Below are 72,089 nucleotides of genomic sequence, written 5' to 3' on the forward strand. Positions count from 1 at the left end.
CTACAAAAAATTGAGTTTAGATTCGAGGATCGGGTTACCTATTAGGAAGATACAGTAGTGAGTTGTAGCACTCCTTTAAACTCATATACATATTGTCTCTACTAAACGAATGAAAGAAATTATGACAATTAATTAACTAATTATGGATACAAAGGAAAAAAATCATACAAACTATGATAATCACCATTCTCTAGATTTATCCAATAAGAAAATTCTATCTCTGGCTTGCTTAGACTGGCATTGACAACAAGGGCTCCCCAATCATACAAGAAATCAATAGGAGCAAGTCCTAGTCTTACAAGATATCCCACCTCATACCTTTCATCTAAAGTCTTCCTCACCACCTACCTCCTCTTCACTGGACCCTTTGATCACCTCCAAATTCGTAAGTGCTAAACCAAAACTATTCTCTTTCCCATTGCTAGCATCGATGATAGCCAAGAAAAAACAAGCAAACCACCGAAGCCATAAAATAAGTAGCAAGCATGGCTAGACATTACCCTAAAAAATAATGAAACTAAGAGAGGATTGGAAAACCAAGTGTAGAGAGCTAAAGGTTCTAAAACAGAGCATCCATGATCATAATCCAATTAACATCTCTGCTTCATTCAAGCCAATGGTGAACTCCAGTTTGTTTTTTTATCAATTACAAGAAGCCAATCTACATTTCTAGGACTCACAGAAAGAATCTCAAGTGCGGAAGCCAAAACAGAGACCCGGATTGGAACACCCATGTACAGAATAAGGAGAAATAAAGGATATAATGGAATAGAGCTTTAAAAGAGAATGAACAAGGACCAAAAACCCAATAAATATGAAGAAACCCGATTCATTTTTCTTTATATTTGGGTTTAAAGGTCGGTGGATTGAACTAGGAAAGTATCTTCAGAGAAAAAAATCTAGGATGCAAGAAGGTTTTCAAATATGAAATAACCAATCAAAGCACGGTTAGATTATCCTTGAATGAAACCAAAGAAATAGAAGCTAGCCACCATAACCAAACCACTGCAACCTCACAAACAATGTAAAATAATCACATGAAAAAAAGAAAAGAGTAGCATCATGATCAGTAATAATCAATGAGCTCTAAATAATCTTACCTAGCAATGCTCTCCTCAAGCAAAGGTTTTCTTCTTCCTCAAGCTCTCTTCTCATTCCTCTGCTTTTTCTTTTCTTTTTTCTCAAGCCTCGCCTCTAGTCGTCCCTCTCTCACCCCTGTTCTTCCTTTTCATGCCAGCTTCTGCTGTTTTTCTCTTCCCGAGCTCAGTTTTCTTCTCTTGCAAGCTTCTACCGGCTCCACTGTTCACTGCTCAGCAAGTCTCTATCCCAACCACCACCATGGTGAGTTGGTGACGTGCTTCGCCATGCATCTCAACATGCAACTCGCCTGGAAATTGTCCTCCTCCCCCCCGCCCATCGCCGAGCTCACTCTCGAGGTGGTAGAAAAATAAAACTCTTTCTATCAGAGGGGGTCTACAGTTTTATTTTTCTTTATGTAAGATGTTATTAATCCAATAGATAGAACTCTCATTCAAGCATGATAGAAAATCAAACACAACAGAGGTTATGTGGATTGGAAGGGACAACAAACGATTCAAAAATCTTAATAAAGACTATTTGTGATCCTCTTATGAGACTTTTCTTTTTGTTAAACGTCTCTTATTGATAACTAATAAATAATTTATTTTTAAGTTTTCCAATAAAACTATTTATTATAAATTCTAAAACTCCTTGTTTTGTGATTTAACAAAATTACATGATAAGTGATTCTTTTTCGTACACTAACGCTATGTTTGGTTCTTGGAAAATATGAGGAAAAATATGAGGGGGAAAAAATAGAGAGGAAAAGTAGAAGAAAAGAAAAAGTGAAGAAAAATAAAAAATAAATGTAAAATCAATAAATTATTTTATATGCTACTTCAAATTCATTTCACTTGTATTTTCATTTTTATGTAAAATTTAAATAATTTAAAAATATATGAATTTTTATCTAATTTTAATTATATTTGATTTTCTTTCTTATTTTCCATGTTGAAACCAAACATAAGAAAATCATTTTCCCCAATATTTTTTTCTTTCCTTAGTATTTTTCGGGAACCAAACATAGCCTAAAGGATTTATGATACCGTACCGACCTATTATATATTATATAATGGATTCTTAGGTTATTTTTGGTTCTCAAAAAAATTGAGGGAAAAAAATAGGGAAGAAAAGTAAAAAATAAAATAAAAAATAAAAATAAAAAAGTGTGAAAGAAAATGAAGAATAGAATTAAAATCGATAAATTATTTTTATTTACTACTTCAAACTCATTTTATTTATTTTAACTTTTTAATATAAAGATTAAATAATTTAAAAATATATAAGTTTCTAACTAATTTTAATTATATTTAATTTCCTTTGGAATTTTCTATAGGATAACCAAACATGAGAAAATCATTTTCCTTAACAATTTTTTTCTTTCCTTAATACTTTTCAAAACCAAACATAACCTAATATTTTCAAAATGCTAATCATTAAAGAAATATCAGGCATGTTCATTATTATAGAAGAAAACAACATTTAAGGATTAAAATATCAAAAAGGGCAAACATGTCATATGACAATATATGATAGGCGGTTCATCCTATTCAGATACTCACGACCAAGAACTATTGGATTCTGTTCACTTTTAAATAGACCTTAAAAGGAGAAGGAAGACCAGAATGTTAACAGGCATCTATTATTGAATTCACCTTATCCGAAAGTACTCATTTTAAGAACATCCAATGCCAAAGTCACTGAATAGGTAAGTAGTCAATCCTTAAAACTCATATTATTCATGTTTTGACTAATTTAATAAAGAAAATGATAATTTAAAATGTATAAATAGTAAATAATATTCCCGTAGAAGAATGATATTCAGGACATGTGATTAATATTTTTAGTGATAACAAAAATTCATTGAAATCATCTAAAAAACCTTATTCTACTTCTTGTTATATAACGACTAAACATATTTTTATTTTATGTTACCATTCTAGATTCCGTGAGTTGAAATGCAAAAGTTAAACCGATTGAAGCACTTGATCATGATATTATTAAGATTTAATAAATGGTAGAATTGTAGGACGTGCAGGGAGAATATAGATTGAAGGAAAAACTGAAAGCTTATAAGAAATTAAAGTAGTATAATTTAATAAATTGCAGAAAAATAAAACATTAGTGAAAATCAAATAGGGAAAATAAAATAAAGTTGGTAGAAATAAAGCACATCACTTGTCTTGTGCCAAAAGGTGATCATTTTGTTACTTAAAGAAACTAAGGCTAGAGGTGTCCAATGGGCCAAGCCGCCCATTTTGGCTAGTGGTCCGACTAACATGGCCCAAATGAGCGGCTCGTGCTATGCCTAATGAAAGTCTATCGTGCCATCATGTCAGCCGTCATGCCAACCCATTGTGTTGGCCCACTTAGCCCTTTCAAATATCATTTTTTTACTTTTTCTCTTTTTCCTTTTTATTACATATCAAATGTCTATAATACCCTTCTCAATAACTATATAATGACTAATTTAAGTAATGCAAATTGAATGTAAAAATTAAAATATTATATATCATCTGCTTCTTTTAAATCTATTAAATGTAATTGATTTTTAAAGGTTGAGTAATGCATATGATTGGTAGTTGAATGGCACCAACTTAGTTGAGATGTACTCAAACTACAATAATGCAATTCCCACCTTTTATTTTTTTTTTCATGTAATTTATTGAAATATTGAATAAAAGAATTATTTTTATATATATTTTATTTCCTTTTATATATCAATATTTTAAATGTATTGTTATTTTTATTTTTAAAAAATTCAAATATAATTTTTTTTTACTATTTTTAAAAACAAAAAATTAACATTTCTATAAATTTTACAATTACAAACTTGATAAAAATAAATATAAAAAATAAAAAGTATAATTATTATAGATGTTTAAAGTAATAAAAAGAAATTTCATTTAATAATGAAAAAATAAAGACAAAATGACATAAAAAAATTAAATTAAAAATTTTAATAAAGTGAGTGGTTCATAGACCGTGGGCTGCCGACATTACCCATCAACACAATATGGCACGATTGGCCCACAAGCTTATAGGCTATGTCAGGCCACCTATTTGGTTTGCATAAGCTAACCCAATCTGACACAATTTTTAAATGGGTCATGTCGATCGATACGTTGGCTTGCTAAACATTGGGTCATATCGGCCCGACACAACTCATTGAACTATGCTAAGGAAAATGATTTTCTTGTGGTTGATTTTTATCACGAAAAATATGAAAAAAAAAAAGCCAAATATAACTAAAATTAGTGGCAAACTTATATATTATTAAATTATTTAATCTTTAAATAGAGGAGTTAAATAAGTAAAATAAGTTTAAAAATATATATAAAAATAATTTATTGATTTTAAATTTATTTTTGTATTTTCCTTCACTTCTTTCCGTCTACTTTTCCCAAACATATTTCCTCAAACTTTTTGGGAACAAACATTGCAAAAGGAACTCAGTTAAAAGGAAAATGAAATGAAACAGCTAAACAATAAACTTCAAAATTAAAATAGGCGGGATCAAAATGGAGCAACAAAAGAAAACACAAACCAAGATCAACCTTCTGTTTGCATGCTGAGAAAACTGAGGAAAAGAACAGAAAATTTAAACATACCTTCCTGTCATACATTCAGTATGTGGTCATAAAAGAACCAATACTTTTACAGGGGAAATTTCAGATATCTCATCAGGTGGGTCTTTCCACCAACAACAATCTTGGAAAGATTTCAATTCTCTGCATAAAAACCATTCTGTATGTTTCTCAAAAACTAATTTTCAGCATCTCATGCTCAGGCTAGAATAAGATTACAAACAAACATTTAACGAGGTAACGAAAACCACCACCGAAGAAAATTGATGAAATTGACATCCACATGAATGAAACAGAAGGGAAGGAACAAGAAAGAGTTTTTAAACCAAAAAACCTTGACCTTTACCATCAGGTATCTAATCTAATCCGACCAAAAAAACCAGGGAGGAAAGACTACACCTCCAACAAAGAGCACGTAAAAAGCGCCACTGCATTCTGCAAATGGCTTGAGTGGAGATCCTCAGGGACTGGAGCACTAAAAACGGTGTCAAAGCAGCTCAATTGAACATCACGTGTTGAGCCCTCACCACTGTCAGATAGAAGCAAACCACAGATCTCCTCCGCCATTTTTGAATATGCCACTCTAATGTAGAAATATATAAACAAGAAGGAAATAAGATTGCTAGAATGTTATGAATAAATGCCAAATCCAGTACAAAACAGATATATTTCAGGAATACCAAAAACAAAAAGAAACTTAGAAAATCTTGTTTCTACATCAAAAGATCTAATACAAAAAGAAATTTACAGCTCCATTTGGAAATTGTTCTTGAAAGCAGTTTTCTCTTCTTTAGTATAGAAAACGGTTATCTAACTTACAAAACACATTTGACAAACTTCTAATGGAAAACGGTTTGCTGAGAATTTGTTACATAAACAAGTTATTTTTTAGAACAAATTTTAGGTTTATTCAGTAGCTTTTTGTAGAGTGTTTTGAGTAACAATTAAAAATATGGAGAGAATGCTTTAAAAATATTACATAACACTTTGTGCATAGTGCCTCCATGAAAAATAAAACCGAGAAAACTGTTTTTCATATTTGAGTTCCCAAGCAGAATTTTGCTTTTGAAAACAATTAACAACTGTTTTTAAGAACTATTCTTAAAAATTGTTTTCTGATAACATTCTCAAACATACCCTAAAATACAGTTTTTGAAGCTAACAAAGGGAGAGTAATTGATAGAATTTTTGCTTCCAGGCATAAGTGATAATTTGTTTTGGATAATGTAATAACTGTGTTATAATTTGCGCCCTCTTCTTACATGACAGGTGGTTTGGGGGGCCGTTCTAATCCTTGTCTCAATTGGTTCTTAATATAAATCATCTGTGAAGAACATTTCTGCAGTGTTGTTGCCCAGTGCTTGCATCTAAGACCCACTTCTCTGTTCTCTTTTATAGTGGTGGTCTGCAGCTGAAGTATCCCTTTCATTTTGAAATATGTGGCTTAAGTAGGAAGGATTTGGGGCCCTGATCAAACAATGGTGGATAAGCCATCATTTCACACAGAAAGTTGAAGACCCTTAGGGAGGATTTGAAGAAATGGAATCCTGAAGTGTCCAGTAATTTAGCAATTTGTAAAGTGTAAGTCTTGAAGCAGACAAAAACGGTGATTTGGAAGAAACAAATTGAGCTTATTCTGAGTAAGAAGTTAGACCAAGGAGTGAGGCTTTGAAGAATGTCAGAGTAGTGGACTTCAACAAAACTCATAGGACACAGAAGTTTAGAGCCATGTGCTGAATCAAGGAGAAAAGAAAACCAAATTCTTCCATGGAGTTGCTAACGCCTAAAGGAGTACCATATCAGCGGAATCATGATTGATGGGGATGCCAGTGATGATAAGGAGCAGTTTTGCTCATCCAGTTGTTGTACTCAAACCAGTAGGTCAAAAGACCCACCTGACAGAGGGCAAATCCCACACCCATTAAGGATGGTAAAGATTCAAGGGTGTTTTCATGAGGAGGAGGTTCGATTGGTTCTCTTTCTTTTCCTTTTTTTCTTTTTTTCTTTTTTTCTTTTTTTCCTTATTTTATCTTAATGGAGCCCCAGGACCAAGCAGCTTAAACCATGGAGTCTTGGAAGCAAAAATGGGAGACTCTTAGAAAGGATGCCTTAGGGTCTTTCAGGGATCAGGATCATTTTGGGGTGTTGAATATGATGGTTGTATTGGTTCCAAGGTGAAAAAGAAAGGGCAAAGAACATTAAGAATTTTAGGCAAATCAATCTGGTGGGGAGTTTATTTAAGGTTTTGGCCAAGATTCTTGCTAACAGGTTGAGATACATGACGGGAAACTTGTATCAGATCTTCATAAAGAATTTGTGAAGGACCAGGAAATCCTCGATACAATTCTCACATCTAGCAGAATGCATGGTAGGGAAGTTTATATTCAATTTTCAGAATGTGGTTTGTAGAGGACCAGAAAATCCTCAACATGGTTCTACTAGCTAGCAAAGCTATTGACTATAGATTAAAAAACTCCTAGGCCCATGAGCAAGACAGACATTGAAAAAAGCTATGCCCATGTAAGAGGAAGCCTTTTTCTTTATCCTCTCATGGCAACAAATGGATTCTGGTCACAAAAGGATTTTGGGTTGAAATTCTGCTAACCTACAATTAAATTCTAACTTCTGATACATGTGTACCCACACAAGCCCCTTTCAGAGTTCCACAATCTTGAGGCAAGCTTATCCACTTCCCTCACCAATATTTCAGTGGGAATGGCCAATGGACTAAATTTTGGTTTCATGTGTGGGGTGGGGAGAGGCCTCTCGAGGACCAATTTCCCAGGCCTATTCACCTTTGCAACCAACAAGGAGGCTCTGGTGAATTATTGGAATCCTTGTGTCTAGGAGTTTCCATGATTGAGGAAGAGATAGGATCTCAGCTCATTTTCACAGATGCTGTGTTAGGGACAAAACAGAGGATTTCTTCTATAGAAGCCACTGATAGGAAGTGGTTGTACTCAATCATCATGAGAAAGGCGATTAGTGAAGGGCATGAAAAGAATGAAGAGTATCACTAGTCTAGTTCGATAATGAGGATTGCCTTTGATAATGAGGATTTTTCGATTCATAGGTTGAAAAATTCTTTTGTTTGTAATCTTTGGTTGTGGACTAAGTCGGTTGTAAATGAAGGTCCTCTTCCTTTACTTAGTTTTTTTGATTGGCTAGGCGCTAGATGAGGGATGGTTTTGTATCTTCTCTTCTTTTGTTTGTGCCTTAAGGTGCCTCTTGTACACCCCCTGTATGCTTTTGGGTTAACCTCAAGGTGCCCTTTTCTAATATAGTACTGCTTTTGCCTATCAAAAAAAAAATCACTAGTCTAGTTCGACATCATATCCACAGTACACTCTATCTTAAACAGTATCCAAAATCAGTGGCATACAAATTTAACACCCTCTGCTTCTTTGAATCATGGGTTTTCCAATGTGTTCAAATCTTTCTTTTGATTGCGAGTCACGTCAACTAAGAAAACATTATCATTCTTCTTTTTGCATACAGGGGTGCAAAGCCCTTGTTTTAATTTTTTATACTTCACTCAAACATCTAAAGCCCTTAATGTATTCCCATAGTTAAAGGGTTCAAGTATTTTGTGTCTTTTGTTGATGATCACTCTCAAGCTACATGGTCATATAACTTGTATCTGTTAAAAGAATCAACTTTCATTCTGATGATGCCCTCGAGTTTTGCAATAATATTTATTTTACAGGCAACCAAAAATATAATTAATGCCTAATAAAATAGTCCCACCAAAACATACAAGGTGGTAGACAGAGGGTACCAAACTAGTAAAGAAAAGAAAGGAAAAAAACGAAAAACATGCCCCCTCAAAAAAAATGTACTCAACCAATCTATAAAATCTAATATAGGCAAAGAGATCCCATCTATAGACCTGCTATCCCAAAGCCAGAGAGACCTCAAAAACAAATTTTAAAGAGCTTAATCCGCTTGTTTCTCATTTTCAAGTGCTCTTCCCCATAAAGGTCCTAAGCCAACTTGGTAGAATTATTCGCACTACGGAAGATAGAACCCACTTAATGCCAACCAAAAAAACAAAAAACAACAGGTGCCACAAGATCAACATTTTAGCACAATGAAAAAATGATATGATCATCTGTCTGAAATCTGCAATAATATTATTTCTGTTTTTTTGTGTCAAAAATGGGGTTCTTCATCAAACCTTTTGTGCATACAGCCCTTGATAGAATAGTATGTCCAAGAGAGAAATCATAATCCCTTGGAAATCACTAGAACCCTTATGTTTCAAATGAAAGTTCCAACAAAATTTTGGGGGCAGGTATTTTGAGGTTTGCTATCCAATAAATAAACCGACTTGCTGTCTTAAAACTTTTAAAACTCCTCATTCAAATCTATTTCCTTATATACCACTTTTTCCTCTCTCCCTCCTAGAGTGTTAGGCTATGTGTTCTTTGCTCCCTTAGTACATCTTTCTAACAAATTATCTTTAAAGTCAGTCAAATGAATTTTCCTTAATTATTCTACAACTTAGAAAGGTGATAAATTTTTTTTTGATAAGTAAAAGCAATTGAATAAAGAAAGCCTAAAGTACACCTGAAAGTATACACGAAGTATACAAGGCAACTAGGCCAAAGGGAAAGAAAAAACAAAAAAACCCTTACAACCCAACCAATCAATGGAATCGAAAGTGGACCATGAAGCACAATTTACATGCACCCTAACCCAATCCGAAAACATGTACAAAAAAGACCGTAAAATAGCTTGATCCGCTAATTCAGTATCTTCAAAGATTCTTCTATTTCTTTCCTTCCATAAAGTCCAAAATACGCGTAAAGGGGCTGCATTCCACACCTTTTTTCTTTTCTTTCCAACAAAGGTGCCGTTCCAACCAAGAATGGTTTCCTTGATAGAATTGGGCAAAACCCAATGAACACCAAAAAGAGCAAAAATATGGTGTCAAATCATAGCTACCTTGGGACAATGAATAAGCACATGATTAGCTGATTCTTCATCCACTTTATACAAATAGCACCTACTTGGTAAGGCCCATCCTTTTTAGTTGATCCATAGTTAGAATTCTTCCCCAGATAGCCTCCCAAGCAAAAAAGCTGACTCTCTTTGGAACCCAAGGATTCCAAACTAAGCTTGAAGGGAACTCTCTACTAATGCAAGGGGCTAGGGAAGAGAAAAAAGACTTAACTGTAAAGATATCTTTCTTTGAAACCCTCCAAGACATGACATCCTCAATCCCCCTTCTAAGCACATGACCATGTAACCTACTAAAAAAAGTTTCCACCTCTTAGAAAGGTGATAAATGCTTTGACTCAATTTCTCGAAATTTTCAAATCAGTGCAGATGTAAATCAGTTTGAGTCAACCATTTATATCTATAATTCTAGTCTTGGTCTTGACTTTTTTTTCCCCCCTTGTGTCCCTATCCTCAACCAATGCAAATATATGGAAGAAAGAGATTTATACAACGGAATAACAAGTACAAAGATTTCTCTCCTATTGTCACACCCTCTGCTATAAAATCTAACTCAAACTTATGACTGAAGGCAGGTGGGGTTGGTTTGACAAGGTTGGCAAACTGAAGAAAGCAATTTATGACTTAAAAAAAATTGCCTATACCCTGGTTCGATAAGTTGAGTGGAGTTGTTTCCCTCGATTTTGGTGTTGTCACTCTTATCATTTTGTATTTGTAAAGCACACACTAGGAGGTATAATCATCCTTCTTTATGTAGATGATATAATCGTTTCTAGCAATGATCTGAAAGGCATAGAGGAGGTGAAGACTCAATTAAAGATATACTTCCGAAAGGATATGGAACAACTAAGTTATTTTCTAAGCATTCAAGAGAGGAATTGTTCTATATCCCAAAGAAAGCATATTTAAGATCTCTTGACAGTCATGGAAGAAAATTTCACCAATTTTTGGCAAAATTTCAGGGAAAAAAACAGGATATTGGGACATAGCGATTACAATAAATTGAGAGGAAAGACTGCATAGAAAATTGCTGATTTTTTTCCCCGATTTTATTATAATTTCCTGAATTTTTCTGATTTTATCGGAAGTTCACCCTTTTTTTTGCCATTTCTTCCGAAATATTTACAATAACCATGTCTAGTAAACCATAGAGTCAGCGCTCCTTAAAAATTGAAAAGGAAGGCTGGGACTCCCCAGTCTCCGGTACAAAAGGAATGACACTTAACCATTATGCCAGTTCTGCCCTTGGTAACATGTATTGCATAACCATTAGGCCAGTCGCCAGTCTCCTCACTTTTCAAGACATCTTAATGATTGGGAGATGGGAGAAGTGGAGTCTTTGTTTTGGAAGCTTTGACCTTTGGCTGTAAAAAGAGATGCAGAGGACTTTTTGAGCTGGAGAGAAAGTAGGAATGGCTGTTTTTCTGTTTGTTCCCTTTATCGTTCCTTCACAAGGGCTTCTAGTGATCCCTTCCCATGGAGCATTATTTGGAGGTCTTGGGATCTAGTTTTCAAATAGATGCTACTTGTGTAAAGAGGAAGAGGAAACCAGTGACCATCTTTTTCTGGTTTGTATTAAGGCTAGAATGTTGTGGAATGTGATCCTAACCCTTTTCGGTGTGCATTGGGTTTTGCATTCCTCTGTGAAGGGGAACTTGCTTGGGTTGCACAGAAGCTTTGTGGGTAAAAGAAGGGAGAAGGCGTGAAGGGCTGCACCTTTATGGTTAATGTGGACTTTATGGAAGGAAAGGAATGGGAGAGCATTCAATGATGTCGAACAGTCCAACCAAGCCATCAAATATTCTTTTTTGTATAATTGTATGAATTGGGCTAGGGTGTATACAGAGGATTATACTTTGTTTATGATTGACTTTATAGATTGGCTGTTTGTTAAGAGGATGACTTTCTTATTACTTTGCTACCTAGTTTTTTGGCCGTTTCTTTGTATATTTCGTGTGTACTATTTTCGCCGTTTCTAGGTGTTTCTAATGCAAGCTCTTATTTACCTATCAAAAAATAAATATATCTATATAAAGAGAGAGAGAGGGGGAGAGAAAGAGAGAGGCTAGTTCTTCTAGATTGAAAAGCATTGCTAAATGATCAAAACAAGTGAAGTTTAACAGTTAAGGTTGATTTTTATCATCTAAAGAGATGAGCTACAAATATGTGTGTGTGGTTGTGTTTCTTGGATTTGGGCCAAGGGATTAATATACCTTGCATCAACTGGTAATCTGCCACCCCAAACAGCCAAAGATTCATTTAAGCAACTGAAGAAGTCTTTACAAGCAGCATTTTTGCTCTCCAGAGAATCCTGCAAAAACATAGTCATTATAAACAAGCAAAATGATTACAATAATGCATTTTTAGGATATCCCACATATCCTAATCTTAATTGTAGGCTTCAACTTCCTTTATCTAACACAAATATCATGAAATTCCCTCAAACATGAATTGAAATTCAACAATTCTCTGTGCCTATCCTAAATGTCGGCACCAATTGAAATCATATCTTCCTTAGCATGCTTTAAGATATTTCAACTAACATTCATGTTCTTCTCACTACCCCTGTAGCCCAAATTCTCTTTCTTTTCCTTTTTTTTTCTGAAGGAAAAACTTATACTCTATTAAAAAATAAAAGTTTCTAACAAAAAAAAAAAACAAAAGCATAACCAATGTATACTGGGAGCATACAAAGAGCACAAAAATAAGTGTCTAAGAATTTTTTAAAATAAAATAACAATCAAGCATAACCCATGTACAGTGGAAGCATAAGAAGAGCACCAAAAAAAGTGTAACAAAAAAAATTGCATACCCATGTACACTATGAGTATGCAAAGAGCACCAAAAGACCACAAAACTAAAACGACTTCTTAACCTTTTTCTAAACAGTCAAAATTAAAAAATAAAAAATCAAGAACGGGACCAATGTTAGAGTTTTTCAAATAAGATTAGAGCAACAGAACAAAGTACTTGACGAAGCAGTAATGTTAGTCTAAGCTCTCCATTCACTCAAATCATCTTATAATTTGCACTTTCCAAAAAGACGAAAAGAGGCAAAGATGAGTGATCCTCCAAAATCTCCAACCCTTCCCAACAAAATTTTCATGCATGTAGCAACTTCTTTACCAAAAAGGGGAGCAACATGAAAACTAAAAGAAAGAAAACCCCAAGGTCCATACACTGAGGGCCACCATGCAACGAATGTGACTATGACTGGCTAACTCGTCTTTCTAGTTACACAGGAAGCAACAACCCTATGATGGTTAACCCCATTTCATAAGCAGATCCAATGTAAGAATTTTCTCCCAAGTGAAAAAACCTGACATTAAAAGGCACTTACTTCCTCAGACTCAAAAAGCTATAGAAAGATTTGATCGAGAAACTCTTGTTCTTAGCCAGTATCCACGCCAGCTTATTAGCACATCCATCCCTCACAGCCACTGTCTAAATACACTGAAGAAAAGCTTGCACCATCTGCAACTCCCTATCCAAGAAATTTCTCCTAAAGTGAGGGGACCAGATACCTGACCACCTACTCCCTCTTAGAAATCAACTACCCAAGCCCTATGACAAGAAAAAATGCTAAACAAGAACCAAGAATTTTTAATAGACTCCCCTACAGTAAGGATCATACCCGAACTTACTGAGAGTCATAACAAACAACAATATTCATGCAAGCTTGAAAAGCTTCCCGTTCTTTTCAAATGGCATTGTCCAAAGGGCAACCCCATTCCCCTCCCTTCCTTGAAGACCCAACATCTTTCACCTCACCAAATTTGCTTTGGATGACAATCCTCCATAAATTTACCTGCTCTTCCACAAACCTCCAAAGCCACTTCCCCACTAAAGCCTTGTTGCAACTTGTACTATAAAAGCCTTATGATTCACAAACCTATCCTGCCTTTATCTAAACAAATCGTTGACTATATCACCATATGATTCTTTTTCTCAATACTACTACCTCCTCAAATTACTATAGGAGTGTTGATCAAGAGATGCATTGCCCTATACAATGTGAGAGGATAAGATTCTTGCCAATTTCAAGTCTTGAGGCTCGGCTTGCTCTTCTCATGGTGATTTTGTGATACTAGTCCAAAAGGGGGAAGGACTGCCAAGTGCATGAGCAGCTCAACCAAAATACATGTCATGTTTCTCAAAATGGCTTCATTCATGGATAACGCAGTATTGCATGCATGCCACACCTGCATTCATAACTTTCCACGACTCTAGATCCAGTTTGAAAAAGGCCCAAACCATGCCTGTGAGTCAGGCACATCTTGGATTGGTTGGATTCAACCTGTAAAACTAATTTATAAATTATATACTGAGAGTGATCATATTTGAGTATGTAAAATGTAACATCTGAAACCTAGGTCACATGCTACTACAGTAGATATTCAAGAAAAATACCACAGCACAAGGTATATCCTACATTCAAATTTAAAGCTACAATAATAATGATAAATTTTCATACCAATTCACACATGGTATTGTTTTCTTCTTGCAAAGAACTCCGTATTAGATAGAATGAAATATATACTCCAGCTCCCAAGTCCCAATGTTCAATTTCAGACTTATGGTCTTCCATGGAAGTTGCAAGTCTCCATATCTCCGAGTGTTTGGCTGCTTAATTGAAAAAGAGGGAAAAAACCATATCAAACAATATTTTTAAACAGCAGCATCAATTGAAGAAAACTGTAGTACAGAATATAACATGTTTGATCATTAACCTTGCCCTGAGGAAGAAGACCATATACAACAACCTCCACAACCATATCAATCAAAAGTAAAATCTTAAGGAAGATGCTTCATTCCAACTGATGAACTAATCAAGTCTAGAACAATTTGACACTAATTCAAAAACCAGATTATCTTTCTTTTATCTACAAATGGGAGCATAACAACTTGAGCACTGAAGGATAGAGTTAACATCAAGAAAACACTAAAGCCCAAAATGTACAAAAGCAATTTTCTTAGTACCAGCCACTTGCTTGTGATTTCACATGGTTGTGTAAAGCAAATGAGTGTATCTATGTTAAAACAACAAATAGTACACCATGACTTGTAAACTTTAGTTTACACCAAAAATTAATGACAGAATAAATTTTTTTTTAAAAAAAGGGATAGAAGATTGTTGGAATTTGGCATTCAAAGTTAGGGTTTTTTAATTTAGGAAAGTATTTTAGGAATAAAGAAGGAGAGATCATTTAGGATGATTCAGTTTCCTAATTTTAGGAGAGAATCAAGCTAGATTGATTTTTCTTATTCAATCAGTTGTGTATATATATGTGTATGGTGTGTACCTAAAGAATCAATAAAGGAATTCAGAAATTCTTCATGGTATCAGAGCCAGTTTTCTGAAACCCTAATCCCTTCTGGCCACCTCGTATTCAGGCCATCATTCATTCCGGCCAAATCTCTCTGGCCATCTCTCAATCCGACCATCTCTCATTCCGGTCATCAGTCCCTGTTCTCAGAGCCAAGGGAGAAAACGCTTTCCAATCGGTAATCGTCGTCAGAAAAACATTCACCGCCGGCGAACTTTTCCGGCGAACTTTTCCGGCGAACTTTTCCGGCGAACTTTCCGGCGAACTTTCCGGCGACGGTTTTTTTTCACACCGCAAGGAGCGTCTGGAGGAGATCTACAACTTTTCCAAAAACACCGGAGCCAGAAAACCATCCACGCGCCGCCCATTTGCGTTTTTCCGGCCGGCGACTGCATCTCACGCGCCGGCGCGTGAGGGCGCGTGAGCCACTTTCCGGCGACGCGCTTCCTACTCCAAGCTCGCCTGACGCCGACCAGCCACCCTACGTACCTGTTTCTGCCATCCAAGCCCTGCACGTGCCTCTTTTGGGGTCTTTTTGCCTCCGCGAGCCCTCCGATCAGCTTTTCCGACGTCCTCCGGCTATTTTTCCTCAACTCCAATCCCTGCACGTGCCTTGGGAAGTGTTCTTCTACCTTTCCGGTCCATGACGAAATACGGAATGGCATCATCACAAGTATCCAGCGTCACGTCACCAGAATTAGGAGGCAGATCTGAAATTCCAAACCTTGGTGGTAGTGATTCCTCTCCTATTCTCATCACAGGACACAAATTAAATGGCCATAACTACTTACAGTGGTCACAATCTGTGTTGCTGTTCATTTGCGGTAAAGGAAAGGATGAGTACCTCACTGGAGAAGCAGTCATGCCAGAAACTACAGAACCGGGTTTCAGGAAGTGGAAGATTGAAAACAGCATGATCATGTCATGGCTTATCAATTCCATGAATAATGACATAGGTGAAAATTTCTTGCTGTTTAGGACTGCAAAGGACATATGGGATGCAGCCAAAGAAACTTACTCAAGTTCTGAAAATATTTCAGAACTTTTTCAGGTTGAATCAGCCCTACATGACTTTCGCCAAGGAGAGCAGACAGTTACTCAGTATTACAACACACTCACAAGGTATTGGCAGCACCTTGACTTATTCGAGACTCACTCATGGAAATGTCCTGATGATGCAGCAACATACAGGAAAATTGTGGAACAAAAGAGACTGTTCAAGTTTTTCCTAGGACTAAACAGGGAATTGGATGATGTTAGAGGCCGAATCATGGGCATTAAACCCCTGCCAAGTCTCAGGGAGGCTTTTTCAGAGGTTAGGCGTGAAGAAAGTAGAAAGAAAGTGATGATGGGATCCAAAGAGCAACCTGCCCCAACATTGGATGCCTCTGCCCTTGCGACTCGGTCATTTAATAGTAGTGGTGGAGATCGTCAGAAACGGGATAGGCCTTGGTGTGATTATTGTAAGAAACCAGGCCATTATAAGGAGACTTGCTGGAAGCTTCATGGCAAACCAGCTGATTGGAAACCAAAGCCACGGTCTGACAGAGATGGCAGAGCACACGTGGCTGCCAACTCTGAGAGCACCTCTGTTCCCGAGCCGAGTCCATTCAACAAAGAGCAGATGGAGATGCTACAGAAACTATTAAGCCAGGTTGGCAGTGGCAGTACTACCGGTGTAGCCTTCACTGCTAATCGAGGAGGAATGAAGTCGTGGATAGTGGACACAGGTGCTTCTGATCACATGACAGGAGATGCTACCATTCTTCAAAATTACAAGCCAAGTAATGGTCATTCATCCGTCCATATTGCTGATGGTTCAAAGTCAAAAATTGCCGGGACAGGTTCTATAAAACTTACTAAAGACTTGTATCTTGACTCTGTTCTCCATGTTCCAAACTTGGATTGTAATCTTTTGTCCATTAGCAAATTGGCCCGTGATCTCCAATGTGTTACTAAATTTTATCCAAACTTGTGTGTTTTTCAGGACTTGAAATCGGGGAAGATGATTGGCAGTGCTGAACTGTGTTCCGGGCTCTACCTCCTCTCATGTGGTCAATTCTCAAACCAAGTTTCTCAAGCAAGTTGCGTACAGTCTCAGAGTATGTTAGAGTCTTTCAATTCTGTGTCAAATTCTAAGGTCAATAAAGATAGTGAGATTATAATGTTACACTATCGCCTTGGTCATCCTAGCTTTGTTTACCTTGCAAAATTGTTTCCCAAATTATTTATCAATAAAAATCCAGCATCTTATCACTGTGAAATTTGTCAGTTTGCAAAGCATACTCGAACAGTCTATCCTCAAATCCCATACAAACCTTCGACTGTTTTCTCTCTAGTACATAGTGATGTGTGGGGTCCCTCCCGGATAAAAAATATTTCTGGCACTCGATGGTTTGTGACATTCGTTGATGATCATACACGGGTAACATGGGTTTTCCTTATGAAAGAAAAGTCAGAGGTCGGGCACATTTTTCAAACCTTCCATCTTATGGTTCAAAATCAATTCAATTCCAAAATTCAAGTCCTCAAGTCAGATAATGCAAAGGAATACTTTACTAGTAGTCTCAGTACTTATCTTCAAAATCACGGCATTATCCACATAAGTTCTTGCGTTGACACCCCACAACAAAATGGGGTGGCTGAACGCAAGAATAGACATCTCTTGGAGGTTGCCCGGTGCCTTATGTTTTCCTCTAATGTTCCAAACTATTTCTGGGGGGAAGCTATTCTCACAGCTACTTATTTGATTAACCGTATGCCATCCAGAGTGCTTACCTTTCAATCCCCACGTCAACTTTTCTTAAAACAATTTCCTCACACCCGTGTAGCCTCTTCTGATTTACCACTCAAAGTATTTGGTTGCACGGCATTCATTCATGTGTATCCTCAAAATCGTAGCAAATTTGCTCCTCGAGCGAATAAGTGCATTTTCCTAGGGTATTCTCCAACCCAAAAAGGGTACAAATGCTATTCTCCAACCAACAAAAGATTTTACACCACCATGGACGTCTCTTTCTTTGAACATGTATTCTTCTATCCCAAATCTCATGTTCAGGGGGAGAGCATGAATGAACATCAAGTTTGGGAGTCTCTTCTTGAGGGTGTACCTTCTTTTCACTCAGAGTCACCAAATCCTTTTCAATTCGCGCCCACTGAGTTGTCCACACCCATACCGTCATCAGTCCAGCCATCTCCTATGACCATCCAGTCTCCCATGCCTATTCAACCTATAGCCCCACAACTTGCTAATGAGAACTTACAAGTTTACATCAGGAGGAGGAAAAGACAGGAATTAGAGCACGGATCACAGTCAACATGTGGTCAATATATTGACTCCAATTCAAGTCTTCCTGAAGAGAACATAGGTGAGGATAGGGCTGGAGAGGTGTTAATTCCCAGCATTGATGATTCTACTCTGCCGATTGCATTGAGGAAGGGTGTTAGGAGATGTACAGATCACCCAATTGGGAATTATGTTACATATGAAGGGCTATCACCATCTTACAGAGCATTTGCTACTTCTCTTGATGATACTCAGGTTCCCAACACAATACAAGAGGCATTAAAAATTTCAGAATGGAAGAAGGCAGTACAAGATGAGATTGATGCACTTGAGAAGAATGGGACGTGGACTATCACAGATTTGCCGGTTGGGAAGAGGCCCGTGGGGTGCAAGTGGATTTTCACCATAAAATACAAAGCAGATGGATCAGTCGAGAGATTCAAGGCTCGTTTGGTAGCTAGAGGGTTTACGCAATCCTATGGGATAGACTATCAGGAGACTTTTGCTCCTGTTGCAAAACTGAACACTATCAGGATTCTTCTCTCATTGGCTGTCAATCAAGATTGGTGCTTGCAACAACTGGACATAAAAAATGCGTTTCTAAATGGTGACCTAGAAGAGGAAGTCTACATGGAAATACCACCTGGTTTCGAAGGAAGTATGGCAAAGAATCAGGTTTGCAAACTCCAAAAATCCTTGTACGGCCTTAAACAATCTCCCCGAGCCTGGTTTGATAGATTCACAAAAGCAGTCCTGAAGCTGGGCTACAAACAAGGTCAGGCTGATCATACTCTATTTGTCAAGAAGTCTCATGCCGGGAAAATGGCCATATTGATAGTCTATGTTGATGATATTATTCTATCTGGGAATGATATGGAGGAATTACAGAATTTGAAGAAGTATTTGTCAGAGGAGTTTGAAGTTAAAGACCTTGGAAATTTGAAATATTTCCTTGGTATGGAAGTGGCTAGATCAAGGAAGGGAATTGTAGTCTCTCAAAGAAAATACATACTCGATCTTCTTAAGGAGACCGGTATGCTTGGATGCAAACCAATTGATACTCCTATGGATAGTCAGAAGAAACTTGGTATCGAGAAAGAAAGTACACCGGTAGATAGGGGGAGATATCAGCGGCTCGTCGGGCGCTTGATTTATCTCTCACACACTCGGCCAGATATTGGCTTTGCAGTGAGTGCTGTAAGTCAATTCATGCACAGCCCCACTGAGGAACACATGGAAGCAGTCTACAGGATTCTTAGATATTTAAAAATGACACCAGGGAAAGGTCTATTCTTCAGAAAGACAGAGAACCGTGACACTGAAGTATACTCAGATGCGGATTGGGCAGGAAACATCATTGACAGGCGGTCCACTTCTGGATATTGTTCTTTTGTTTGGGGAAATCTTGTTACCTGGAGGAGTAAGAAGCAATCCGTTGTAGCCAGAAGTAGTGCAGAAGCTGAGTACAGAGCTCTTGCACAGGGAATCTGTGAAGGGATTTGGATAAAAAGGGTTCTTAGTGAACTGGGGCAAACGAGTTCATCTCCAATTCTGATGATGTGTGATAATCAGGCAGCTATAAGCATAGCAAAGAACCCCGTGCATCATGACAGGACCAAGCACGTTGAGATTGACAGACACTTCATCACAGAGAAGGTGACTAGTGAGACGGTTAGATTGAACTATGTTCCTACCAAGCACCAAACCGCAGACATCCTCACCAAAGCTTTACCTAGGCCTAACTTTGAAGACTTAACTTGCAAGCTGGGATTATATGATATATATTCTCCAGCTTGAGGGGAGTGTTGGAATTTGGCATTCAAAGTTAGGGTTTTTTAATTTAGGAAAGTATTTTAGGAATAAAGAAGGAGAGATCATTTAGGATGATTCAGTTTCCTAATTTTAGGAGAGAATCAAGCTAGATTGATTTTTCTTATTCAATCAGTTGTGTATATATATGTGTATGGTGTGTACCTAAAGAATCAATAAAGGAATTCAGAAATTCTTCAAAGATAAAAGCACAAGGGTAAGTCCTATCCACATTTCAAATAAGATGATAATGCACCCCACACACACACACACAAAATAAATAAATAAATAATCTAGCTGAAGTTTGACATCTTAGACCCAAAGATGCATCCAACAATACAATTTCTTTTACAAGTTTATTTATTTATTGATTACTATTCAAAAAGAGCATATATTAGATGATAATTGCTATAAGTTTCACATGTTTTGGGTAGTAATTATACCTAAAATATTCAATTGACCTATTGTACTCTTGCAATGTTTACAAACATTTATTTTGAGTAATGAAGTGATTTTAAGGCACAATAAATGTCAATTGTGTAACAAAGGAGAAAGTGAGGTTGATGAAGGATGAAAATAAGGGAAGATAGCGCTAAACTCAAGTATACGCCTTTGGTGGGAATTCATGGAGATGAAGGGATGCATCCTAGCTTAAGGAAGCCAAGTTTAAGTAAGAAAAGGATGGTGACTTGAAGCTATTAGCAGCCTAAGATTGATTGGAAGGGTACTGGAATTCATGCAAATGCTAAAAATAGACTATGGATGAATTGAGTGAGCTAATGGAAGAGGAAAATGCATCTTGGAAGGTTCTGAATGGCATTTGGGATGTTATATTGAGTATGCATAGCAAAGGGGTGATCTCAACATGCTGAAAAGGATGTTCAAATGGTCATGTGAAAATTTTGCATGAGTGTGCAAAATGAACCAGAATGCATGTGAGCAGCAGCAGTTGACAATCCTTTCGCGGCCATTTTCACATGATCATGCCAAACCATCTCCAATTCACATGATCATGCGAAAATGATGTTTTTTGTACAAAATGTTGACTTTGGCACCAAAATCGTGTAATACAACTTGTAAAATTTTAATTGAGAGCCCTTGATTAGGAAAAAAGATTCTAGATGACCTCTCAATGTTTTTAGAACCGGACCAATCATTAAACTGGAAAAGTTATTGGTTCATGGTTCACTGGTCGGACCGGTGGTCGAACCAGTGACGTCATAAATAATTAAATAATTAAATATATAATTTATAAATTATTAAAATTTAAAATAATTATAAAAATAAAAATAATAATTTATATATTATTTAAAAATGAAATTTTTATTTGAAAATCAGAAAATTAGTTTCAAATTATAAATAAATCAAAATTATAATAAAAAAATAACACATTAAATATTTTTTTTGATAAGTAAACAAGATATACATTAGAAAAGGCTAAACGCCACAAAGCATACAGGGAGTATACAAGACGGCTACAGCCTCAAAAAGAGAAAAAGGACCAAAAAGAACTACCTCCCCTCAAGTGGAAGCTATCCACTCCAAGAAACCTATAAGGGAGAAAGACTCCTCACCTAAATACACTTTGGCCCAATTCCATAAGTTACAGACAAAAGAATTCTTTAATCTCTGAATATTCAACGCACCCCCCCTAAAGGCTAACCTATTCCTCTCCTTCCAGACCGTCCAAAAAATACACAACGGAATGGATTTCCAAATCTTTTTCCTTTTCTTCCCTACAAATGAGCCCCTCCAGGAGACTAAAGTCTCCTTTACAGTTTCTGGAAGGACCCACTTAATATCTATCAACCCAAAAATAATATCCCAAAGGACTCTAGTCACTATACAGTGTAAAAGAATATGATTTACATTCTCTTCTTCACAACCACACAAAAAACAACAATTTGGAAGTTGCACCCCTCTTATCTGGAGCCTATCCAGAGTGAGCACCTTCTCCCACGTAGCCTCCCAAGCAAAAAAGCATACTTTAGATGGCACCCTATCCACCCATATTCTCTTTGCGGGAAACACTGTATCATTAGGCTTGTCCAACAGCCTGTAAGCTTCTTTAACCCTGAAAAGACCATTTCTTCCTTGCCTCCATTTAACAGAGTCATCCTCCAAGGAAGGCCTATGACCCCTCAAAGTATGGAGCAAATCACCAACCATATCCATCTCCCAGTCATTGAAGTCCCTCACAAAAACAAGATTCCAATCTCCTTGGCCTGAATCTTAGTCCCACATCTCCTCAATCGTGGCGTCTCTATGCACGGCAAGGACAAAAAGATGGTTGAAGCATTGGGACAAAGGAGTGTCAGTGCACCAACTACCTTTCCAAAATTTGATTTTGGAACCCTTCCCAACTAGAAAAGCCAAATTCTCCCAGCACCATTCAGATTCTTTCATAATCTCCTTCCAGACCCCTACTCCAGCCGCCCCATTAGCCTTCTTAGACCTCCAGCCATATTCCTCTTGCCCATATTTCGTAGAAATCACTTGTTTCCAAAGGTTATCCTTTTCACAAGCAAACCTCCAAGTCCACTTGCCCAACAAGGCTCTATTCAGAGTGGCTATTCTCCTTAATCCTAGCCCTCCATTGTGTTTTTCTGTACAGACCACATCCCATTTAACTAGATGAACTTTTCCCTCCAAGTTTCCACCCCCCCATAGGAAATCTCTTTGGGTTTTCTCCACTCTTTTAGTAACGGACTTGGGCATTCGGAAGATAGACATTTGGTAAATTGGCATACTAGCCAAGGTACTTTTTATGAGAGTGATCCTCCCCCCTTTGGAGATGTACTGTCTTTTCCAAAGCGCTAGTCTCCTCCTGACCCTCTCTTTCACTCCATCCCACATAGAAGAAGCCCTATTGGGGACCCCTAAAGGGAGACCCAAATAGTGGGAGGGCAAAGATCCCACCCTGCATCCTAGCTCAGCTGCCAGCTCAAGAATCTCCTCCACTTCTCCAACTGGGATGATTTCGCTTTTGGCTAGATTAATTCGAAGACCCGAAGCCGCTTCAAACCAAAAGAAAATTCAGCTTAGATAAGAAACTTGCTCTTTGTTCGCCTCACAAAACACAATTGTATCATCAGCAAAAAATAGGTGGGAGATATTCAATGAAGTTCTACTACCGCCCCGAATGTTGCACCCTGATAGATATCCCCCCTCCACCGCTCTCCTAATCAGAACGTCCAGAATCTCCATTCCCATAACAAAGAGGTAAGGGGATAGAGGATCCCCTTGACGAAGCCCTCTAGTGCTAGGGAAAAACCCAGTTGGCACTCCATTAACAAGAATAGAGAATTTAGCAGAAGACACACAGCTTCACATCCATCCCACCCACTTGGTCCCAAAACCCATTTTTTGAAGGACCTTCATTAAGAAATTCCAATTGATGCTGTCATACGCTTTTTCTATATCCAATTTGCAAATAATGCCCTTTTCTTTTCTCTTCTGCCACGAATCTATCACCTCATTAGCAATTAAGAACGCATCCAGAATTTGTCTTCCCATTACAAAGGCATTTTGAGCACTAGAGACCACCTTACCAATCACTTTTTTGAGCCTATTAGCTAAGACTTTAGCCAAAAGTTTATAAAGCCTCCCCAACAGGCTAATAGGTCTAAAGTCTCCCAAATCCTCCGCCCCGCTTTTCTTGGGTATCAACACCAAAAAAGTATTGTTGAGGCTCCTAACAAAGGAATTATGCTCATGAAATTCTTTAAACATCTCCATGATCTCCTCTTTGGTAAAATCCCATGCGTTTTGCCAAAAGGCTACAGTAAAACCATCCGGGCCTGGGGCTTTATCCCCATTCATCTCCATCAACGCCGAGTGAATCTCAATCTCTGCAAATGGGATTTCCAGACTCTCTGCTTCTTGCTAGCTGATGCAACCCACCTGAATGCTACCAATATCCGCCTGCCAAACCATATCTTCAGAAAGCATCTGCTGAAACGAATTCACAACTCCTTCTCTCACCTCCTGCTCCTCTACCAGCCACTCCCCATTAACCTTAATTTTTCCCATAGCGTTGTTTCTTCAGTGAGCACTTGCCATTCTATGGAAAAACCCCGTGTTTCTATCCCCCTCCCTTAACCAAATCTCCCTTGAGTGCTGTCTCCAATGGGCTTCCTCCAATAGGACCCATTTCTTAAAGGAGTCTTTAGCTTCCTTTTTTAAATCAGCTTCCTCCACAGTCAAATTTCTCTCGCTTTCCACCCGATCCCAAAAGTCTACTTGTTCTAAGGCTGCAGCTTTATTGGTCTCCAGCCTCCCAAAAACCTCTTTGTTCCAAACTTTCAGTTTCTTTTTAATTTCCTTCATCTTAACAGCCAATCTGTAGCTAGCGCTGCCCCTGACTTCAATCCCCTGCCACCATGTTGTCACCATGTCTTTAAACCCCTCAACCTTCAGCCACATATTTTCGAATCTAAACGGGGTTGGGCCTCTTCTAATTCCACCCCCCTCTAACATGATTGGGAAATGATCAGAAATTGGCCGAGACAACCTGATCTGAGTGACTCCACTAAACTGATCTACCCAGCTAGGGGAAACTAAAAATCTGTCTAGTCTCGCCCACGCCTGATTGTTAAGCCCCCCATTCCAGGTAAACTCTCCCCCCTGAAGAGGCAGGTCCACCAGCTCTAGATCATCCACAGTCTCTGCAAATCTCCTCATGGCTAAACTGATTCTTCTTTGGCTGCTCCTTTCTTGTTGAAACAGAATGACATTGAAATCCCCACCAAGGCACCAGGGATCATCCCAAAGACCTCTTATCGCCCCAAATTCCTCCCACATACCCTCCCTTTCCACTTTAGTAAAAGGACCATACACTCCCGTAAAGACCCAAGTAGCCCCATTTTCTATAGTCTTGAATCTACAAGACAATGTAAAATGACCCTCCTCCCAATCCAAAATATCCAAGACCCTCTTGTCCCAACATATCAAAATACCACCCGCAGCCCCCTCCGCATTTAGGGCTCTCCAATCTATAAATCTCCCCGTGCCCAGACTTCTCACAATACCTTCCGACATCTCCTGAATCTTGGTTTCCTGAATACACATTAGATCCAACCTCTGGCTCTTTATATAGTTCTTAATAATTTTCCTCTTAGAGCTGTCATTAGCTCCCCTCACATTCCAACTTATAATCTTCAGCTTCATTGGACAACTATCAACTGATTCCCTTTACCCTGTGAAGGACCTTTCTGCTTATTCCCCCCCTCATAATTGACAGAGCATTCCAGCCTCTTTAGTTCCCTTTCAAATTTGGACTTCTCCAAGAGTTCTTTGCTATGAATCTTTTCCCTCCTCTTTCTGATTTTAGTCAGGAAATTCAATATCTCCCTTTCCAGCCCTTCCGTAGAGAAGCCCAGAAATTGGCTAAATTTTGCTAAGCTATAGTCCTCCCATAGTTCCTCTTTCTCATTTTCGGTGTCTTGAGGTCCTGAGGCATCAGCATTCCCCTCCTTGCCCCTAACCTTGCCTCTGTTTTTGTTGGCCTCTCCCAACTTCCAGGATCCATTCTCATTCTCAACATTCCCCTCATAGACTGTTAACCAAGTTGACTTATCCCCCCATAATGCCTCCTCTATTCCCCCTTGGTGATCGAAAGACTCCCCCTCTGGAGCCCGATCAGAATTAGAAGAGAGAGAAAGAAATGTCCCCATAACCCGATTTCCTTTAGGATGGGAATTCAGGACATACCTCTTAGCTTCTTCTTCAAGCACGCGGTCAGTCATGGAGAGGCCTTCATCCCTCTGTTCCCTTCTAATCTCTACTGGCACCCAGCTCATCAAAGGATCCTCTGGAGTGGGTCCTTTTCTGGAGATAAAACGGCCCAAAAAACCAGCCTTCTCTTGGGAAACAATTGGGCCATCCCTTTCCAAACCTTCCTTTTCAACAAAAGGATGGCAACCCAGATCAACAACTCAATTAGATGGGCCTGCCTCTGACTCACCAGCCACCTTTGTTTTAACTTTAAACTTTCGGCCCAAAAGCCCGTCTAGCTTAGCCAGCCCACCATCCTTCTCCTGTTCTTTAAGACTCATACTTGGGCCATATGAGGGCGACCCAACCATTTTTCCATCTGAATAGGCCCAGTCCTTAGGCATCGGGCCATGGATCTGGTTCCCGGGCTCTAAACCCGGCCCATTCTCCTGCAGAAACCTCCCATCGTCTGGCAGGTGCAATCCCTGGGTTCCCGCTTCTATCAAATCCTTCCCCACGCGCTTCTCCACGCGTGAAGACATGTCACCCCTGACCTCGGTTCTCCTACTGATTTCCGCCGCAGGGAAAATCCTTCTCACCACCGGCCTAACCTCCCACCACAACGCCAAAGAGTATACCTCCTCCTCTACCTGAATTTCTAGCATACTCGGTCTAAAATCGCTTAGTTTGACCAGTATCCTAGCCCATTGAATCTCCCCCATCGACCTTGTCCGCTCGTCAATTTCAACAAATCCCCCACATTCATCCCCTATTTTCTTCAGTATCACCGGGCTCCATAACGAAATTGGCAAACCAAAAATTTTAACCCAGGCTTCCTGAACCATCTCCTCCTCTACCCAACAACCCGTCTTTGGATTCCAGAGATCCAACCCTAAGTGGACTCCTCCCATCACTCTGCTCCCCGATGAGACCACTCGGTGAGCCTCTCTTATATCTTCAAACTCCAACAAAACCCTACCTCGTTCCAACTTGGCCAGCCCTAGCTTACTTTTTAGGCCCCAAGAACTCGCCCACAAACTCCCTAGCCTCTCCAGATTTTCTTCTTCCTTTTTGTTGGACTTCCAGCTCGCGACGAGGCAGTGTTCCAGCTTCTGTAAGTTTCCAGCCATTTCCTCCCTCGAGACCTTCATCTTGATTGCATTTGTGCCTTTCCGATTTGTACTCTTGACTACTTCTGCGTATGATTTCGCCGGAGTAGTTTTCCCGCCGGCCCTTACTTCCTGCAAATCCATTCTTCTTCCAGCCAACTTTTCCATTTGACAAATCATCTCCGCCATAGCCGTCCATCCTCTTTTGTCCCTCCTACCTCTCGGTAAGAAGATGCAATACCTTTTTCGTTCCAGGTCCACAACCCCGGACCTTAAGAAGCCACCCGCTCTGTTGAAACCCTGAGCCAAAATGAACCGCTTACCTCTTTCTCTCCACTCCTTTTCCCATCTCCCTTCTTTTTCGTCACGTATACAAAGGATTAACCCCTCCTTGAGAAGCCCTAAACTTTCCAGCCCTAATCGAACCCATGTCGAGACCCCCCGCTTCTTCTCCACGATGAGGATCTGACATCTTCCCTTCCTTTCATCCAAGGCAAGCTCGAAAATCTTGGATTCCACCGTGAAGCTTTGCTTTAGACTAGCCTCGCCAGTCTCATCGTCGTCACTGTCGCACGCGCCTTCACTCTCCCTCACGCCCCCTCTCTCTCTCTCGCCCTCTCTCTCTCTCTCTCTCCCATCGCAGTCCTATTGATTACACTCACCATAAGATTCCCTTATTCATAAAATAACACATTAAATATTAAACATATAAAAATATATATATATATATATATATATATATATATCCTTCCTACAATCCTCTTAAATTTAATTAAATGCATCATTTTCACTCTAGAAGAGTTGTATCTCCTATATCAGTTTCAAACAAACACCAACCAAACACTCCCAAAATCAATTAAATAACCAGTCCTAATTTGACACGAAACCTAAATTCTTCCCCACAAATCCATTCCAAGAGGTAATCAGCCAAGATTCATCAGAGAATATTAAAAATTCAGAAGAGAAAGAATGAAATCCCTCATTTCAAGCTAAATTTTCACCAAAGATGTATTACATGAACAGGATCTCCCTCTACTTCTTTACACAAAAGGGAAAAAGAAAAAGAAAAAGAAAAAGAAAAAGAAAAAATGCTGAAAGAAAAAGATGATACAAAAGAGATGTGCAAAATTTTTCCTAATTATTATTTTTTTAAACAACAGAGCAGAAAGCATTAACATTACATTTCCCATCATATTACAACCCTTGCCCATAATTAACCCCAAAATTACATAGATCATACAAACACAGAGATACATACTAGTAATTATCCTCCTCCTTAATCCTAATCCTTTGTTTCTTCTTGATTTTTCAAATCTTTTTTCCATTTAAAAAAAATCATGGAAAAATGGATCTTTGATTCGTGAAAGACGCAGTGGTGAGACCAAACGAGGTTAATTCAGATCCCAATGGTTCCAAGTCCAAATTCGGGCATTGAGATCTGGATCTGTAATAGTTTGACAATTTCATTCGCCAATCGAGCCAGAGCAGTCGTCGGAGATCTTTCGTTGCCCAGTCGTCGACGACAGGCGACACCTGCTTCTTCTTCGAAAAAGACAATAACAGAAGCGAGCTCGGAGAAGAATCAAGACGGCGTGGTTTTGACACTCAAAAAAAAAATTGAACCGTCCAATTCGCAGGTCGGACCGCCAGTCCGATTCCGGTTCAATCACTTTCCGAGCCAATTAACCGAACCGGACCGGAACCATGACCGGCCGGCGTCGGACTAGCCAGTCCGGTCCGGTTTTTAAAACCATGTGATCTCTAAGATAATGCCAAGGGTCCACTTGACCTTGGCCTATAAATAAAATTTTGGAACTCTCATTTGGATTTTTGGTCAATTTTATGTTATTTTGTACTTGAGAGATTTTTTGTAATTCTTCTTCTAAGAAAAATATAATTTTCTTTTGTTTTCCTTCATTTTCTTGCTAGCCATACACGTCTTGCAAAATCAAATCTCCAAACATGAGTGGCTAGATTTTGTTTTTCTTGGAGGAAGAAGGATCTAGATTCAAGATCTATGGTGAATTAGGCAATTGAAGCTAAAGAGAAAACAAGGTAATTTGATTGAATAGATTGATTTATGAATTTGAGAAAATATTCTCTTTCAATTGCTTTGAATAAAATATATATATATATATAGTGTAATCTTAATCAATTTATCAAATGCTTAATGCTAAATTTGATGAGACCATATAGTTGCATTATAGGATTTATTAGTAGGTGATTGAAGACAAATTGAGCTTAATTGTGAATGATTAATCAATGCAATTAGGATTCCTAATTTCAGAATTAATGGGTCTAAATTTAGAGCTAAATTAAGTATTGATTTAGGTGAGATTTTTCTAGTGACCTATTTAACATCAAAATTGATTTCTAGTGAACTCCAAAACCAGGAACTTTTTCATTTCATAGATTTTATTTTAATGTTGTCCAATTTTATCTCCTCAATTATAATCATTTTTTCTCAATTTTCATTTATGATTTTTCACTATCTCACCATTTATTCATCACCACTTCATTCACAACATTTTCTCTCTTGATTACAAGAATACATTTACATTCCCAATGGACGATACTTTGTACCGCTATCCTATTATGGCTCTTTGTTTAAAATTCTTTTGATCGGAAAAAAGCTGCTTTGGAATAGTAGAATAATGTTATAAATTTTGTTTTGATACGACAAATTGACGATCATTTATTCCTTTTGATAGACAAAAATTGGTTAGAAAACATTAGAGATGACAAAACCAAAGCACATGACAAATATAAACAGACCACTACAAAGGAAAACAAGGAAAAGAAGAAAAAGTACATGAGTGAGAACAAAACTAACATAGAAAACAGAAACAGGAGCCAAAAAAAAACCAAAAAGCTCCTTAATCCATTCTATAAGTCAAGCTATTGGCCAACTCAATAAAAGAGTGCCTTCTAAACATAAAAATCTCTCATACATAAATATCTCTCGTTCAAGCATGCAGAGATCCCAGCACATTCTGTTTAAGCCTGTATTTCCTAGCTTCAATCCTCTTATTAGATTATATTCTGTTCCTTTCTTAGGCACCAAGCTAATAAAGGGAAACAATTCATAGCTGCAATGGATAGCAGTCAAAGGAAGGAGACCATGTATCCCCTCCTATCCATATGTTAAAGGTTTTAGGAACGTAAAAGATATCATCTTATGGATTTAAACCAAGTGGGAAAGGGGGTTGGGCATTATTAGGGTATTTGAGGAACACAACCTTCTTTGCCAACTGGCTGTTGAAGATTCCCTAGGGAGGGTTACGAGCTTGGACGCAGGTTTCTCAAAAGTATCTACAGTTCACATTCTAATGAATGGGATGTCAACATTCAGGCTAAGTGATCACATCAATGCTTGTGAGAAGTTTTAGCTCATACCTTCACTAATTTCTTTTGCTACATTCATTCTTCCACTGGAGAAGACAAAAAGATTCATATTCTGGACAATCTGTGGCGGCTGATCAGCATTTTTTTTATTTCAACTTCTCAACCTTTATTTACTTTATAGGTCCCCAAAGTCATCCATGTCTGCCTTTTTATACCATTTTGATTCCTTCCACTCCTAGAATTTCAACCTTTATATAGACTTTTTAGACCATGAAATAGATGATCTTTCCTTGTCATTATCCCGATAAAATGTTTATTTATAATAATTGTTTCCTGATATCACAGCATGGTTACTTTCACCTCTTGGACGTTTCTATACAGAGTCCCTTCTTTAGGTTCACTATGCTTTCCTCACAGCCAATTTCATTTGGAAACCAAAAGCTTCATCTGAAGTTGAGGTGTCAATAAAAGGGTCAATTCTAATTACTTGCTATAGCTAAGAAAGCCCACTAAAGCCATCAACCCTAAATCCTATATCATGGACTTGGCAATGAGGATACAGCTTGATGATCTCTTCTTTCATTGCCCAATCATGATGGATGCACAAACTCTTTGATCTGGCCAGGATAGCCTAGGCTCCTCCTAGTACTATTACAAAAATGTTGGTGATTGTATGCGAGCTTTGGAGCTAATGCTAAAAGTAAGGTGATTTAGTGAGTGGCTACACTTGCATCATTGTGGGAATTTGATTAGGAACATAGCATATTTAAGGAAGTGAGGCTATGGAGTCCTTATGGGGTGAGATCCACTTTCTTTCTTTCTTAGAACCCCACAGAGTATGATTTGGCCAGATAGAGATGTCTTTCATGCAAGTAGGAGGGTTGAGGAGATTCATATCAAGTGGGTACCTCAAACCTTGGGTAGTCTCAAGTTTAATTCTGAAGCTTGTTCTTTAGGTACCCTGAGATGGTTGTGTATTAGGAGAGTGTTTCAAGATCATAAGGCAAAATGATTAGAGCCTTTCCCAGGCTGCTTAGGAAAGGGCTGCCTATAAAAGCAAACTTCTAAGAATGTTGAAGGTTTGACTCGAGCTACTTTTGGGTTTCAACAATTTCTTGATGGAAGGTGACTCAATACAGTTATACTTTGGGTGTCACAAAGGGAGTGAGGATTTTGGAAATGGGACTCATGGCTGGAAAAATCTTTGACTAATTTACCTAGTAGGATGTCCCTTTACATGGATTTCTCATCAGGCCCATCATTTAGCAGATAGATTGGCAAAGCAAAGTGAATCATTTCCTGAGATTTTTGTAGGAAAATACATTCCTATTTTCTGCCTTTGAGTTGCTCAATTGTATTTTTACCTTTTCTTTCCTTCTATAGCTACTGATTCGATGGATTTTTTCTCCTGATGAAAAGAATTATTCTAGTTTTGGGAAATGAACACATTAAACATATCAAGAAATGTTTGACTTGGGATTGTTTTCAATTGTCAAAGTGCCCATATTATTGAAATAAAAAGAGCAATATTTTGATTTTTACTGAAAATAATCGATTTTCAGAAAGAAATAAATAAATAGTTTTCAAAACTATGATGCCAACACTGGATTTCTGTCATTTTTTTCAGTTTCCAAAAGAATAAAACAGTTCTCATTTTTGTTGTCAAGCACATCATAAGAGTTTAATATCCACAGTTTTATTGTATGTCAATATTAAAATCCTTCCTTGGGCATGTTTTTGCGGACTCTAATAATTCCTAAGAACCTACGAGTGCAAGAAAAAATGATATAAAAAAAAATCCAATAACCTAGAACTGAGCTTTAAAGCCCTTAATGAGCAAGTTCTGCCTATCCTAATTAGCACTGAAAACCCTTTTTTTAATGGGAAAACAGAAGCTATGAGTAAGAGTGCCTAGCAAAAACAGGATGTCCAACCCCAATACACCAGAGTAAACAGAGAGGACCAAAAAAAGGAAAAAGGAAAAAGGGAAAAACACAACTGCGCAAAAATCAGCACTGAGAGAAAGCACCCATAAAACCTAACTATTACCCAAGCCCTCAATGAATCCATCAGGGTGGTCAAAACCCCATGGGACCCTGGCACAGCCAAAAACCAATTTCAGGAAAAAGTTCTTCAGCATCCAGGTAAATTGAATTTTAAATCCTTTAGCAATCCAATATATTCCAAATTATAAGCTAGTTTCAAATCTAAAATCCTACTGAATTAAAACTCCCCCAAAAAAAGATTCAACTAGAATTTCCTTTTTCTTCTTAACCTAAGCGACTCGGCACCACAACACAGTGCATCTAAGCACAGCAGTATGATTGTACTTTCACCAACACACAAGGCTCCAAAAGATCGACTCCAATGTGAATACTTATACTCCAAATCACTCTTACTTTTGTGCGAATATGGTTCAAAATAATAGTCATTCTTTTATAAAAGTTCCATTATATATTCTTCTGGCAGAAGTTAGTTTATTAATCATAAGGGGCTCCCTGGAATGATTAGCATCACTGGGCTATCAACAACTGGAACAAAAATGAGATAATAGCAGAGATTATGCAAAGAAATATCATTAACTAGAACATATGAGATTTTACCTGACAAGAACAATGAATGAGCAACTGAAGTCATGAAAAGAGAGTGAGCCTTTTGCCAATTTGCACATGCAATATAGTGTTCAAGGGCCCTTGAAAGATCACCACAGTAATTGAAGTATACTGCCTGCAATTGCATAGAATAAAATAATTCAACCAGAGAAAATGATGTGCTCAACAAGAGACATGGAGCTTCATTTTAGAATCTATGACTTTGCACCCATGATAATTACCATATTATAACTTTTTAGCAAGGCAATTTTGAGGAAGTTCAAATTCCATGGTAATCTCTGTGACCGATCATAAGATGTTACTATCTCATAATTGCAATATCCATTTCTTTCCATCTATGGAAATGATTAAAATATAAGTTTCTTAGCAGGGAAATTATTCAGAACGCTCAACTCAACAGTAGTCTCTGTAACCCTAGTTTAATAGCTTACAGTCCCTCGGCCTGGATAAGAGCCTAAGACTATAGGAGAGCCACAGCCAACATTTATAAACCACTGGATTTGTGACACCCCAGTAACACAAAGAATGGCAATGCTAGACCCAGATAAAAGACAAAATAGAAGGCTCTAAACATGAAAGTTCTGTCTTGTACAAGAGCAAGAAACAATGACATACCATTGCCTCGTGCAACCATGCCAATGGAATGCCTAAGTCCTCCATAAATTGGCGTTGTAATTCTTGTGAATGCCAAGATTCACAATATTGGAACAAAATTTCCCGAATGAGAGTAGCTTGAAGGTATGGAAAATCATCACGAAAGGGCATATGAAGAACCACATAGATGGCCCAGTGACATTGCCCTAGACACAGAAGCTGGGAAACAAGTCCCATGTCAAGAACATGAAGATCATTAGAACTGAAGGCACCAACTGCTTCCAACACTGCACGCTGATGCCAGATCATATGGTAGTCCAGTGGATCATGTGTTGATGAGAAGGCACTGAACATTGTCTTCCCAAGTCCAAATTCGCTACCTTCACTGGCATGTAGAAGCATAAGATAATAGGCTAGGTCATAACGTTCCCCCACACTCCAAGATACAGCCTCTTCTACAGGTCCTTCATCAATGTAGACTGGAACAGGATGTGGAGCTCCTCCATCGGCAAGAAGCTGCTGGTAATTGCGAAAAACAAAGGGCAATGAAGTGTCTGGTGGTAGTTGATACCACATCAATAAACCTAGGAACCTTTTCCAGTCAATGTTTTTGCCATGCAATGCACCATGTATATTACCAGCAAGCAACTCAAAGAGCCTTATCCTGTCCTTCTCAATGAAATTGAAGTCCAGCCCATTGGTTCTCCAAAGATCAAGCTGCTGAGCAACATCAGCACGATTTATTGTGGAACCACCAGCCTGACTCAGCAAACAAGCTAGCCTCACATCTCCTCTAGAAGCGGCCAGTTCCACAGCTGCATCCAGCTGTCGCCCTGTCAGCAGTAATAATATCTGTTCCAAATCACTGGACTCATTTAAGGAGCTTACTTCATCCTGTACCCGATGGCAAACACTCTCTTGCAACCAATAGCTGAACTCAGCTCTCCGAATAAGAGGGAGTGCTTCCAGGTCAACATCCGAAGAACCATCACTCCTGTCATGCATCATGTCTTCCTCATTATCAGCTCCTGCAGATTTTGATTGTCCACTGATTTCCCTAGCCGAAAAAAGAACTTTTATCAATTCCCATACCATTACTTGGTGCATCAACACCACACGAGCGGAGGAAGACACCTCAGGGACCTCCAGCTGCCTCTCAATAATTCCTATATAGCTCCGGCAAATCTCTGAAAGCATTAAATGATTAGAGACTGGGTTTTGAAGCCTTAATTTGAAGGACCCAATTTCAACTTCTTTTGTTTCATGCTTAATATCCTTGTGTAGCTTTAATGGAGAAATGAAACACGAATCAACAAGTTCCTTTCTTACTTTGTTATTTTCATCTCTAACCACTTTATCAATTGCAACCTTTTCTAAATTGATTACAGAAGATAAAACCCTCTGAGAATCATTGCCACCAACTGCTGCACCAGCATGAACAAGGATGCCATTAGGGCCCCACCCTACACGAAAGGACCTGCCCATGAACAATGCTGCATCAACTATGTTGCGGGAATGGCTTTCTGTTATTGGTGTCTCATGCTTGAGGTCCAGCTTAAATCCTTCTACTTTTGTAGTCTTCAAAGGCATTCCCTTATTTTGTTGGGCCATAAGAATGGTTCCAGAAGAGCTGGAGTCAACACTACCAGGATTGTACTCAAGCAAAGCTAGTGGAGTTTTCCGTGCCACAGATGAACCAGATTTATGGCTCATCCTCCGAGCAGAATAATGTAAAGGAGGTCGTATATATTCCTTATTGAAAGATTGTTCCCGCTGTTTAAATTCCCCACTGAAATCATGATCCTCCTCTTCATCAACAGGAAACATCACCATTCTCATTTCTTTCATCTTGATAGGATCAAGCCCAAGATGAGCAGGAAGAGAATGAGAAAGTACAGCTCCATTGGGTTCCACTAGTGTGGCTTCATCAATATCAGAAACCTCACGAGCATTTGTTTCCAGTGGATGTTGAACTACAGTCACATCATCCATCGCAATATCCTCTTCATCATCTTCACTCAATCCAAATCTGCTGAAATGGTGTACCAAGAATTTCCATTCACCATTTGATGGGTTAAATGAAATGAAATCTGCTCCCTGTCTCTTTGTACAAAGCCTCAATTTCTCCACAATATCATTTAGTCGTCCCTCTTCAAAACTTGATGATCTTATCTGTAGCACCAAAGTTACTTCAGCAGCCTTGTTAAGGCCCTGACCAACCTCAGGCTTTGCACCTTCATCTCCATATACAACCACTTCATGCCTCCCAAACCTGATTATTTGATCTAAGTCCAACCATCTAACATCAGTGTCTCCAAGAAACTTGACATGTCCATAACCAAATCTTCCAACTGTAAAATCTTGAACTCGGCTGCAAAAGCCAGAATCCATCAGTTCCCTTTTAGCCAACTCCTTCAAGCAAGGTTCCATATAATAACCCGAAGATCGCAAAGTAGGTAGGGAAGCTTCAACTTCACCGTGAACCTCACACGAAGAAGAAACATTCTTCTGAGAAATTTTTCTTCTCTTGTATTGATGCAGTGCAATTTGTGAGCCAGAGGTTCCGGCATCACAGCCCATTCCCATAGTGGTACCAAATAAAATGCTATTTCTTGTACTATGAAGTTCATTTAAAGTCCCTGATACAAAAGTAACAGGTACAAGATGAATTTCATCAAGAACACAAATAAGTGGAGAGATTAATAAGCCACCCAACCAGCACACAGAAAGTTCTTTAGATACAGCCCAAAAACATTAATAAAATAAAAGCCCATAAGTTTTAAAATAAAATGCTATTTCTTGTACTATGAAGTTCATTTAAAGTCCCTGATAGAAAAGTAAAAGGTACAAGATGAATTTCATCAAGACCACAAATAAGTGGAGAGATTAATAAGCCACCCTACCAGCACACAGAAAGTTCTTTAGATACAGCCCAAAAACATTAATAAAATGAAAACCCATAATCATTTAAAATTTAAGGCAAACCATGCTGCTCAACCTAAGCCCAAGGTCAGGTCAGGTCAGGTCAATTAGAGGCCCATTCAATTTGTTTCTTGCAATTAAGCAGTCAAGTCAAACTCTATTTTGAAGCTCACAAGTTTTTTAGTAAAGTGACACCAGTATACTACTACCATGCTCTGCTCCAGTAGAGTCCAAAACTGTGATGAGCATCCCACATCTTCCATATCCATTTCCTCTTATTGTATCAGAATATATGACAATCTTAAGCCTCACCCTCGATTTCGTTTCCAAGAAATCATTCAAAAACAAGCAAAGGCAAAAAAAAATCTGATTTGTATTTTCTATCACTTCTGTTTGTAAAAAAGTGAAAACTCAACTCAGCAAGCCAAATAGTTATATTAAGTCTATTTGAGCTTGGGTTTTTCATCTACCTGTGTACTTTGGTGCATTTTTGTTGGGCATTGTTAATATATTCATTTTGTTTGCGTATGAAAAAAAACTTGGTTTTCCTTTCTTTTCCAGTTTTTTAACCCTTCTGATTTCTCCCTTGGCTCCTGAATAATTCAAAAAAAAAATTGGGACTGAAATTTTTATTTCTTCTCATTTTCTCCATTTGGTCAGCAAACAGACAAGGCTAATCAGCTTTTAATGGGTCAGCAATTTATAACGGTGAGCAATAGGGTCAGACTGTGGTGCAAAAAGCACATACTAGACTTTATATTTTCAATCCAATCCTTCCCCATCAAATAGAAAGAGTACAACGCAAATAATAAATATCCAATGTGATCAAACACTCTTGCCTTCCAATATCTCAGTCTGGAAATTAACAAACCCTAAACATCAGTTTGGTTGCTGAGAAAACAAAGCAGAACAAACACAAGCATCAAAAGAAAAACATAAAACATTGCTTTTGATTTCTAACAAATGAAAAAGCAACCCAAGGAAGCCAAATAGTTGAACTTGGGCAAGCTGAGATGAGTTTTTAGCTTATCCAAGATTGAAAATGTTAATTACTTCTCTTTTCCTGCCATTTCTCAACAAGCAAACAGCAAAACAGGCACTAAAAGGAAAGTGGAGACAGTAAAGAGAAATAGAAGAATTACCAGAAAGTGGAAAGGGAGAAGCAGATGCCATGATTGAAGAAGAGAAAGAGTGAGAGGTCTAGGGTTTGTGTTGGAGAGCTTGTCACTGGGGTTTCCAGCCTGCCGGTCAAATGACTGAGCTTCAACAATTCTCTTCCTCAAAATGAGGCTGGCCTAGCCTGACTAATTTAAATCCAGTTGCCCAATTGCTGCAGACTGCCAACTCCACTGTGGGGGCACCAAATTGGTGACGTGAATAATAAAATTAAAAAAAAAATAAAGAAAAAAATAAAAACAAAAACTCATGATAGTATTTTTCTCAATGTGCATAGAATCAAACCGGTCATTGAATCAGAAAATATGCTAGGTCAGACCAATAGACCAAAACCGTGCATGACATCATAAATATATCATTTGTATATGATTAAAATTAAAAAGGGTTATTTGATTAAAGGGCCATTGAAAAACAAATTCAGAAGAATGACCTCCCTATTTTGAAAACATAAAATCAAACTTCAATAAATATTTAATTTCTATCTCCTGTCAAGCAATTTTTTGGATAGAAAGTTCAAGAATAAAATTGTCATTTGCAATTTTCAAGACATGAAAGTTATTTTTCCAAATATGGGTATCATCTCATCCCTTTTAATCAAATATTTCAATTAAAATTCATTATAAAAAATAAAATGTGAATCTATGTAAATAATTAAAAACCTGGCGGTGTTCATAATAATAATAATTAACGTATAACCCAACAGACCTTCACCAAAATGAACCCATTTACACAAAATTCAGCCCTAAATCTCTCTTCAGACTACTGCACGTTTTAGAGAAAATTAGAAAAATTAAAACAAAACAACACACGGGCAAACTGCAAATTGCAAAAATATACACAAGCAAACTGGAAACATAAACACAAACTGAATATGTGACTGAACATGATTGGGATCAATGAACACTGAATGCAGCCGAAGGCCCGATAACAACGAAGATAAATGAAATCACAAACAACTTTCTATTCATCTCAGACAGAGAAACAATGCCCAACTTCATTTCACAATGTCACGGTGTTCATTAGTATCATAACTAACAAGAAAGGGATCAACAATTCAAATATTCAACGCAATAATGGGTTTAGGGCTTACCAGAGATGAGGGAATAGTCGACGACGGCACCAGAAAATGGCAAGGTTCATTTCAGCAGTTCAACGGCATTGGGCAGCAAACGGAGATGTCCACAAGGGTCTGTTCCGGCGGTGCTCAGCAGTGAGAAGGGAGTGTGATGTCTGAGGGAGGAGCATGGCCAGTGGCAGAGCACGACGTGAAATGAATTTGGGGCTTTAGGGCGGGCTACAAAACGGCGTCGTTTTGACGTCCATCATATGCCCAGGTCTGGTACGCGTGAATCAAGGGGATGGACTGTTAATAGAGTTATTAGTACTTTATAAACTTCTTTTTAAATAATAAAAATTATAAAAAAATAATAATTTATCGGAAATTGAGACAAAATTTTTACTCTTTTTTAAAGTGTTCGTGTTGGAAAAACATTACCGCCGTATTTTTTTTTCACGCACGTTTTACATCATAACGAGACTTGTTTTTTATTTTTTATTATAAAAATTGATTTCAAAATATTTGAGTTGTAACTTATTTTTATTTATTTATTAAATGCAATTTTATCTAAATAAAAAAAATGTTCAATTTGTTTTTATTTACAAGGAATGATTTTTGCTAGCTTTGTTAAAAAGAAGATTTTTAAATTTTTAATTTCAAGAAATATTTTGATTTTATTTAAATAAGTAATTGTGTACCAAATTAAAGAAAGATATTTACAATTTAAAAAAAAAAAAAAAAAGGATTTAAACCTAATTTTATTAAAAGGAAAATTGAATTTTTATGAAAAAATAGATTATTTATTACCGGTTTATCTAGAAACTTATTTCCAATAAAAACTTTTATTAAGAAAATTATTTTTACAAACTAATTTTTATTAAAAAAAAATTATACTTAAAAAAAAAAGTTTTACAAAATTTTGTTGAAAAAAGTAATTTTGCAATTTATAAAAAAGGAATTTACAATTTTTATGTAAAAGAAGTCATTTTGCAAGTTTCTATTCAAAATACCCTTAAAAAAATGACAGCTTTTTATTTATGGAAAGGATATCTTTAGTCAATTTATTAAAAGCTATAATTTTCTAAACTTTTGTTAAGGAAAAAAAAAAAAAAAAAAAGCTAGACTTTTATTAAAAAAAATCTGGACTTTTTATTTCAAAAAGAATTTTCGGGTTTTTTTTGTTAAAATAATTTGTTAGAAGTTAGTTCCTATATATTTATTTATTTATTTATGTAGTTACTATATCTCTCATTTCTTTTAGTTACTATATTAGAATTTTTTTTTTTTAAAGCAAAGATACACTAGTCTTTATTTTTCTTTTATTAGACCTATTTAAATTCCAATGGTGTTGTACTTGTTTTCACAAGAATTCATTATAAGAACTTTAGATTTTCTTTTCTTTCTTTTTGTCCTTGAATCATTTTTGGATTTAAACGTGATATCAGAGAAATTTTGATTTTTAATGGAACTTTTGGTTTATGATCTCATTGAATAGAGTTTAATATCATGCTTTTGCGGAACTAACTATCATACACCACATTTACTAATTCATGTTGTTTGATAATGGAATTCTTTTTTATCCTGATATTTGATTTCGTATTCATTTTCTTTAATTCGTATTTACTTTCTTTTATTTAGTAGTTATTTGTTGTCTATTTATTATGGTTATTTAACGAGATGATTCTCCTTCAATTTATTAGTGTGAGACTAGATATAAAAAATTATTCAAATTAGAGTTAATGTGATAAAAAAAAATTTCTAAAGGGCAAAAAAATGTGACATTATATTATTGGCACTCTATGCGAAACTATGAATGAAAAGAATGAAAAATATATAGAACAATTAGATGTTTGGAAAGTAAGCAGTTAGAAAATTATCACTTAGATCAACAACTCCGTTGATAATTTGATAGGCATACAATTGACGAAATATGAAACTACAAGGAAATCTAGAAAATTTAGAAAGATTGTATACACAATCTAATTTTGCATTTCACCTATTTGTTTATTGGATATGAATCCAAGTTTTATTTGTTTATGTCTATTGGATATGAATCAAATTTGTCTCTCCTTCTTCTATGGTTTAAATTTTGCATCTTCTACTACTTCTTATATGTTTTTTGGTTTTCCATTTATTATCTCAGTTGCATTAATTGGTTATCTAAGCATACAAGTTTATATATTTTATATTGTACATAACTTGAGTGCATTAAGAATTACATAAAGGATATAAGTCATGAATTCATTGTAAGTAGATAAATTGTCCACAATTAATTCATAAACTTGAGCAATTCATTAGAGATTATAGTGTACTACCTCATAATTGGAATGATAACTTCTTTTGATTGTCAAGATAGGTTTCCTATGGCAAGTACACTAGTGTGTATAGTTACACATTAAACATGACATAAGGTAAATCATGACGTAAGGCTATCGATTGTCATGATTTATCAAACTACTATATTACATGAACTTTCAATTTTAAGAGGATATTGAGTTTATATCAAAGTCAACAAAAGGCTTTGACTATGGTGAGACCCAAAAATGGTTACATATCCTCATAGATTAGGTCAATATTGATGAAGACTGGTGGCAACATATATTCTCGATAAAAGCACTATGATATCTCATGGAATTCAAATAGTGTGTCCCTTTGTGTGATCCAAAAGACAAATGATCTAGAAAACTATGGTCCTAACATTTTCCTTTAGTGGAAATGAGTTAGAATATGTCAAGTAATCACATAATAAGTGAAATCTATAACTCAAGGATTGCAAAGGTAATCTTGATAAGTGATAACACTATCTTATTATATTATGGACACCAATTTATAGGTATTATGCATGCAATAGATAATACATCATGAGCTTGAGTTTCATATTTTTGTTATTTACGTAAGATACTGACGTACAATTGATTCTCTATAGTGGGATGTTGAATCAACTTCATAATTAAATTCTAAGAGAGTCAAGACTCTTATGGGTTCTAATGATCCCCGTCTTGAGCTCATTTACCATGATGACATGACCTATGAAGATTGGATTAGCTCTAGCTTCACTTTGTGCACAAGGATATTTTGATAATTATGGAAAGTTGCACAAAAGATGGTGAACATTACTTTTTTTATTGGGCTAATTGATTAATTAGATTATTCGGAGTGATTAATTAATTAATTAGGACCCAATTTGGGCTAAATTAAGTTACCTAAGCCCATATAAGCTCAAATCACTTAAGCTCGATAAGGAAGCCCTATAAATACCCTATTGGGGATTAGAGTTTCCTAAATCACTTTTTAGAGTCATTTGAAAAACCTTAGCTAAAGTTTCCTTTCTTCCAAAGCCCATCATTTGGGCTACCAAGATCGTAGTTATAGTCATCAAATGAAAGATCTTGGGTGTATGAAACTTCCAGAGTTTTTAGACATTTCCTTAGCGCACGGATTTGATATGATAACATCCAAATCTAGGTAAAATTTTTATAGTCTTTTAATCTAGATCCTTGAATGTTAGAAATGTTATTTTTGCTTCTGTTGCATAAGATCTAAAAGCCTAGGTAGATTGTATATTCTTATATAATACAAGACATAAGAACAAAGAGATCCTAGTTTCCTATCAGATTATACCATATAAACCTTCTTAAGATTTAAGGTTATACAATCTAATCTTTTATTCTTCTATTCATCGAATAGAAATCTCAACCATCATTCCCTTGAGGAAAAGAGGTCCACACTTCTCTTTTTCCTAGATGTAAAGAAAAATTCATCGAGTGTAAAACTAGTTGGGTCTTCGAGAAAGCTTATGCACTTTGATAACAAGGGTTTAGAAACATTCAAATATGATTTTTAACACCCTAGAAAATTTTTAATGGGAATTAATTCCATTAAGCATAGGATTTTTAAAGCATGTTCCCCTTCCATTGATCCAATAATCCCAACAACTAAAGCATTTGAAACAATGCCTCATTGATGACAAGCTAGACATTAAAACAATACCTTGTATTATTCCTCTTCCACTAGGGTTTTTTAGTCCACACAAGCTCTTACTACAATTAGACCTCCATCCATCAACTACATTGATGCTATGGAGATGTGTGAGTACTTGAAATCATATTTATATATGGGCATAAAATTGTTCCTAAAATCAAGGGGTTTACCTAGAAGAATATTCCTTGTTGTTGTACTCCTTTTCTAGCCACAAGTCTCTCTCCCTCTTCAACTTCAATTAGGTTGCATCTTTATTTTTGGTATTTATCCTCTTGGCCTAACATGGCTTTATTAGCTTTCCGTAAGAGTGGTTATCATCCCTTTTTTTTTGAATTAATTTCTTATTTATTTCAACCGTTACAACCCATTAATATCTCCTTAAATTCCTTCAACTAATTTCCAATTGGATCCTTATTTCATTGAAATTACCACCTACCCATTCTATGATGTGGTACACCTTCCTTTTACCTTGCCCAAAGTTGCTTTTTCTTTGAATGCCATGTGGGTGTTGTTCAAGTCACACCTTACAATATGTTTACTTTGAATTAGTAGAGTAGAGATGTATCCAAATGTAAAACTTACAAAAATTCTTACATTTGAATTTAGGAAATTGTCATTCAATTGTTTGTAATGTCAATTTTGCCAATAAAATTGCATCATTTTCAATACTCTACTCATTTCCTAGTATTTTAGTTGGGATCATTAGGCCATTTCCTAGTATTTTAGGTGTGATCTTTTGATAAAAATAATTAAGTTATTAGGAAAAAAATAATATAAAGTTTAATAATATATTTAAAAGATTTAAAATAATTTGTAATATTTAATATATGATATAAATTTTCATATATTAATATAAAATATTCAACGATACAATATAAAATTTATTTATTATGTATTATATTGAATAATATTATTTTAAATAAAGAAAAAAAATAAATCATCAATTAATTATTAATATTCTATTAATACTTAATATTTATCTTGAGTGCAAGTTGGTAATTTCCAAATTATTTAAGAATAATTAAAATATTATTAAAGATGATATATCCATTATTGAAAAATTACTTTTGAAAAATTACTTTTTATATGGTTATTAAAATGGATGAAATTTTCTTGACAATTTGCTTTTCTTTTTGCCTTATCAAATACCATTAATTTTTTTATAGAAAAAAATACAACAGAGGTGATGATAAGGAGCATAGAATCAAATCTTTAATGGGCCTAATCAAAATTTTGTTTTGCATGAGATGAGTTTGAAGCTTAAAATATTGCCCCTAGATATGATTAACTTCTTTAATATATGCATCTATTAAATAGTCTTATTATAAGGATTTATTGTTGCCAATTTTGTATGGACAAAGAAGAGAGATGTCAAGTGAGAATATTGTCACGGACTTAGATTCTTCCTAAGCTTATGTGCGGCACTTAAAAGGGTCATTTGGACCATGTAGTGACAATATGGTGAGAAATCAGCAAGAGGGACAGCAGCAGTTCAAGAGCTGCCACTGCAAAGTAGTCCATGCTATAAGTAATTCGATTTTTCCTGCTGGTTGAATGCCTTCGATTACCTGATACTGATTATGGTGAGTACAATCAACTTCCTGAGATTTGGGTCCAATGCTGGTTCCGAGGTTTGGGTCCCCATAAAGAGTTTAAAGGGTTCGATTCCTTGGTTATCACCAAAAAAAAAAAAAAAAGACCTATTTTTTCTCCATGCAAGGACAATTTCCATAAGACTTTCATGCTAACCAAACAACACTCTCTTTAGTCTGTTAACCTCTTCATTGAACAGCAGCCATAATTTCAATTTACATACTCCAAATGGTGGCTACAAGAAATGCAAAATGAAAGGCTGACATGGCTTTTTAGTTGGCTGCAAGGAAATAAGCGCCACAATGAGGTTAAGACTAGAGACTAGGACAAAATTTGGATGGGAAAATGTCTATAACTTCCCCCAAAAAGAAAAAGGAATAAATAAAAACACAATCCCATATAAATGTACAGATATTTGCTGCAAACCAGCACACAGCTTCTTAGGAAGGTGTTAGCATTATAAGATCACAAGAAAAGAATGGAACAGAAAAAAAAAAATTCAAAGATGATTTTACTTCTTTTTGGTCTGCAATTATGAGAACTTAAACACCTATGCTTCAGAAACTGACCGACATTTAGGCTGACGAAGGTGAATTGATAATCAAAGGTGAAGGTGGAGGATGAGTGCGTCTGGTTCTGCTTCTGCCCCTACCACTCCGAACAGCAGTGCCAGAAGGAGACAATGACGAAGAAGAAGAAGAATTGGAAGAAGATGTGAATCTATTTGAGGGGCTTCTCAATTTCTTCTTCTCTACTTCATCAGCCTTTTCTTCTCTTCCATTAGGCCTGATGCTGATTCTAGTCGAATTTATGCTCATAGGTAGAACACAATTGCAGAAAAAACCTATAATGCATCAACACATAGGCATGTTACTTCATATATGTCATCAATAAAGTATTGTCTATAGACTGTGTTTGGATACAGCATTAAAATAATTTTTTTTTAAAATGTACAAAAATATGTTTCCCCCTGCATTTTCTTAGAATGCATATATCAGTGTATACTGGGAATAATTTCAGAAAAAAGTTCCAGCAATGAATGAGAATGAGAACTGAAGTTCATGCTACAAGACATGGAAGAAAAATATTTTGCAGAATAAACTTTTTCACGATATTCTAATAGCGATAAACCATTCAGGATTTACTGAATCATGTGAGAAAAAAAAAAGAAAAAACTTTGAGCTCAAAATGTTGATTGAAGTAGATAGGAAAGGCTCAGGTGGATGGGCAAAAAAGAACCAAAATTTAAAAAGAAAAAAAAAAGGGGGGAGAAAAAGAAAGAATGCAACTTGAGTTGATTAGTTGTTTCTTACAATAGGATCGGCTTTATGTCAAGAATCACACTTGCAACCAATTGGCAAAAACATGAACTAATTACTCAGCCAATTCCAAGACCCTACTAAGACTTTTTTTTTTTGACAATCATGGATGTCCGAGCCAGCTTATGTGCACCTCGACTAATCCCATGGGGCCCTGAAGTTAACGACCGGGTAAACCTCCAGTGGCTCTAAGGGGACTTGAATTGGTGACCATTGGGGAACAAACCCAAGGTCGGACTAACTGAGCTACTCCTCAGGGTTTAAGACCCTACTAAGACTATGAGACACACTCTTCACAAATTTTATCATCATCAACCCAGCAACATTTACAACAAAAAATGTGTTCTTATCTGTTCATTTATCAACAAAATCTCATTAATAAAAACTAATAAAAGATATATTACAGATTTGTAAGGTGCATTTCATAATGTGACCTCAAAAATTACAACCTCAACACAAGGTGCACCATGCAGATGAATTAATGCACTCTGCAACATGGTCTCATTATATTAGACATTGAAAAACAATGTGCATCTGCGATTTGTATATGGAAGCATTTCACAGCATAATGTCATAGAGATAAAATTGATCATGCATCTGTGTCAATTTATTTCACTAAATGGAAAAAAAAAAAGTGTTCATGCATAAGGTATCAGTTCATCCCTTTTGGAAAGTGCATCATAGTTCAAGAAGTTTCTCTATTTTTGTTGTTTTAGATTTTCATAATGAAGAAATTTTTATTAATTCTGGATCAAAAATTATAAAAAATGTTGCTTTCGGTTTTGATATTTTGAGGACATGCTTATATTTTTTAAATAAGAACAATATTTAGCGCCTCTAAATATGGCTCATATTGTACTTAGAAAGTTTCAATGATCATTTCTAAATACATATTATTAGACATTTTCTATATCAAAAAATAAAGTTCTCATATCTTGTAAAAACAGAAGGTAAATTCTAAAAGGTTACATCTTAATTAATTTTGCTATTTAAAAAGTTGGTAAAAAGGAGAGAGAAATACCCTTCTTTTCTCCTATATTTGGTTCTTGGAAAATTTGAGGAAAATAAGAGTGAAAGAAATAAAGAGAGAATAGGGAAGGAAAAAAAAGTAAACAAAAATGAAAAATAAATAAAAACTAGATAAATTATTTTTGTATACTTCTTCAAATTCATTTCACTTATTTTTCATTTATTATATAAAGATTAAATAATTTGAAAATACAAATGACTGGTTCGAGATTGCTTTTTAAAATAGTTCTCAATTATTTTTAGGAACAAAATTCTATATGTGAATTCAAATATGAAAAATAGTTTTTTCCGACTTATGTCTCATGAGGGTACTATATAATTATATACAATACAAAAGTTTTTAAAAAATTTCTTCATTATTTTCAGTTGTTGTCAAAACTATACGGTAAAAAACATGTTTTTAAATCAATTTCTCAAAAAAAAAAAAAAAAAATCATTTTCCATCAAAAATTTGTCAACTGTATTTCTGAGTTAGAAAATTGTATTTTTTGTTCTAGAAAACATAAAATTGTTATCAAGAACAATTTCCAAACACAGTCACAAGTAAACCAAACATTTGAAAAACATTTTTCTTAACATTTTTTTTTTCTTTTCTTGATACTATTGAGAACCAAACAATAAACCCAATTAAGACATGAAAGGTGCAAGGAATAAGGGAAGGAAAGGAAAGAAAATAAACACAAGTTTAAGTTTAATATTTTTTTATTACAAAGAATGAAGACTTTGAAACATATAGGCTTATATAAAATTTTCTATTTTACATATAGATATTTTTCATGGCAAACCAAACAAAAAATTTTGATCTCTACCTATTTTTTTCCTTTGCCCCATACTTCCACAATCCTGGATCAATTCACATGATGCCTTACAAAATAGAACCTGATTCAATGTTTAAAAATGAATTTAGTAGTAAAATCTTAACTGTCACATCAAGGTTTAGATACCCAGAGGCTGAGATTTTGGAAGGTAGCTCCAGGAAGTACCCTAAAATAACCGGATTCTAAATCAAAGGGCTTGCCCCTCTTCTTCATCTCAATTATTGAAAAGTTCCAAAATCGATTTCAATTCCAACAATTCAATAATTTAACAAACGACTCTTAAAATAATGGGGATTTGGTAGCATGGAATGACACAAGAAATAAAAAATAGATAAAAGTCAAAAAAGAAAAGCAAGAAATTGATGATGTTGATGGTGAAGGCATTCTTACCAATTCTAGCAAGACGATTTACCCAACTGGGAATTGGATTGCCAGTCAATCTGATGCATGCATCGTTGCAGAAATGGTTGCAATTTTTAGTGATGAGGTTGTATGCGTTTCCTTTGTACTCTTCGGCGAAGTCTCCCATTATTCCTCTCACTTCCTCCGGACCCACATCCGTCCATCCGATCAAAATCGCCTTCCTGAAGCTGAATCCCTCGCACTGTTTCGGCTCTCCTTCGAATATCCCAGTCGTTGGATACTCGTGGGCCCCGAACGCGTACTCAACGCCGTGAACTGCGTGACATCCAATCACAACCACGCCTCAGTTCAAACGCAAACAAAATTCAAATCAAAACAAAACTTCTAGCTCGTTTGGTTACCAAGAAAATGCAGATCTAAAGTTTTTTCAACCAATGCAACCAACCTCCTCTGCTATGTTGACTCATAAAAAGTAAGATTCTAAAGATTTCTATTTCAACAACCAAACTTTGAATATAGTGGTTAGAACCAAGCAAACCGTAAGTCCGCAAAAATTCAAATAACATCCTAACACGCCGTTTGGTTCCTAAGAAAATGCCGGAAAGTAAAAATAATTCAAAATGAACCCAACAAAAATTTTAAAAATAAAAATCTAATACAAGAATTCAGCTCATTTGGCTTCCAAACTCTGAAAATAAAATGTCCGTTTTTCTTCAAGAATAAACAACATTTTTGAAAGCAAATTGCAGATCTGCGATAATGCTCAAGTAGAGTAGTGACCTTGAACGCCGGAATGGTAGACCCCGAGGCCTAGCCAGTAGGCGTAGCCATTGATGGGGGTGAGGTCGTACACATTGAGGTACACCGGTACGGATCCTCTGCATTTCTTGGTGGAGCTCTTTCTGCACAACATTTTAATTAAAGAAGAAGAAGGAGAAGGAGAAGAAGAAGCAATTCACACTTCACAGAGCCAACTCCATTACAATGGCCTCGTCGAATATATATATATATATCTATATATAAATACTTCTCTTTTCCATTTTCTTTTGGGTTTCGGAAATTTGGAGCTGTGGCTCTGTTTTCATGGGTTCCACCGGCGGCAGGGCTGCCGCAGCGGCTTTGCTTTTGGGGCAGCTGCCGGCTTTATAAAATGTGGGGTCCTGAGAAAATGGGGTTGGTGTTGGGCAGAATTACAGAAATACCTGGAATCAGTTACAAGAGTGAGCTGTTTTAAAAGTTTGAAAATCAGGAGGAAAGTAACGTACACTCATAATGGTGGATAGTGGTGTATGATATTATATTATTACGGGCTGTGGATTGTGATTAGGAGTTGTGAAGCGAGTGTTATGATGTGAAGCCTGGTGGAGCCTTGCCAGATAAGTCTCGTTTATGGTTCACTTTTGGCCCCTAACCCCTTTTTAATTACATTATTTCATCACACTCTTTCAATACAAGTTTTGCATATTGGATTGGATGCCCATCATTCCTTTTAGGAAAATGCTAGGGTTTTCATATTTATATAATCCGATAAAATGTACAAATACTAGGATTAATGTATACCATCATTGATTTTAGGAAAATGGTAAAATATCAATTCAATATATCTATGAAGCATACAATTTCGTTTATTAAAAGTATATGATGAAATTTAAATCAATGAATGAGTGTATGAATAATGGGATCGGGATCTCGGTTATCGAAAGAACGAGATAGAATTGGATATGATAAAAATAGGAGAATCAAGATACAAAAAAATGAAATCCATCTGAGTGTAAAATAATAGGAACTAATCGTGCATTATGAATCATTATGATTAATGTTGCTTTTTTGATAACCTTTGTGTTAAGCTAACTTTGTTACTTGACTTACATGTGTGGTATGGGAGCAGTGCCCAGCGAGGGAAAATCTGGAGATCTTTGAAGTCAATCGTCTCAAAAGAAGATGGAGATAGAAGCCTATGACAGTGATGGGTTGATTCTTTATTGACTTTCTGGCTCCAACTTTTCCACCTCTCTTTTCTTTAAAGATAAATTAATTTAATTTTTCTTCAACTAAAATGGGAAAATAAAAGGTTCACTTAGGAGGACTATTGATATAAAGAAGTTTTCTTCAACTAAAATGGGAAAATAAAAGGTTCACTTAGGAGGACTATTGATATAAAGAAGTTTGGACTTTCTTATTTAGTTCGTTAGAGAATATAAAAGAGTGTTGAATAGAATAGAAAATAATTTAAATTTTAGGGTTTATTATACTTTACCTTTAATTTGTAGCGTGTTTTGCACATTATCTCTTTAAGTTCAAAATCGAATAATGTATTTTTCATCCTTTATAATTGCATGTAATGCAAGTTTTTTGAGAGACAATGTTATTTTATTTTTGGACGGAAAGGCATGTGCACTTTGCACAACTGAAGGCAAAATAGTCATTTTCTTTTTAAGTAAAGACAAAAGGGTTATTGTCACTTTAAAACCCTAAACTCCAACACCTCTTCTTCCTCGTTGATCATTTCTCCCTGTTGTTGTTGCTGAATCCCCAACTTGAAGCCCTAGAATCCCAAGGAAGCTAATGCAAGGCTTTTATCTCTCCACTATATTCACATCTCTCATCTCTTTGCTTTATCTCTCTGAAAACCCTAATTTGGAGTCGTTGTTAGATTTTTCAATTCGATATGTATAATTTTCTTAATTTAAAATCATGGTTGTGTGGATTGATGTTTTTTTTTATTATTATTATTGAATTGCTTGTTTCAGATGTGAGTGTGTTGATTGATTAGGGAATTCATCGACTTTTAAAAGAGGTGAGATTAGATTCTCTACATGTTGGTTTGAATTGTTTTTTGTTTTGGATTGGATTTTGATAATGTTATGTTTGGTTGCGAAGAAAAAAGTGAGGTTATGAGAGGGAAAGATGATTTTGTGAATTTAGGTTAGGTTTTGAATTTTTTGTGCTCAACTTAGTTGAATGATTGTATGAGTTTTTATTTGAGTTTGTTGTTGTTGTGTGTGTGTGTGTGTGTGTGTTTTTTTTTTTTTTTTTTTTTCTGAAAATCGTAAGAGAAAATCTTATTAGATTTCAAATTTGATTGTTTTTTTTCATTTCTTTTGGTAAATTCCAATTATGATTTGAAAATTGGATGAATTAAAGCTAGATTTAGATATATGGGATTAAAACTTTGGTGGGTTTTCAAATTATTTTTATTGAATTCATATTTTGCTGAATTGAAGAAATAGAGTTCCGATACGGATGCCACTTTGCATCCATCTCCAGTTGCTATGAATTCAAATGAATTTGATGCTTGACTGAACAAGCTACTGAGCTCTTGTTAAAAAGACCCTAGTTTAACACCTGAGGAGACTATAAAAGCATCAAGATTAGCTGTCAAAGTTATAGTTAAGGTAGTTAGGGTTATTGCTTAAGAGAATGCTGTAATTATAAAAAGAAAATGACATTTTTGTCCTTGATCACGTGAAAAGCACATGCGTTTTTCTGTCAAAAAATGTAACACTATCACCTAAAAATATACATTGTATGTAATTATAAAGAATGAAGGGCATATTGCTCAATTTTAAACTTGAGGGAGCAATGTGCAAAACACGCTATAGGTTAAGAGGGTAAAGTGTAATAAACCCTAAAATTTATTATCAAAGCAGAGACAAAGAAAATATGTGCTTATATATATTATCGATTTACAATAGGAAAAGATTTGAAGCTAATTCTTCACTAAAATGTTGAATCAAATAAAGAATTAGTTTTTTTTTATTAGTGATAGTTATATAAAGAAGAGGAAAGAATAAGAGGTATGTTCAACATTGGATAAGGGAGAACCTAGATCAATATAGAAGAAAGTTTTAGCGCTATATAAATATGAATTTCTCTTAATTAAGTAGATACATTTTAAAGTCGTGAAGATCCCTTCGGGTCCAAAGAGGACAATATGTATAGTATTTTTTGGAGAAAAACTTAATAGATGATTATTCTAAAAATATTTTAGAAAAAACATTTTTATTATAAACACTTTAAATAAAACATTGTCAAATGCATTTTAAGTTTGATAAAAAAATGTGAGGGAAATAAAATAAAGAGAAAAAATAGGTGGAAATGAGTAAGACAAAAATAAAAAATAAATTTCAATTAATAATTTATTTTTATATTTTACTTTAAACTCATTTCACTTCTTTAACTTGTTAATATACAAATTAAATAATTTTAAAATATATAATTTCTTTTACTAATTTTAATTATATTTAATTTAATTTTTTTATAATAAAATTAAACATGAAAAAATCATTTTTTTTAAATTTTTTTTCTTTCCTTAGTACTTTATAGGACCAACCATAATATTAGCCGTTTAGGAAAATATATCTCATTAAAACCTCATTTGAAAAAAGATATAATGAAGAAAAAAATGTTACAACATGCTTATAAATCTTAGGGAGATCTTTATCAATTAAGATTGTCATGTTAAACATTAAAAATTAAATGAGATAAAACGGGTGTTTGCTTTTTTTGTTGAATAAAAAAAGTTAAAATATTTAGTTTTTTTCTATTTCCTTATAAGGATGATACAAATTCCAATTGATTGAACCTAATTCTAATTATTTTATTTTGAAGTAAAGATATCCACCGGGAGTTCATCAAGAAGTACTGGATTCTCTTTTAGATAGACCCTGAAAGGAGAAAAAAGGTTGAAATGCCAACTGACGTCTATTACTGAATTCATCATATGTACCCATTTTGAGAATGTGCCAAAATTACTGAAACTCACTTTCATTATATTAATTGATATTAATAAATTACTTTTAATTGAATAAAAAAAAGTTAAATATTTTGATTTTTTCTTTTAAGGCTGAAAATAAATATTAATAAATTACTTTTAATAGAATAAAAAAATTTAAATATTTTAATTTTTTCTTTTTAAGGCTAAAAACAAACACTATTACACAATAACATAAACAAGACTTAAAGAGTAAAATAAAAAAATGAAATAAAAAATGATAAGACATTGTCACTTTAAGGCTGCATGTTCCACACACTACATCCCTATCATAATATCATACTTTCGGTGACATGTGGACTTTTAGGTGAGGAAAATAAAAAATATAGTAGATTGTTTATACACTTCATTTTATTATTAAAAATATGAAGAAAAATGAAATGTAATTAAACTTAGTCATACACTTGTATATTATTTATTTTTTACATAAAAAGTTAAAAGAATAATCCAAATTTAAATTTATTTTTAATTTATTTTTTACTTCTTTTATTTTTCTTCCCTATTTCCTTTTCTTGCATTTTCTTTCGGATTTCCTACTACTGAACATATCCTTAGATATAGAGATTTTAAGATATAAATGATTGGATTTTGAATACAATAGATAAATATTACGTTTCTAAAGTAATATTAATGCTATATTTGGTTCCCAAAAAATTTGAGGGAAAATGTAAGGGAAATAAAATGATGAGGAAAAGTGCAAGGACAAAAAAATAAAAATAGATTTAAATTCAATAAATTATTTTAATATGTTTCTTTAAAGTTATTTTACTTATTTTCCTAGATTATATAAAGATTACAAAAGAAAAGAAGAATGAAAGAAAAAATGAAGAAAAATAAAAAATAGATTAAAAGTTGTTAAATTATTTTTATTTGTTAATTTAAATTTATTTTAATTATTTTAACTCATTGATATAAAGATTAAATAATTTTAAAATATATAATTTTTAACTAATTTTAATTATATTTTATTTTATTTTGATATTTTTTATAGGATAATCATGTAAGTTGTTTACATGCTATATATATATATATGATTCCAATGAATTTGCAACATGAATCAAAACTGAAAAAGACTAAGAATAGTCTACTTACCTCCAGCCATTGTAGTCGGTTTCAAAAACTTGATTTCCAAACTCTGATCTCCCTTTGTTTAGATGGTGTTCCTGAAGATAAAAACAACAGACGAGTTCGGGACCATTTTTCTTTTTAAAATCTTTATAACCTTGGCTTCCATCATACCACGTTGTTCTTGCCACCACGTTGAGCAGTTGCTGGAATGTGCTCCTTAACCACGGCGGAAGTGAGATGGTGGAGGACGTGGTCAAAGTGCTGGACCACATCATGAAGTGAGAACGTGTGAACGTGTATTCAGCTTACATTCTCCCACTTGGTCCACACCTTTAACCTAATGTCCTAATTCAGTCCATCAATTGTCCCATTAAGTAATAAATACATGAATCATGTCGATAAGTCCTCTATTTAACGAGTGTTACCTTCCATGTATTACAGTGTACTCATTTCTTAACATTATACTTTATGTGGCAATATTACTTAATGAATAAACCCTATGTTCATTCTTGGTCCAATGAAGTTGAATTTTCTCAAAATTAAATAAAAATGCACATCAATATGAGAAAACATCATAATAAGAGTTTGTACAATAGAAACTACATAAAGGAACTAAGTCCCATGTTCACTACATGATCCTTGAATTTCAATGGTGGCATGCCCTTAGTCAAAGGATCAGCGATCATCAATTCAGTGCTAATGTGCTCAATAACCACTTTCTTTTCTTTAACACGTTCTCTTATGGCTAGATACTTAATGTCGATGTGTTTGCTTCGACTTCCACTTTTATTGTTCTTCGCTATAAAGACTGCAGCTGAATTGTCGCAATATATACTCAATGGCCTAGATATTGAATCCATAACTCTAAGCCTGGAAATGAAACTCTTAAGCCATACACCATGTGAAGTAGCCTCAAAACAAGATATGAACTCAACTTCCATAGTAGAAGTAGCAGTCATGGTCTGCTTAACGCTCCTCCAAGATATAGCTCCACCGGCCAATATAAAAATGTATCTAGATGTTGATTTACGTGAATCAACACAACCAGCAAAGTCTGAATCTGAGTAGCCAACAACCTCTAAATTGCTTGTCTGTCTGTACATAAGCTTGTAATCTTTGGTTCCTTGAAGATATCTCATCACTTTCTTTGCAACTTTCCAGTGGTCCTTACCTAGGTTACTCTGATATCGTCCTGACATTCCAACAGCAAATGCAATGTCAGGCCTTGTGCAGACCTGAACATACATCAGACTTCCAACTGCAGAAGCATATGGAATGTTCTTCGTTTGTTTCCTCTCAAGATCGTTTTTCAGGCATTGGTCCAGATTGAACCTATCACCCTTCACTATAGGAGAAACACTAGGTGAACAATTCTTCATCCGAAATCTCTCTAAAACTTTATTGATATAGGTCTCTTGAGACAAACCTAAGATACCTTGAAATCTGTCTCTATGGATCTTAATGTCAATGACATAAGATGCCTCACCCATATCCTTCATGTCGAAATTTTTAAAGAGAAATTGTTTTACCTCATGAAGTAAACCCTTATCATTGGTTGCAAGTAAGATGTCATCCACGTATAAAACAAGAAAACAAACTTTACTCCCACTGACCTTAAGGTATATGCATTGATCCATAACATTTTCTTCAAAACCAAATGAAGAAATTATGTTATGGAATTTTAAATACCATTGGCGGGATGCTTGTTTTAAACCGTATATGGATTTCTTAAGCTTACAAACCAATTGCTTACCACCACTAGAGGAGAATCCTTCAAGTTGTTTCATGTAAACCTCCTCCTCTAGCTCTCTATTAAGAAATGCTGTTTTCACATCCATTTGTTGCAATTCCAAATCAAAGTGGGCTACTAATGCCAATATAATGCGCAAGGAATCTTTCTTAGATACAGGAGAAAAGGTTTCCATGTAATCGATTCCTTCTTTCTAAGTGAACCTTTTTGCAACAAGTCTGGCCTTGTATCTCTCAGTGTTGCCTAATGAGTCTTTCTTTGTCTTAAAAACCCATTTACAACCAATGGTTTTTGCACCATTAGGCAACTCAACAAGGTCCCAAACATCGTTGCACTTCCTGGAACTCATCTCATCCTTCATGGCATTGTACCACAATTCTAATTCTTTACAACTCATGGCTTGTGAAAAAGATTCGGGATCATTTTCAGCTCCTATATTGTAGTCACATTCCTGTAGATACACTACATAATCATTAGGAATTGCTGACCTCTTAGTTCGAGTAAACCTTCTTAAGGTTGCACCAATATCTTCTAAGGAAGTATGAGGTTTAACTTGTTGTTCAGAAGTGTCAGGAAACTCCTGGTCAACTTGATCTACTGGAATATTGTCAACAGCTTGTGGAACTTCAACGACTGGTTGAACTTTAGCGATTGTTCGTTCTACACCCGATTGTACTTGAGGGGTGTTATGAACAATAAACAATCTATCACTTGAAGTGGAAGGTTGAGACTTTGTATGATCAATATCAGAAACTATGTTTCTGAATTGATTGCTCCCACTGACCAAGTCATATTCAAGAAATTTAGCATTTCTCGATTCCACAATCCTAGTGCTGTGAGATGGACAGTAAAATCTGTACCCCTTAGACTTTTCAGCATATCCAATGAAATACCCACTAATAGTCCTTGGGTCCAGTTTCTTCTCCTGTGAATTATAAATTCTCACTTCAGACGAGCATCCCCAAACACGCATATGTCGCAAACTCGGTTTCCAACCTTTCAATAACTCAAATGGCGTCTTTGGGACAGCCTTGGTTGGAACTCTGTTTAATATATACACCGCTGTCTTAAGTGCTTCAGTCCACAAGAATTTAGGAAGTTTTGAACTGCTAAGCATACTCCTCACCATGTCCAATAAAGTTCAGTTTCTTCTTTCTGCTACACCATTTTGGTCTGGAGAACCAGGCATGGTGCATTGGGCAACAATCCTATGTTCTTGAAGAAACTTTGCAAATGGCCCAGGTGATTGTCCATCTTCCAAGTATCTACCATAATATTCTCCACCTTTATCTGATCTCACGATCTTAATTTGTTTACCATATTGTTTCTCTACTTTTGCCTTGAAAACTTTAAAGGTTTCTAAAGCTTCATTTTTATTAAGAAGTATGTAGAGATACATGTATCGTGAGAGATCATCTATGAAAGAGATGAAGTATTTCTGACCATGAGAGTCCATGTCAAGACTACATATATCAGTATGTATGATCTCTAGTATGGTAGAACTCCTAGTAGCACCTCTCTTTGACTTATTGGTTTGCTTTTCCTTAATGCAGTCCACACAAGTCTCAAAGTCAGTAAAATCTAGAGTACTAAGTACCCCATCATTCACCAATCTTTTGATTCTATCTATGGAGATATGACCTAATTTTAGGTGCCACAATGTAGAGGAATCCTCATTAACAACACATCTTTTAATGCTAGTTTGGACATGTAATGAATTATGAGTGGTATCATTTTGTAAGAATATGCAATAAAGACCATCAGACAAAATACCATTCCTAACACAATCAGATTTATAAATCAAACTGAAAGATGTTTCTGAAAAATGAAAGGAATATCCAAACGGTACAAGTCTAGAAACTGAAATCAAGTTTCGTGAGAAACTTGGTACATAAAAGGTCTTTTGCAATTCTAAAACAAAACCACTATTTAAAGTTAAATAACATGTCCCTATTGCTTCCACATGCGAGCCCATCTTGTTTCCGGATAAGATGAATTGCTCACTTGTCACTGGCTTCCTTAGGTTTTGCATACCCTACAAGGAATTTGAAATGTGGATTGTAGATCCAAAATCAATCCATCATGTGTTGGTATTTACATTAACCATATTAGATTCATAACAAACAAATGAGGTAGGGTTACCTTTCTTCTCAAGCCATTTCTAAAATTTCAGACATTTCTTCTTCACGTGTCATTTCTTTTTACAGAAAAAACACTTTTCGTCTTTCTTAATGTCAGATTTGGGAGGAATTTGTTGCTTCTCTTTCTGACTAGCTTGAGATTTTCCTTTCTTTCCTTTCTTTTGTGTCACCAGCATGGCACTTTCTCCCTGTTCCATCAATAACCTTCCTTCCTCTTGAACACACATGGTCATCAATTCATTGATAGACCACTTATCCTTATGTGTGTTGTAAGAGATTTTGAAAGGTCCATACTGAGGCAGAAGAGTGTTAAGGATAAAGTGCACCAAGAAGGATTCAGACATTTCTACTTCAAGTTTCTTCAATTGAGCCACTATGTCCCTCATTTCCATGATGTGTTCGCGTACATCTCTTATACCGATGAGCTTCAGGGATGTGAACTTCATAATCAGGGTGCTTGCCAAGGCTTTGTTTGAAGTGACGAATTGCTCGTCAATAGCCTTGAGCAATTCGCGAACATTCTCATGTTGCTCGATCGAACCACGTATACCAACACTAATTTTTGTCTTTATGTACATCACGCTGAGCCGATTAGATTTCTCCTAGTGTTCGTACAATAGTATTTCTCCCAACGAATATCAGATATGCTAGGAAAAACTGCACAAAAGGATTACAAGCTTATTAAAAAATTTTGAGGCTTTAATATAAATTCATGCTTTACCAATGTAGAACATGCTTAAAATTTAATCTAATTTTATTAAAAATTGCCTATGGGCTAAATCTTTAATTCAATCAAATTAATTATCTTTATGATATACTTTATCAAACTATTTTATTGAATTATGAAATTTATTATGAATATAGTTTGATATTTTCTGTCTATAATCTTTATGATAAACCTATTAAATTAATTCTTTCTAACTCTTGTGGGTAAATGAGGAAAAATTAATTTTAATATTTTATCCTAATTAATTATATAAACATAATGAAAACCCTGTGGGGGTAAAATCATCATATTTATATAATTAATTACAATTAATGTCCATAATGTGATCCTTATTTACTTAATATATAATTTTTATATAATTAAGGATGCTGTGGCTATTCCTTAATTATTTAAAAAATCATATGGTTTCACTAGACATTAAAACTATATGATATAATTTTAATATATCTAACTCAAATTCTGGCAATAATTGCATGCATTAAGAGCTACAACTTTAATTTAGGCTACAAACATATAAAACAATATATAATTATTTATTTTGCATGTATAAAATTTACATGATAATTTTAAAAAATAATTTAAAGGTTTCAGATTATGAATGAATGCCTAAATCCAAATAAAACACAATCAATTCCATGCCCAATAAAATTAAAATAAAAATTCAAATCGGGCCTAAACTGGCCCAATTTTAACCATCATTCAATGAACCAAAACTTAAAGCCCATAATTTTGTAAAATGGGCTATTGGCATGCATTGAGCTTAATGAGCCCAATAGTCTCTTATACCAAGGCCCAAATTTCCCATTTAATACATGGCCCAACACTTAATAGGATCCATTCCCTTTCTAGGTTTTAATTTACCGCCACCCTTGTGGATTGCTTCATCACTAGCTAGCCATGGAGCCGCCTGCATCAGAGGCATAAAGAGCCTCATGGGTGCCTTCTGACTACCAACATCACTAGCAAGTAAGTCCTCACTGGTGACTTCCAGCCGCTGTGAATAACGCCTGAACGGCACTCCCAAAGGGTGCCTCTTGCCGGCGTGAAAAGACGCCTGAAACAGCGCTGGTATGGCCGCCTGAAATGGACTAGTTGCAGCCCCAAAAAATGGACTTTCAATGGTGCTGCATGTGGTGCCTGAATGGGGCTGGTATGGCGCCTGAAAATGGACTGGTTGCAGCCCCAAAAAATGGACTTTCAATGATGTTGCATGTGGTGCCTGAACGGGGTTGGTATGGCGCTGGTTGCAGCCCCAAAATGCACTCCCAATGGTGTCTCCAATGGCGCCTTAACAGCGCCCTTGAAGCACCCGAAAATGGCGCCTGAATGGCTGCCTGTTGAACACCTGTAATGGCGTTTTTTGAAAGAATTACGCCAACCCTTTGGATCGCCTCAAGCAGCCATTATTTAAATAATTTAGGGAGATCATAATAACAAGAATTTTCATTTAGAATTAATACAAAATAGAGGTAAGATTTAACGTGCTTTGATACCAAATGTAAGTTGTTTACATGCTATATATATATGATTCCATTGAATTTGCAACATGAATCAAAACTAAAAAAGACTAAGAATAGTCTACTTACCTCCAGCCATTGTAGTCGGTTTCAAAAACTTGATTTCCAAACTCTGATCTCCCTTCGTTTAGATGGTGTTTTTGAAGATAAAAACAGAAGACGAGTTCGGGACCATTTTTCTTTTTAAAATCTTTATAACCGTGACTTCCATCATACCACGTTGTTCTTGCCACCACGTTGAGCAGTTGTTGGAATGTGCTCCTTAACCGCAGCGGAAGTGAGATGGTGGAGGATGTGGTCAAAGTGTTGGACCACATCATGAAGTGAGAACGTGAGAACGTGTATTCAACTTACAAATCAAACATATAAAAATCATTTTCCTTTACATTTTTTTCTCTTCTTAGTATTTTCCAATAACCAAACATAATTAAAATGATTTTAAAATACATAAATTTCTAACTAATTTTAACTATATTTGATTTTCTTTAATATTTTTTTATAATGAAACCAAATATATAAAAATCATTTTTCTTAGTATGTTTTTTTTTCTTAGTACTTTTGGGGAATCAAACATAGCATAAAGAAATTAAAAAGAAAATGTTAATAAAAATTATTTTTAAATATTTAGTTTATCATAAAAAAATACCATAAAAATTAAATATAATTAAAATTACTCATACATTTACATATTATTATATTATTTAAATTTTAAATAAAAGAGAAAAATAAGTAAAATAGGGTTAAAGAAGTATATTAAACTAATTTATTAAATTATAAATATATTTTATTAGTATTATTTTTGTTTTCTTTTTCTCATATTTTTTTTCTAATTTTTTAAAACTAAAAACTATCTTATATAGTTGTAATTAATTAGATAGTTTGAAAAATATTTTGACAAGAAAATAAAAAAAGAAAGAAATTATTTGACAAATAAAGAGTTTATTTGGAAATTGTTTTACACATTTAAAATATGTTTAGTAATGTTTTTAAAAGAAAACATATTTTCCAGGATTTGTTAGGAAAATAATGTATTTTTAAATTTTAAATGTTTTTATTTATTTATTTAGAATTACTTTAAAAATAATAATTAAAAAAAAATTAAAAAAAGAAACCCGGTTAATATTGGAATCCGTTCTTAACATCCATAAACCTCTGAAGTGAATTGGAATTGGTATGGCGATTGGCGAGTGACTAACCTCTTGATTGAGTGAAAGGAAAATTCAAGGGGCTGTGCTGTGATGTTTAGTCCAGATGGGCGAGTGTGACTGAGGATGCTCTCGGTCTCAGGCGACTGTCTCTTTGAACCTACATGGTGACAGACAAGATCGATCGATATGTTTCGAGCCAGAAGCGGTTGGATTCAATTTGCAAAGAGGGGTCAGCTGGTTGGAGGCAGAGCTTTCTGCCACACCAACAATAAACTAACAACGAACGCCGACCACAATGCCTATGCGTCTGTGCGAGACTACGAAGCGTATCGGCAGCTGGACAAGCTCGATTTCATGACTGCTGCTAAGATTCTCTTCACTACTCCACCCAAGAAGAAGAAATTCGGGTATTTACTTGCTTCTTTCAATTCAATTCTTTCCTTCTGTCTCCATTTTCTGGTGGGTTTGTTTCAGGCATTTCGTCGAACATCTTCGCTTCAATGTTTATGAATTTTCCGTCAAATTAAAAGCATCAGATGCTTGGAGTAGCTGGTTTCTATGTCATTCTTCGAATCTATATGTGTTTAGTATGATTTATTTCAGAATAATAATGCTGTTAACATACCTTTGATTGTGCGATAGGAAATATTCTTGGAAATGAAATGTGGCAGGACAGGCTTCAGCCTCATTTGTTTTTCAGTCCTTTTCCAGGATAAATTATGCCATCGTTTATCTCATCATCTTCAACCAAACTTGGGAGAGGATGAAATCTATCATCCTTCCTCTTTCTTATTATCTTAGGATATAATAATCCTAATCGGACATATGGTCACATGAATCATAAATTTATACCTTTATCAATTTTCTTCATTTTTTTCGAATGCAAAACAAATAACTTTGATTAAAAATAGTTTAATATGTAGTTAAAAAAAACTCAAAAAATATTCTGTAAAATACTAATATATGTATCATTTAATATATTCAAATTATTTTCTATATTTAGCAACATTATATAATTTTTTTATATATGAATTTTAAGTATTTTAATCGTGACTATTATTGATAAGAGAAATATAAAATACTCACTAAATTATAAATTGTAGCATAGCCCCTTAGGGTGCCTAGTTGGTAAGATGAATACTTGGATGTGTGGTAGAGGAGCACAGTCTTAGGTTTGATTCCTGTTGCTAGTTAAATGTCCTAGATTATCCGATGTTGGTTGTAGTAAGTGTGGTCAACACGTTGATTGTGGAAGGTTCCTTAGTTATTAAAAGATAAATTGTAGAATGATTTTCAAACGATATCAAACATGTGAGATTTCATACTATTTTTTATAAATTTTTATTTTAAACAAATATTAAACATTGAGATGTAATATGTTTTCCATTCATTTTTTTATTCCTTTTATAAACCAAATATAAGTATGACATTACATATTGTATTGAATATAATATTTTTGGATAATTGTATATAATATAATATCCAAAAATATACATATCCTTGTCTATGATTGATTTCATCGATTGGTTAGGCTGCTCATAACGGGAGGGTTTTCTTGTTTTTCCTTGGTGCTCACTTGTATAGTTCTTGTGTACTTGGTGTGGCCTTTTTTGGTTTTTCAATTTAATACACTTTTACCTAACAAAAAATAGCTGACCAAACATTTTCTGAAAATAGGAAACCTTGTGATGTTCATCTTTTTGACTAATATTCATATGCATAAATATGTGATGTTCTAGAGGGTATTTTGTGGCTGGAAGTCTTTTTTTCTTTGGGGGAGCTTAATTTTGGTGCTATGTGGTGCAAATCCGGAGAAATCTGGAAGTATATGGAATAGAATGTACAGGATGGTACTAAAAAAACCTTTGAAACTACTTTTCTCTTGCTCCTGACGGATCTGGTTTCAAGATCGGGTAGTATCAACTATGTATTAGTTAGTACCATGTAGTTGTTTCGGGTTTCTATTTCCTCTTTTTTTTTTTTTTTTTGAATTCCCTTTTTATGTGTGACTTCGATGAAAGAATCTAGTAATAATTGAAATAGATGTAGTTATTTGACAAAGTTCCAGACTTGAGATTATGGATGATTCTATGTTCTTAGGTTTCTCAGATATTGCTTTTAAAGTAAAGTTTAGATTTTCATGTTCTATGAAGTAGGATCTAACAGACTTATGACAATACTTCAAGAATTTGAACTTAGCACTTTCAACTGTTTTCCTAAAACCGTCAACAAGTGGACTTGACATTGTGACTTTGGTATGAGAGCTTCTGGTGGCTCTGGCCATTGAGATAGGAGTTACTCTGCCAGTTTTGGCTCCAGTTCCTTGGCATGGACAGCCACCTGGATTTAGAGCCCTTGACTGATACTGCCTGGACATCTCCTGCACCTGCCTTATTTATGATAAGCACCAAGTGAAGTAAGAGTGGCTTTTGGTGGTGAACCTTACGCCTCCTTTCTTGACACAGGGTACTGTACGAAGATGTGAAAATAAATTTTTTTATTAAATCAAATGGAAATTACATTTAAATAGACTTAGATTTGAATAAGAGTTTACAACCAAGTCCAAAATCTATTCCTAATATCTTGGCAGTTTAGTTTCTATCAACTAACCTGATTTATTTGAATTTTAAAATAAAAAACAAACTGATAACTCCTAATCTAGATAAATGGAAATAACAACCTAAACATATTGACTTATTTAAATTCTCCCTAAAAACTAGATCTTATCTGTCAACACTCCCCCTCAAGTGTGTGCTCAAAAGGAGAAGGGTGGTCTAGGCATAAGGAAACTTGATCTCTTGAACAAGGCCTTGCTTGGTAAATGGATAGGGAGATTTGCCCATGAAAAGGACAATCTTTGGAAGAAGGTGATTTTGGTGAAGTATGACCAAGAGGGTTTTGGGTGGAGGACTAATGAGGCTAGTGGGACATTTGGAGTGGGGGTTTGGAAGGAGATTTTGAAGGAGGCAAACTGGTGTTGGGAAAATATAGAGTTTAAAGTGGGTAAAGGTACTAAAGTCAATTTCTGGACTGATTGTTGGTGTGGTAATGCAGCGCTGTCCCAAAGCTTCCCCCAATTATACGCCTTGGCTGTCCATAGGAATGCAACGGTGGACGAAGTGTGGGATTTGAATTTTGGTTGGGGAGGTTGGGACCTAAGATTCACTAGAGGCTTTAATGATTGGGAGTTGGATTTGATAGGAGACTTGCTTACTATGTTGAGGGACTACGGGATATCTTTAGAGGAGGATTCAGTTATTTGGAAGGGTGGGGGAAATGGAAAATTTGGTGTTAAAGAAGCGTATAACCTGCTGATTGCTCTCATTGAAATTGCCTTCCCGAAAAAGTGCATTTGGGTGGATAAAGTCCCAACCAAAGTTGCCTTCTTTGCTTGGGAGGCGACGTGGGGGAAGATTCTTACCTTAGATAGGCTTCAAAAACGAGGGTGGCAGCTCCCTAATCGCTATTTTTTATGTGGTTGTGAAGAAGAAACTGTAAATCATATTCTTTTATACTGTATAGTGGTCAGAGTCCTCTGAGAGATTGTCCTTGCCTTGTTTGGCATTCAGTGGGTGTTCCCAGAAACAGTAAAAGAGGTGTTATTTAGTTGGAGGGGCCCTTTTGTGGGGAAAAAAGGAAAAAGATTTGGAATTCCATTCCCTTGTGTATTTTTTGGACGGTTTGGAAGGAAAGGAATAGATTAGCTTTTTTTGGGGGGGTCCTTAGCAATACAAAAACTCAAAAATTCCTTTGTATGTAACTTGTGGAGTTGGGCTAAATTGTATATTGGAGAGGAGTCCTCTTCTCTTATAGGCTTTTTGGAGTGGTTAGCATTCACTTAAGGGCTGGTAAGGCCTTTGCTTCCTTCTTTTGCTCTTTGTGGTTCAGGCTACCTTGTATACTTCTTGTATGCTTTGTGGCTTTTTGTCTTTTGATAATATATTTCATGTTTATTTATCAAAAAAAAAAAAAAAAAAAAAAAACTCCCCCTCAAGCTTGGCCATAGATGTCAATGAGCCCAAGCTTGCCTACTAAGTACTCAAATGTTGGTCCTGAGAGACCTTTGGTGAGTATTTCTGCAACTTGTTGGTCTGTAGGAATGTACTCCATGCTGATTATTCTGTTCTCTAGTTTTTTGGTAATAAAGTGTCTATCCACCTCCACATGTTTGGTTCTATCATGATGAACCAGGTTGTGTGCTATGCTGATTGTGGCCTTGTTGTCACAATAGAGCTTGCATAGGGAACTCACAACTGATCTGCAACTCTTCTAGCAACCGTTTCAACCAAATTGCTTCACAAATACCATGAGCCATGGCTCTGTATTCAGCTTCAGCATTGCTCGTTGCTACTACAGACTGCTTTTTGCTTCGCCAAGTCACTAAATTCCCCCAAAGACATGTGCAATACCTGGATGTTGATTTCCTATCATTGACGGATCCTACCCAATCCGCATCTGTAATAATTTCCACTTTTTTGTTTCCTTCTTTACCAAAAAATAATAATTTCCTGGGAGTCTTCTTGAGATACCTCAATATTCAATAAACAGCATCAAAGTGTCCTTGGCACGGCGAATGCATGTATTGACTTACTACACTTATTGCAAAGGTGATGTCAAGTCTTGTGTGTGAAAGGTATATTAGTTTTCCCACAAGTCGTTGATATTTTCCTTTATCAACCATATCTCCTTCTATTAATTTTGCCTTGCCTCCTTGTTCAATTGGAGTCTCTATTGGTTTGCAGAGCATACCTGTCTCTTCTAACAAGTCTAGCGTGTACTTCCTTTGTGATATAGAAATGCCCTTCATACTTCTTGCGACTTTTATTCCCAAAAAATATTTCCAAGTTTTGAGATCTTTAACCTCAAACTCCATTGCCATCAATCTTTTAATTTCCTCCATTTCTTCGAAGATGTCTCTAGTAAGTATTATATCATCTATGTATACTATTAGGATTGCGATTTTTCCATCTGATGAGTGCTTAACAAATAACGTGTGATTAGTTTGCCCTTGTGAGTATCCATGGCTCTTAATCACCTTCGAAAATCTATCAAACCATGCACGCAGAGACTGCTTTAGCCCATATAGTGATTTCTTTAACTTGCACACCATTCTGTTTTTCTTACCTTCTTCAAAGTCGGGTGGGAGACTCATATATACTTCTACCTCCAATTCACCATTTAAGAATGCATTCTTCACATTGAGTTGAAACAATGGCCAATCCAAATGTACTGCTAGGGATGATAGGACCCAGATTGTGTTGAGCTTTGCCACAAGAGCGAATGTCTCAGTGTAATCTACTCCATAGGTTTGTGTGAAACCTTTTGCAACCGGCTGTGCTTTGTATCTTTCAATCAATCCATCTGGTTTGAATTTGATAGTAAATATCCATTTACACCCGACCACACTCTTGCCTTGTGGTAGTTTCACCAAACTCCATGTGTCATTCTTCTTAAGTGCTCGCATCTCTTCAAGGACTGCATTTTTCCATTCAGGAACAGCAAAGGCTTCTTCTACTGACCTGGGAATATTAACACTAGATAGATTTGTGGTAAAGGCATGAAATGATGGAGACAAGTTATCATATGACACAAATTTAGAAATAGGATGTTTTGTTCATGATCTAACACCTTTCCTATGGGCAATTGGCACATCTAGTGTTTCAGAAATGTTTTTGGGATTACCTGAAGATGAGGAATTAGTTCCTAGCACAAGTTCAGATTCTGGACAGTGCAAAGAGTTCATGAGCAGCTTGTTTCCTTGAGAATTCTGTTTCTGAGAATAAACACGGAGCTCTTGCTGATTAGGAATATTGAGATCTCCCCCTGTGTCAAGGACTGGTACTGCTTGTGTTTGTTGTGGCATATTCTGTGTTTGCTGTGGCATATTCTCGGATGGTGGTATAGTTTCGGATGGGGTGAGCTCAGGTGTGATGGGTGAAGCAGCAGTGGTCTCGGGTAATGAGGTGGTAGACATGGATGGAGTCTCGGATATAGGTAAGGCAATAGTGTCCCAATTCCACACATGAGCTTCTTGGTCGTGGTTCTCCCCCTGAAGCAAAGTGGGGGAATAGTATGGCACTTCTTCAAAGAATGTGACATCTCGGTAGATAAACATTTTTTTGGTCTTGGGATCGTAGCACTGGTACCCTTTTTGGGTTGGAGAATAGCTAGGAAAGATGGTTTTTATGTCTTGAGGGTCAAGTTTGGTTTGGTGTTGGGAGTGAACTGCTGTCGCTGCCAGGAAACGCTGTGACGGGCTGATCAGTGTGAGTCTTGTCAGAGGTTTCTGATTTGGAATTGTCTCCACATAAGGACCCAGTCATGGCTGTTTTTGCCATGGAAATTATCAGAGTTCTAGCTCTGATACCATGTACGAAGATGTGAAAATAAAATTCTTTATTAAATCAAACGGAAATTACGTTTAAATAGACTTAGGTTTGAATAAGAGTTTACAATGAAGTCCAAAACCTACTCTTAATATCTCGGCAGTTTAGTTTCTATCAACTAACCTGATTTATTTGAATTTAAAAATAAAAAACAAACTGATAACTCCTAATCTAGATAAATGGAAATAACAACCTAAACATATTGAATTATTTAAATTCTCCCTAAAAACTAGATCTTATCTGTCAACAGGTACTCTATTGGGACCAACACAAACATGTGAATGATGAGCTACAAGAGTGAGAAATTGTTAGAGAATTCACTGGATTTGAGCAACTTTCTGAAAGATGAATTCCAGCTCTGTATTGGGCTATCTGCAGGAAGGCAGGCTCAGCTAGATCACAGTATTTGAGGGGAGGATTGCACCACCTTTTGTTGTTGTTGAAAAAGGCCAATTTAGGGCCACACAACTTTGTGGGAGTCAAGGTTATGGTCCCTGGAGGCATCACTTGTGATCATTATTGAATCTCATCTCGTAACACACCCCACAGCTCGTAGCATGTCCCTGGGAGGCACCACTTGGGAATATACCCTTGGCTGTACAAGTTTCCATACCCTCAAGCACCACCTGCAATACCAACATCCCATTAGCAACCACCTGCAATAAAGACCCCAACAGTAAGTAATTCTTACAAAAAGTCCAAAGGAAAAAAATTGTATTTTGGTTTAGTTTTGAAGGGCAGCTGCATTTTAAGCCTTTGGATGTATTTGGTTGATGTGCTATGAAGTCAAATGGTTGTACAGTTGTACTCTTAAGAGGTTGTATGATTCAACTTCAAAACACTAGACTAAGGGAAGGGAATAAAAAGAATGTGGGTTGAAGTTTTGGGACAAGATTTGGTTGCTTTTGCTATGATATAAGATGACCTTAGATAAGAGTAGTACGGTGAAAAAGGGTACTTCTCATACACCCATATAGTTCAATTAGCTAAGACGAGGCTTTTTGACTAAAAATATTTATAGGCTTCTAGCCAAAGTGGTTTTTAGATACTCATTTTCATGTATGGTTGGCCTGATTGGGGGATTTATTTTCTATCGTCTCACCTATGCTTGGATCCATTGGGGTCTGGCCCATTGGTCCTACTTGTAATAACATCAGAATGACTAGAAATTATGGCATTTGTTGCGTCATATATCAAGCACAATGAAGCACATGTCCAGATCTTCTGGCACTTGCTTTGAAATACAAAATATTTTGTAATGCTAGAACTGCAACTCCCTCTCCCATCTAGAAGAAATTCAAGCCATTGACAAACCAATAATTTTCCCACAGACTATGCAATCAGATTTAATACAAAATCTCAACTTGTTAAGGCAAAGCCCTTGGCTTGGATTTTTGATTACTTGGTTAATTCAATTTTCATTTCCTAATTTCCCTTCCAGCGCATATAGGATGTTGAGTAATGAAGTGAAAGAATGACTTCCATGATGCAAATTTCATTTAGCAAGATATTCTTTTTTATGATAATATCAAGATAGTCTATCCAGGTAAATTAAGATGCAGTGGCCTTGTGAAAAGTCCTATTGGGATTTTGATGTTTTACCTTTTGCATCGTCTTGTTTGCTGTTGTCAAATTTTCAGTCATCTTCTTCAGCATAGTAGCCTTTTTGCACATTACCCCTTCTTTTTGAAAATATTCTCACACTAGATTTAAAAAAAAACACATGTTAAAGGATGTCTGCTGATGGTATGTATGATGACCCATGTCATATTTCAAGTGATAGATATAAAAGGTTAGGTACTCAAGCTTGAGTTCAGTTTCTTTTCATGGTACACTTTAGAAGCTATTTTGGGGAAGGAATGCTGAATATGTGCTTATCTCAAGGCACCAGTGGAACAGATTGCTTCAGGAATCTGAAGACAAGGAAAGAAGATGGGTTAAATCATTATCAGAAACGGAAAATGATTCTCCCGTGCCATTTATAGTACAATTCTGTTAATGATCAAATTTTGGATGCAATGTTGAGAAACACAAAACAGGATCTTCTAGCATTCAGAAAGTAGAACCATAAACAGTTTCTGAAATTCTAATTGAAGCTTGACAATTGCTCCTTGTTTATTTCTTTTTCCTTTTATAGATGCTTCTTTTGGGGGAATGGTCTAGTGACACATCTTTCTATACATATATAATAGTTGAATTCTCAAACGTTTTCAAGAACATTTGATAGTATTTAAATATTGTAGTACAATGAAAGAAACTTAGAGGTTCTGAAATTGGGTGAAGAAAGTGTTGAAATGATATACATCCTGCTGCCACAATTGATGATTTGATGAAGCAGAGTTGTGAAATATGTTAAAGTTTAGTTGATTTTGAGACATGGGGCGTTGGATACAATCGGTTCACTTTTCCCCAATCCCCCCTTTTTCCATTTGTAGGGCTTTAGAAAAGGTTAAGTCATAAAAAATATTTATCTTTAGCTCCCTTTTTGGTTAAGTAGGATTCTTGTAGATGTTTATGGAGTGATTATGCACAAGCAACAGGGGAACTTATTATATGACAAAGTGGATCAGCAGAGTTGCCCTCCCCATAAGGAAAATTCCTACCTAAAATGACTTGTTCTGATGAGCAATCAATCAACATGTTAACCCCTGGCCGTGCACCAAGTATTCTCAGTGTGCTTTCAATGACCCAGACTCTGTCAAGGGAAGCAGGGTTAAAGGAAGCTTGTTAGTTTGTGTTTATTTCGAAGTTCTTACTTATACATGCAAACACTCATAAATTTATGTCAATGTTTGGATCAGTTTGTATGCATGATTCAGGATGTTATAGTTGTAAATCTCTTCATTGATTATAATTTGAAGCTTATAGTGAATTTTTTTTATCCTTTTATGCATATGCCATTACAGGGGTTTAATCCTTGTTGCTGTTCATAGCTCACTGAAGTTGTCTGTGTGTTGCTAAAGACCTAGGTCTTGAAGTTGTCTAGGGACACAAATGAATTTATATAATCCATTTTGTCTTCTATATTTCATCACAAAACTAAGCATCTATACAACTTAGCATTGTCAGAAATGTGTAGTTTTCTCATTTTGAAAAATCCTTATGCATACAGCTGAGAAATAAAATATTTAGGGCACTTTTAGTGAAATAGGAAGGCCAAGTATTAGACATACTGGCGATACAAATTTGATGTCGATATGTATGTCTTGTAGTTCCTTAAACTACAGGACTTTTTTGAATACTTTTCTTAAGAACATGTTAACCACTTATGATTACCTCTCGTTGCCCTGTTGGGATCTTCATTTCATTTTTGATGACCACGTTCTTACATGTCGATATGGATGTCTTGTAGTTCCTTAAACTACAGGACTTTTTTGAATACTTTTCTTAAGAACATGTTAACCACTTATGATTACCTCTCGTTGCCCTGTAGGGATCTTCATTTCATTTTTGATGACCACGTTCTTACATCTCTTTTTTTCATGTTCAGGATCGATTTCCATCTTGTACAACTCTTCTTTGCCTGCATGCCTTCATTGGGTATCTGTTCTCACTTGTTTAAAATTTGCATGTTTCACATTCAAATTACAACTCTTCTTTGCCTGCATGCCTTCACTGGGTATGGTTGACTGTGTCTAAAAGAACATGTTTCTGTAACAGCTGTTTATTTGGTGGCTCAGTATGCTCGGTATGAAATAAGAAGAATGGAGGAGGTAATCAAATTTTCTTTGTCTAATATTGGTATTTTATGGTTTTAATAAAGTCCTTATAATTATTCAAGTTTTTCCGGAGTCTATGTCATATTGGCCTCTCTTCATTCCTAGACCTTTTTCCTTTTCCTAACCAAATCTAGATTAGAAACTGAAATGGAGTAAATTGAATGGGGATAGAGTTGAGAGTGGAAAGTAACACTTCTCTTTTTTGAACTATTTAGATCCCCTCAAGTGTTTTGAGATTGCTTGTTGTCTTTTTATTTATTTATTTTTTGTTTCTTTTTGAAAATTTTTCTTCCTACCTTCTAAATTATGCATTTTCATGGGGCTTGAGCTTTTTCTTAATAAATTTTCACTTTATTGAAACATAAAGTCATGGATTTGTTACAAGTTTCTGTGAAAAAAAAAAAATGTCTTTCCATTTGTTTTCCGTTGTTTTCTTTTCTAAGCTTTTTACAAAGATAGGTTGAAGCACTGTGACAAAATTCTGTAATATGAGTTAGTTAATAATGTCTTGACATTGCTTATAATTGCTGTATTATTTATAAATGTCTGGAACCATTTTGGCATAATTTTGTATACAGTATTCGACTCTTCATGTTTTCCTTTTTTCTAACCCTCTTATGTTCTACCATCCATTGCTCTCATCAACTTAAATTCTTTGGTGAATATTTTTCTTATTGATGATATGTTCACCAAATGGTTCCTGATTCTACCCCCAAATTTGTAACTAAACTGAAGCTTGAGAACTGCAGCCCCTTTATTCCTATGCATTGCACGCACTATCACTTAACAAAAAGAAAAAAAAAAAAATCCAGATTTCGAATGTGCATGTTATTAAAAACACCAACACCATGCTTCTCTTCTCAAAGGAATCCTTGGAGTAAGCAAATTGCTTTATCATGCTGAAGCTATAAAGATTAACTATGTTAAATTGACTATAAGAATCAATCACGTGTACTGGGTTAGGAATGATTCAATGGTTCTGTTATGCTCCAGTAACATTGTTTTCTCTCTTAGGGCATTCTTCAATGGTTATTTTCCTGTTTGATATGTTGGTTGTATCCAGAATATGAGACAAACACACACAGACACACACACAAACACAAATGCACATAGACGCAATGCAATGGATTTTACTCTAGGCATTTTCCAAGTTGCCATAGTACAGGTAATTTTCT

General features: G+C 35.7%; 3 protein-coding genes across 3 annotated transcripts in view; 1 reads left to right on the top strand and 2 right to left on the bottom strand.

Moving 5' to 3' along the window:
- Positions 1-4,675: 4,675 nt before the first annotated feature.
- Positions 4,676-38,809, bottom strand: LOC117922021 (nuclear pore complex protein NUP96). Its single transcript, XM_034839993.1, has 7 exons — positions 38,615-38,809; positions 37,491-37,697; positions 33,448-36,065; positions 32,824-32,947; positions 14,104-14,252; positions 11,843-11,940; positions 4,676-5,250 (listed from the first exon to the last, which is right to left on the bottom strand). Exons 2-7 carry the CDS (start codon positions 37,519-37,521, stop codon positions 5,061-5,063), a joined length of 3,210 nt encoding a protein of 1,069 aa, XP_034695884.1. The 5' UTR covers positions 37,522-37,697; positions 38,615-38,809; the 3' UTR covers positions 4,676-5,060.
- A 5,526-nt stretch (positions 38,810-44,335) lies between these two features.
- Positions 44,336-48,835, bottom strand: LOC117921670 (deSI-like protein At4g17486). Its single transcript, XM_034839620.1, has 3 exons — positions 48,465-48,835; positions 47,712-47,999; positions 44,336-44,999 (listed from the first exon to the last, which is right to left on the bottom strand). The coding sequence occupies exons 1-3, from the start codon at positions 48,595-48,597 to the stop codon at positions 44,731-44,733; spliced, it is 690 nt and encodes a 229-aa protein (XP_034695511.1). The 5' UTR covers positions 48,598-48,835; the 3' UTR covers positions 44,336-44,730.
- Positions 48,836-60,818: 11,983 nt separating this feature from the next.
- The window catches only part of LOC117921424, a 12,604-nt gene continuing 1,333 nt past the window's right edge, over positions 60,819-72,089 (top strand). The window contains exons 1-3 of the mRNA XM_034839264.1: positions 60,819-61,216; positions 70,686-70,735; positions 70,856-70,908. Of these exons, the coding sequence (XP_034695155.1) occupies positions 60,996-61,216; positions 70,686-70,735; positions 70,856-70,908 (324 nt within the window). The 5' untranslated portion in view covers positions 60,819-60,995. The remainder of the gene's footprint in view (positions 61,217-70,685; positions 70,736-70,855; positions 70,909-72,089) is intronic.

Source organism: Vitis riparia, chromosome 9, assembly GCF_004353265.1.
Source record: "Vitis riparia cultivar Riparia Gloire de Montpellier isolate 1030 chromosome 9, EGFV_Vit.rip_1.0, whole genome shotgun sequence".
Taxonomy (NCBI): domain Eukaryota; kingdom Viridiplantae; phylum Streptophyta; class Magnoliopsida; order Vitales; family Vitaceae; genus Vitis; species Vitis riparia.

Excerpts from the sequence above, each read along its gene's own strand:
- LOC117922021 (XM_034839993.1), bottom strand. The coding sequence starts at position 37,521 with ATGGCATCTGCTTCTCCCTTTCCACTTTCTG. Across the intron at positions 11,941-14,103 it reads ACAATACCATGTGTGAATTG|GATTCTCTGGAGAGCAAAAA; the intron begins GTATGAAAATTT and ends ATGTTTTTGCAG. Across the intron at positions 5,251-11,842 it reads AGATTACCAGTTGATGCAAG|AGTGGCATATTCAAAAATGG; the intron begins GTATATTAATCC and ends TTTCTACATTAG.
- LOC117921670 (XM_034839620.1), bottom strand. The coding sequence starts at position 48,597 with ATGTTGTGCAGAAAGAGCTCCACCAAGAAATGCAGAGGATCCGTACCG. Across the intron at positions 48,000-48,464 it reads CTACCATTCCGGCGTTCAAG|TTCACGGCGTTGAGTACGCG; the intron begins GTCACTACTCTA and ends GATGTCACGCAG. Across the intron at positions 45,000-47,711 it reads AAATCGTCTTGCTAGAATTG|GTTTTTTCTGCAATTGTGTT; the intron begins GTAAGAATGCCT and ends GATGCATTATAG.